Here is a 72,089-nt window from a genome sequence, read left to right as displayed (position 1 = left end):
ATGGTCCTTTTAGAAAATCGGTATATCATTTGAGTTTTTTTTCAGTGACATCATTTGCCATTTGTCTTACAAATCAATTTTAAAAATCACTCGCTCGGTGATTGGGTTATTCATAGGGCCCGTAGGAACACTAGCATTGTATTGTCCTTCACATGCTAAGTGACGTGATTCTGACTAGTACATATAAATACCTAAATTATATAGCTCTTATTAAATGTTGCCAAATGCTCCTAGTATACCAATGACTCAAATGTTCCTTGTAATGGGGTCACCGATAGATAAACTGGTAGGAAGGACTACCTCCATGATTAAATTTGGAACTGTTACAGCTTTACAGTGGGTGTGCATAAAACAGACTATAGTGTCCTAAACAATGACGCTTCTCTCTCAAACTGGTTACGTAAACGAACACACCCAGCTCGCTATAGAAACTTTCCATTAGTGGTCTGAGGTTTATAATAGGTACAATTGTGTCTGTATCGTTGACGTACAAACACCAATATTCAGTGGTTTTCGCGTACGTCATAGGGTCACGTGTGGAGCAACTGTACGAAATGTAGGTCACCTAAGTCTGTTGTTTGTCGTCAGATAGGATCATGTTTCATACTACGACGTGTCCTTGACAAGAAAACCAAGGTTGGCAGTGATTAATTGGCTCGGAAAGAGATGAGTCGAACACGTTATGATATAGAGACAATATGTAAATTGTACGAATTATTTGGTCAAAGGCAACGCCTATACAATGGCGGCCAGTCATAGAACTACGTCTTCCAATATACGGTGAAGGCCACACGTTCGGACTTCGTCCGCTGTGGCAACGTCGGAAACCTCGGATTGCATATTTCCAGAGCTAATAAAGTGACGTTTATGCTTATGTCGAGTGGAGAAGAACATTGAACAAAGGTTTTAGGTCGCCCCAGTGGCGTGATTCGTCTATTTGTCATGATTCTGCATCGCTGGGTGGGATGGGACATAACGAATATATACATTTATATACGTACCTGTGTAAGTTTCACTAGAACATGTGAAATCAGACTTCGACGATAGCGCCAATTACGTTCTCACACTTCGAGGAATATTAAGTATGTATGGACACATGTAAATTAAACACACAGTAGTAGCGGTCATGGAACTTAGGACACCCTATAAAGTGATGATAGCACAATTGCAGTATGCAAAGTCAACATGTACGCTAAGAACTGAAACAGTCCGAACGTTGTCACACACAATAAAGCGAAGACTGTGTTATTATTCCCAACATGGTTCCGGAATTTCCTTTTGAAGGGCAGACTTTGTTGACACGATACCGTACATTTGCATACTATTTAGTAGGTCGTGACCTCGAAAAGTACCAACTATTGCCGCCGATGGCGCAAAGCGGAATGCATAGAATTGCACTTGATAGCTCTGGGTGTTAACCCGTTGACTGTCCCGTGGACAAGTGATATATATATATATATATATATATATATATATATATATATATATATATATATATATATATATATATATATATATATATATAACTCAGTGAGTATCAATCTGCCAAGACAGTGCTCTATACCACAGTGGCAGAGAGCAATAGTTTTGGTAATTCTGGAATTCTTTCTTGGTTGTAACTCGGAGTTTCACGCATCGTGCGATCATCAGACATCAGAGTTGACATCAGTATATATATATATATATATATAAATAATTACATGTGTGTGTATGGTTTTTTAAAAAAAATATGTATAGTAAATAAGACTTATTTCCTATACATATTTTTATTTTAATCATACAGATTGATTCGAGTACCTGTGTGTGTGTTTGTGTGTTTGTGTGTGTGTGTGTGTGTGTGTGTAGATTATTTACGTCATTCCCTACGTACTCAGTATCTAACTACGCTTATTATATTTTCAGGTGTGTTCTATAGGGTTCTTTTTGGTGCGGTGTGTCGTTCTATTACATAACATTTAGATAAACAGTCAGGTGATGACCTACTATATATCTTGCCTTGATATCCTAGGATAAAGAATACTGATTCGAAACGTCAGGAATGAATTTATTTATCAGGAATGTTCTACTCATTTTTTTTGCACACACACACACACACACACTCACAAATATGGTATATATATCAATCGACCTTCAATACAAAAAAATACTATGAACATCTTTCATAATTTATTTTACTAAACACCAACCTCACATTTTACATTACGCTTGACCAAATCTACAGCTACATTTGTAAGTCTTATGACGCACAACTACGTCACTGTGTGTGGTGTGTCGGACAATATTGAACTTTACTAACTTTGGAATTACATGTACATGATGTACATTATGTTTATATAAAAAAAACTGGAGATATTTAAAAAAAAAATAAAAATAAAAATAAAATAACAGCCATGCATATTCTGAGCCGAGTCCTCTTCATTCTTGCATGCAGTATGTCATGTACTTATTTCACAACGAAAGATCAGCCTAATAACAGGCGTCATAAGTATTTAAATATCTAAAAAAAATTATCGGAAATAATCACCTATAAAATGGGAAATCTGATAGTGTTTATCAAAGATATTTGAGATATAAGCTGTATTGAGTCTGGAGGTTTTTTTTCCAAAGTGGTCTCTAACTGGCGAGTAGCTCCCATATTGTAGGCATAGGCACTGTCTCAAATCAGTCTGTCCGTACAGGTTATTGTTAGATGCAGTATTTTGGCAAGCCTTTTATCGGGCTAACTGGCGTTAACTAAGAAATCTCTGAGACAGCCATGTGCCCAATTGCGAAACTGTGAATATCTGTTACGGTCGTCGCATATTACAAGTGACAGATTCTTATAAATTGTTGTTTTAACGTTACCACGACTACGAGAAGGTTTGCTAAAGAAGGGTGACCGTCTTATTCATTCATCTAATTCTGCTATTACATGTATAAAGGTTACTAAATGTTCGTATACAATGTCTATGCTTGATTGTTTTGATATAGTGTGTGGGTCATTTACTACTACGCTATTTCGAATTCATAAACACTTTCCCCTCTACAGACTGAACATACCAATAAAAAGGGAAAATGCAATACTAAAAATACCGATGATAGGTTGGATTTTTACTCCCGCCGAATCACCTCCCGTCGGGTCTACAGCTATGTTCGTATCAGCAGGCTGAGTCTGGTACTTAGGAGCCTGTGTTGTCATCAGTTGTGGAACCATCTTGAATACCGCTGCTGGTGGCGGGCTGTCAGCTAACAGACAATTGAATACTTCCTCAGAATAACGATCGGAGAAATCGTCGATGTTGACGGTAGCCAGGGTTATCTGCATGGTAAGGTTACTGTAAATGTCGACTTTGAACGTATCTGCTACATACTCCTTCGTGGAAAATGGACTGTTGTAAAACTTCACCAACGATGTGATGATCTTTTCACCTGAAATATATGAAATAATGAATGAAATCAGTGTTTGTAATCATCACAACATTTAAATTCAATACTAAGTTAGTAACCAGGGAGATAGACCTCGTGATCTAGGTGAACACTAGTCTCGTACGACGTAATGAACTGTATATTGAATCAGATGAAGTTGACTGAATTTGACGAAGTGCGGACATTTAAGCTGAGTTTATACCGAAACAACTTGTGTGGCGTTAATTTTTGCTAAAAGTTGAAATGTAGCTGACAGTAATCGCCTTACTGATACATATTACCTAGCATACTTGCTCACTGATGTTTGAGAGCGCCCCGTCACGGCGTACCTTACAGACTTAGTCTAGTAAAAAATATACACCTGAATCATTTTTTTTAATTTTATACTGTGTCTCGAATATAAAAATGTTAAATTTGTTATGTTACTTTGTTCAATAAACTTATACCCATACTCAGTTTAAAAGGGTACAAAAATCAGGGGTCACCCTAAAAATCGGGGACAGAGGTCACATCGTATCAAATTAAGTGATTTTAGAATGTAATGAGAGGGCTTACCTCGTTTCAAGTAAAACAGTGGTATAAGTCCTCCACCGAGTGTTCCAGTACCAATATTGAATTCACCACACTGTGAGAAGTCTGCCTGGTATCGGATTGAGTAACCCTCCATGAAAGCATTCTCCATTTCGCTGTAGGTGGTCAGTCGAACTGGTTCGAATGCAGTATTCTTATAGATGAAGACACCCTGGTCGTTGGTACCGTCATTTAATATGCAATCGTTGATAGAATTGCCAACCTCGGTAACGCCGGAACGTTCAATGTAGTGCGATACAACACTTACAGTTCCGTCGGTCAGCGCTTGAATGGTAGTGTGAACGATAACATGTTCTGAAAGGGGAAAAAACGACTTTCCTATAAAATTTAGAAACAGGTATGGGCTAGGTTATGAAGTGTAGTCCTAACACACCTTGAAAAAGACGAGAAAGTATATGTGCACGCACAACGTCAGAAAGTATTATGACTGTTGATAAGTCTGTTATTGAGTTTAGAAAAAAATGAAAATACTCCAGGTTCACAAAGTCATAGTCGACTATATCCATAATACTTATTAAGGAAGATCGATCCCATTTGTAATAAGTTTTAGTAGATCAATTTTGGCAAATTTCACAGCAGTGTCTGATCTGTAGGGGAGATCGATATTTGGTCATGTTTAGTTGAGAAATAATGTGTTATTAATAAGTAAATTGTGGTCGCAATGCTTTTTTGCAATTGTTGTTGAGATCTAAATCCCCCCCCCCCCCCCATTCTCTCACAGCGGCTGTGAACATTAATACATAATAGCTACTTACCCATTATTCCTGGAAAGAGTATGATCTCGGTTGTTGTGAATGTTAACTGGATTGGGACACCTGTGACGTCACGTAGTCCACGATATGAATCCAAAACAGTGCCAAAGTCCGAAGGCTCCTACCAAACCAAAACACCAGGGTATGGAGAAAATCCAACGAAAGAGAGACTCGAGGAGAGAGAGAGAGAGAGAGAGAGAGAGAGAGAGAGAGAGAGAGAGAGAGAGAGAGAGAGAGAGAGAGAGAGAGAGAGAGAGAGAGAGAGAGAGGGACGTACGGACAGACACAGACACAGACACAGACAGTGACAGAGAGACAGAGAAAGAGAGGGGGGTAAATGGAAAGAAAGAAAATGGTAGAAAGGAAGTCAGGGACAGACATAGCGTCAGTATAAGAGAGAAGAAATGGTATTCATTTAGTGAGCTAACATAACTGTTACAATGATGTATTTACTAAAATAATTGTGACTTGTCTTATTACTGTTCAGCCTGAGTGTTGCTATGTTTGGTATCAAAGAGACTAAATTAGTAAACAGAACGACCCACATTGCTACCAGGTTCACAATCACTTCACACTAGATCATATAGTTTATGTTGACAGACCAAATTCGGTTTGTTTTGATTTTAAACCCGTTGCTGTTTTGTGTTTAGTTTGTGTTTGCTTTACTGGGCGTTCAACGATTTCGTATATCAACGAATTGAAACTAGTATGTACTGTGGTTGCTAGGTAACGAAATAACGGTAGCGATCCAATCCCTCTTGCCGAATAAACAATCTAGCCTACTGCTCTAAATAAAGTGTCAATTCTGGAAACTCTCCATATGCGATCACGTTAAACAAAAGCCGCGTTTTCATTTTTTGCTCCACTTCTATAAATTTGAGAGCTGTTTTAAGTGTTCGTACAAAATCCTTGTATTTCATTAAACGATCCATAAGACCAAAATAAAAGTCTATTTTAAAATAGAACCTTGCAACTATGCGTCAATTTCTACCGAACTTGCAAAGCTCGAGTTAGGATTACCCGTACACATCGAACATATATATCCACAAACAGTGCATGTACAGCGCCACCTATCAAGACTGACAATTTGTAGTCGAGATTTCTCAGCCTATCGTCTTTACAGCAGACTCGGTACCTATGCGATAGAAAGTACCTCTTGGATTTGGAACAAGGGTAATTTATCCATTAATTTGTCGAATTGTTCTCTTTTGGGTAGTTTAGTTTAGAAGAATCGGAACACTGTTACAAGTAGCTTTATAGTCTGGATAACAAAGTGATATCGAATCATCTCTAATTGAGAAGTAGTTTTACAGCAGAGACAACTCACCTCAATATCAACGCCAGGTATAGTGACTACTGGTGTTCTGCTGCATTTGGAGAAATCAGCAAAGAATCGCAGTGGGTAACCTTGAATGAGAGCATCTTTGACTTGAGTCATGTCAGTTAGCAGTTCTGTGAAACCATCACCTGTAAACGGTATTACAATGGAAGCCAGTTAAGTTGAAACAAATCATCGTCTGGCTCGACAAAAATCTTACTGATGTTGCTATGTTTCATTTTCTAGCTAAATAAAGATCTGGTATTACCAAGTATACAGTACAGTTGTTAAATTTAAGCCGTTGTCATGCCTGAAAAACAGAGAACATGGTGTTACCATGTATATGAATTGGTGACTCACGATCTGCTAGTAGCGCAGGGGAAGAAAATCTATCAATATTGGTTTCGGACCTTAATTTGTTACGCCAGATGCCTCATTGAGTTAGACCTGAGGAGAGATTCGAAGCTACTGATAGGCTCTAGACTAATGAAAAGAAGTGTTAGTGGATTTTTGTCATACCAGACTAACTTTCACGGGTAATTGTTTTGTTGCGCCGGACATTCAACGTTTTGTTTGGTTTCCATTGTACAATCACAAGGAATTACTATAAATTCAACTTTTAAAAATAATTTGCGCTGTTGGCCTCCTCGTACATATTTTGTGATAGTGTGTATACTGAGCGAATGAACTATGTGAATATAACATCAGAGTGAGTTTCCTTCACCAAACTTACCTTGAGCGTACACTTTAACACTAACGTTGAACATGACGACTAAACAAAATATACACTTGATGGAAACCATTTTCCTAAAGAATTGCACTGTTCGGGTCGATCGTCTTCCAAGTTCCTCTCCTTCTATGACTCTCAGAGACTGGTCGTAGGCATTAAATAGAAACTCGGCTTGAGAACACGCCCCTTTTTTGCTTATGTGGGCGGGACCTGCTCTGATTTACGGAATGTGAATGGATGAACGAAACGAATGGAATGTGCCACATGTGTCGTCATGTTTCTATGAACTAAATGATTGACTTGTTTATACGAGTATATCGTTGTCAGAATATTGCTATGTGTCGTTTTCATCCGAAACATGCATGCATTTTATTGTTCTTTACACGAAGAGCTAAAATCTACGCAATGTAGTTTAAGTTTTGAAGTTTTGAAGTTTGATCGGCATTTCAAATCATATGTATGATTCCAATTGACTGTGTAAAACTGTGAACATAGGGCTCCTAACCCATTAATCTCGACTCGGAAACAAATTACCTCAAAACAAATCAGCGTGAACATGTACTAAAGACAGCATGATCTATTTAATTAACTTTGTAACCCTTTGAGTGTTTTTTTTTAATTAGTATTTTTTGTGCCTAAATAAATACACTTACAGTACCGACAGTCTGTAGCCCTCCTAGAGAGTATAATATACGATTTTTAGATGTTTTGTTTCATTCATATATTGGATGATTTCAACAAGGTAACGATGGAAGGCGGGGGGGGGGGGGTCAGAACCACTCCATCTCTTACATATGCCAAAATTCTAGCTGATGCACGTGGGGGAGAAGAACCGAGGTATTACGCAAGAATTAATATCGCACCAGGGGGGAAATGGTTCTGGTCCAGAAGCAACGTATCCGTAGTGCAACTACCATATATATGTCTTCACCTTCAGACAATAAACCGACATAGCAAATTGAAGATAGGACACAGAATTATAAGAAGAAGACATTGCATGATGTCATCCCCGAGCTACTCAGCATTGCAGTATCGGAGACAAGGAAAAGATGTAGAACGATACTATTTCTGAGGTTGAAATTATTGCCAGGGTCATCGCAGACATCCTCTAGAAAACACGAGAACTTTGCTCCTTGAAAATTGTAAATAAAGGAATGCCCCTAATTTCAATCGTATAGCGCTATGGATGCGCATGCACAGCCTGGAATTTAGTCGTGTGGGGGAAAATAGGAGCAAAAATCCCACACGAATGATTCTAAGTTAGCGCATGCACAGTGCTAGTCTCGAATACGTACTATATGTACTATAAGTCATACATGTATATAATTTCATATCTATTAGAAAAAAAAGGAGGGCGTCAATTCGGGCATAAATTGGTATTCGAAGTAAATCATATCATCTGACAAGACAAGGTAGTTTTATTAAAGTTAATCAAATACTAAACAGTTGGGCAAATAACGGTATACCGGTCCCTTCGTCTAATATTTGCCAAGCGCGTAGTAGTGGCTAGGTAGAAATTCGACCGGGACAACTTGGCTTCAGCATTACTTTATCAGGAATTAAATATACGACTATTTGGGGTTTAACGGTTAAATCCATAGATACAGTTGCAATTTGGTTTGTCTCATCTGCGTTAGTTGTAATCATTTTTTCTCCTCGTAGCTATACAAACTGTTGTCTCAAAACAAATAGTTGAATGTTGACCATGTACACGTGGGGTATCTCATTGTTATTATTGACGACTTCAACAGTTATGGTTGTTGAGATATAAAACTTCATGTATCGTACTATCAATATTTTATCTAAATATTTTATGTTTAAAAAGTCAATGTAATACCATTTATGTCAATGTTGTGGTATAGCGGCGAGATGTGATGTACACACGGGGTGCCAGGCACCCGAAACTAACAACAAATAAGCAGACTACACTCTGACTGATGGCGAACAAGGGCACTTGTAAATATATGACTACTCACATTAATCTTCCTTCTGTTTTGTTGAAGTTTATTTGAAAGGGTTGCCAACATACATTACAATATCATTATAAAACCTAGCAGAAATCTACTCATAAGTGTAAAGTACATTGCCACAATCCCAAAATATCACTTGAAATTATGTGTTTTTTTCCCAACATAGCCAACCAGCTGTAATTGTTGGCAACGATGAAAATGTCAGCGTTTCTGTTATAAATTGCAGCAATGATGAATGGCTTCAAATGAGAATATAGCAACGTGAGACGTACATATTAATATTTCTTTCCATTTCATTAAAGACTCTGGAATGTTTGCGGTTGCCATATATCGTTTACATAATATTAGCTTGCAAGCAAGGCAGAGTTCGCACGATCCGATGTATGGCATGACAATCATAAGGTATTGACCCTGTTGTCGCTTCCGTCGTTGGCTACAAGTTGACTCCTGCAATAGAGAAAGATAAGATCGTAACTAGCACTCGTTTCCTACTGACATATGTCATATGAAGCTACTGCATCGTCGTAAAGCTACACCCTTTTTTTGCGACTACTCCGTTCGAATTTAGTATGTAAAGCACGCCGTGACGGGGCGCCATCATACGTCGGTAAACCCCCTTCAGAGAAGGCCGGTGAGTGCGGCGACGGGTGCGACACAGTCTATCGTTACATCAGCGGCGAAAATGCTATGGATTGCAATACATTACTCAGTGTAGAGTACGCGCATTACAATGTAATGAACTTGAAATTGAAGTATATAACTGTACAATGTGTTGTGGAAGGTAGCCTGAGATAGTGCGACAACGACAAGTCTATGACCTGCAAGTCAAGTGGTAATTCCACGATCATATATTCATAAGCTACGATTGAAATGAAAAGACAATATAGTCACAGATAATGAAAATTAATAATTAATACCAAAAGAAAACGTATATCAGGTGTACAGGTAGTATTTAAGATACATAATCAAAAACTGAACTTTGTTCGCTTTATTCCGTGCGGTTTTGGCCTGCCTCCTAGGAAAGGGCGCCCTCGTGATATTCCGAAACTCCTCGTCAAAATAATCGGGCGCCCGCACTCCGTTGAGTATCAAAACTGTCGGTTTGAACTTCTAATATTAATAATAAACCACAAGTACATGTATGTAACCATATATTGTGCGAAGTTTAATATCTGTATCTGAAAATATGTGAATTCCACAAATGTAACTGACGGGTCTAGAATAACAATAAGGTACAGGTGATACTAAGTTTATACATGTTATAGTTGTGGAACTTGAACCCAAGTTGAAGTAAATTGTGCAACGTCTGTACTTCCATGGTGCCACTATTGAAAATACAGTATATTGACATAGTTGCATGTAATAATGGAGAATGAACAGACTGGGCAGTTATCGGGCTAACTACATGACTTTGTGTATATATAAGGCAAATTGTGTACCTTACGTCTACTGTTTAGAGATTGTATGGCCACTCTATTGGAATTGCACATACTTTATTTATATTAAATAATACATTATATATAAATAATTGTCTAATAATTTATTATATGTATATAATAGACTTGCACTTACATTATTTATGAATAATACATTATATAAAATTATATAAATAATTGTCTAAATAATGTATTATATGTATATAATTTGGTCGACTATAAATTATATATAAATAAATTATCAGGTCTTACATGATTTGTAAATAAACGATTATATACATATTATAATTGAGTTAAATGATGACTATTGAACAAATAATATAGTTAAATAATAAGTTTACAAACGGCACCCCATACTCTATCACGTTGGCTGTCAATCTGCTCAATCTTATATTACATCGATTGTATCGCTTTCTTTATAGTTGCCTCTATTTCCTTCGTTTATTGTCACTTGCTTCGATATTGTTATTCTGGGAGTGAGCGCCCTTTTCCCGTTGACTAAATTATGACGTAGTGAATACGGCTCGATATCGGAGGTAAATAATACATCGCGTCCTATTCACGGCATCAGATTTTAATCAGCGTGATTGGTTGTATACATGTGTTGCTATCAAACAACGACATGTGCGATTATTGTCATCTTTTGATATACGTGTACGTGTATTTTGAGTTCGTAGGCCCTATACGTCAGGTTCGGTCATGGTTTTTTTGAAGGAAACCCACAATCATAATTTCAAATTACATTATATGGGTGAGTGTATGCAGGCTAACTTATTCATAAACAAGAAAATGTGTAACTTGATATCGTTGAGAAAATGTCACTAAGGGAATGAACGTTTTCTAGATGTATCACACCTAGTATATACTTACAAGTTTTGTTTGCTTGACGGTGAAGGTTGTGGCCCCATTTCAGCATACTCGTCACTACGAAGGCTTCCACAAACAAGTGGGGAAGAAGGTATTGAATCTGTATCCGATTGTTGCGTGATGTCTAAATCAAGGGTGCGAACAGGCTGAAGTTCTATGTGTGCTCTCTCTTGACCGGATAAAGCCATGCCCATACCCGGGAGTGTTGAGTTGTGATTTACCAATTCATTACGCCTAAGCTTGCAACACGCAACGACGCCCAAGGCTGTGACGCCGAGACTGATGAGAAATGGTCCCGCTAGTGTAAGGGGGGATACTGTATCTGGTTCGACATTGGATGACATGGCTAGTGACACGACAATGATGCCAACGGCGCAGAGAGGAATTCCAACGATCAGCAAAAGGAATCCGCAGCAGTTACGAGATATCCTTAGCCCTGCAATTCTACCTGTCGGTCGTCTTGGTCCCAATCGGTTCATTTCCAAAACACTAATGCAAGACAGGTAAAAAAAAGACGGACAGTGACATTTTTGAATTCGCCCATCAAAATAGCTTATCTGATTCTCAGACAATGCATGAAAGCTGTGAAAAATAATTGGTTAAAAAAAATGTTTGGTTCAGGTTACCCGACCCCACCTGTTTTTTTCACTACTGACCTAAACTCTTTTTCTACGTATTCGAGAAAAAAATAAGAAAACCGAGAAAATTGTGAAGTCTCGCAAGAAATAGTGGATGCGGAAACTGACATCAACTTAAAAAGACAATATAAAACTATTATTCCAATCTGTAATCATGGCTGTACATCTGATCAGAAGAAACCAATAAAACAGAAACCATATTGAATACACAACTTGCTAAACTAGATATATAAATACATCAACCAACCCCACCTATTCTAAAATTGAGCGTAATCGGAACCACATAATTTGTTTTTGTTAGGCCTTGGTATAGAATTTTGACATACTTAATGTTTTACGTAATGTCAGTAGGTGTTTCTGTTATAACCTTCTCCAAAACTGTGATAATTACTGTACATGAATTATATTCTCTGACTGGTCAATACCCATATGTTATAGGGGAGGTGAGAAACAGTAGCTGCAGCAGCTATAAGAATAACAACAACTCAAAAACAGTGACATGCAACACTTGGAACAGAAAATACAAAGTTTAACCACCTGTAGATTTTAACTGAGAGCTTAATTAAAGTATAAAATGTTTATCTAAAGATAGGCCGAATTTCCAGGCCCTGAATTGATGTGCGCCCTCTACGCATTCATACAATATTGGTGAATAGAAAGAGTCATTCTACTTTCTCAGTGGTATCTTCCTGATTTTAGCCTGTATACGATAGCTCTCAACTACATTCATGCGTATAGTCAAGAAGTATCGTAGACACAGATCAGCAATGTAGACAGCATACTATGAGTTAAGTTTGTTCACAATCACAATCGATACCTCTGTCACTTTATAGCTAACAAAGTTCAACTTAAACTTAGTCATAAATTTTAACAATTATACTTACATTTTATGTCTATAGATGCACGGTATAGACTACAGTTGACTACAGATATGTAATTATGATGAAACATGGCCAATGCATGCAACTATTGTACGTTGGATGGGGATATCGTGTATAGCAGAAAGACTAGAGCGGTCGACATGCATGATAATCATGGCGTATTTTACGCGAACTGTCAAGGTAACGTTCTGGAACGTCTACATCAACATGTGTGTACGGAAGCGGACAATGGGAGCGAACAAGTGGGGCGAGCTGGAGCGAACAGCGCGGAGAGAAGGCTTCTTGAACGCATGCGCGTTGTGTTTAATTTATATACGCCAACTGATTATCAGTTATGCCACGGCCGGGTCTTCCTAAATGCACTCCCGGTTACTCAGAGCATGGAAAAAAATACTGAAGGTAACGCTCCGATGTAGAAAGTTGATGCGACGAGCGCCACCAACGGCGGTATCTCAAGCTTACACCATACTCTGTTTTGCATTATGTCCGAGTACTGCCAGTGTTTGATAAGTCTAGCCACAGACACTTTCTTGCTTCTCTGTGGTCTAGCTACAAGACTAGTCGGGCTTCCGAAGGTCAACATACCAGAGGTTCTCGGCTTTTGTTCGGCAACTTTCCGAACACAGATCTGAGGTCTTGTTACAAGACTAGTGTTTGATGGACTCGGCTATAGTATTGACTCAAGTCACATTGTAAAGAAAATGCGTTTTGTATGATTTTTCATCCAGAGACGTATTTTTACGATTTTTTTCCCCATTTTATTTATCTAAACCACCATACAGAACATCACAATACACTAACAATAGAATCTAATTCGGTAAGTCATAGTCGAACCTTGGAGTATTATACTGACAGTATAATTACTCCAAGGTCGAACCAAATGTCGAACCTAGTCTAGCTGGACCCAAACTTTGAAAGCGACAACACGTCACAAAATGCTACAGGCGCTGTCGAGGACTTTGCTGCACACCAGTGTTACTGTCATCCTCTCAGCTTTTGGTCGGTAACCTTCCGAGTATGCATGAAGACACGGTATTACACAAATATCCACTACCGGATAAAATCTAATATTAGACTATCAGACTAGCTTAATTAGATTCGGGCTCTAACTCAATTACTTTAGACGATATTACAATGTATCAGATGAAAAGTACTCTGTATGTGCGAAAAATCTTATATTAGAGTTTAATAATGGATTTTATAGACGCTAAGTTAGATTTTATCCGATAAAAAGTACCTCTGAGGGTCCGAACAACATGCGATGCTTAATATTAGAGTCTAATCATTGGATTTTAGACTCCATATAAGTTAGATTTTAGACGATATTATCTAACATCTATAATGTTAGACTCTAATATTAAAAGTAACCGTCGTGTGTCGCACAAAACCCATAAAAGACCATCTACCGTCTAGAGGTTCTGTGGACCACCAAAGTCCAAATAACTATATCAGCTGAGGTCACTAAAAGCTTCGTGGTCTGAGATAACATGTACACTGTATTGTAGCTCAGACCTGAGATTGTAGCACAGACAAGTAAGAAATTGTAGTGGGCTTTGACACCTTCAAAATTAAGATCCTGGCGATTGATTAGTATGCATTAATTGGCCAATCAGGTGCAACCATTTTTCTCTTTTAATCGGTTTTCGAACAATAAGACGCATAATAGATATGGTAGATTCTAAATAACCAATCAAGTATTGCGGTATTGTCACGATTTGACCAATGACTTTGAAGGTGTTACGCAATATTATAGTATAAATAGTGTAAAGTTTGATAGGTTTAGGTATTACTCTGTTTACATCATTTATATTAACAACCACAACATACCACTCCATACTTTCAGAAGATGGCTCGTACCAAGCAGACTGCTCGTAAATCTACTGGTGGAAAGGCTCCCCGAAAACAACTTGCTACCAAAGCTGCTCGTAAGAGTGCTCCAGCAACTGGGGGTGTCAAGAAACCACATCGTTACAGACCAGGTACCGTTGCTCTCCGTGAGATCCGTCGTTACCAGAAGAGCACCGAGCTTCTCATCCGTAAACTTCCATTCCAACGTTTAGTCCGTGAAATCGCCCAGGATTTCAAGACTGATCTTCGTTTCCAGAGCTCAGCAGTCATGGCGCTTCAAGAGGCCAGCGAATCTTACCTTGTTGGCCTGTTTGAAGACACCAACTTGTGCGCTATCCATGCCAAGCGTGTCACCATCATGCCAAAGGATATCCAACTTGCCCGCCGTATCCGTGGCGAGCGAGCCTAAATCGTATGCCTAGCATACACATACCAAACGGCCCTTTTCAGGGCCACCACATCCTCCAATAAGAGAACTACCAAACCTATGACGTATGTTCACTTTCGTAATGATGAATCCTTGCTTACTGTTTCATGCATATATTTTTTTTAGTTATTTAATAAAAAAAAACGTTTGCTTCCAGTACATGACAGAAATTAGGGTAGACCCGGTAGTTAGGTCGAAATTTTAATGTTACTTTTAATACTATAACATACAGGCTGTAATTATTCGACTTCCGCTAAGTATCTCCCATGGAATTACTTCTTAATCCATGGCCCTATCTCCTGGTGAGTTCTTGACCAAGGCTACTATGGCAGGTAACTTTACATAGAAATAGAATCTCACTGGTCTCTGGATGTTTGGGATAGGTCGGAAATACGTAAATTTTCTTTTAATTTGGCCTTAATTACATCACTCTACACTCCACCGCAGACAAGTAACTGACTCCACACACTTTTTAATATTAGCCCACATTTGAGTCTTTAAAGGTCTTAACACTGCTGCTCTATTTCCGCTAACTATATCTAAAATTCAAAAAAATCAAACTACGTTTAGTAAGGATAGCGGTCATAGCGTTGTCATTGAAGTCTACTTGTAGCCCAGTTCAGTAGCAAGAGGGGTTGCAATTTTGGATTTTCATACACAAAATCACAGACAAGTAACAACACAAAATCAATATACATGTTTTTCCTACTCGACCTCTAGAATTAGATCTTGTATCTGTGAGAGAATAGACCGTGTTTGTAACTCGCAAAAAGAGTGAATGTATTTTGTGCATCTGTCATGAATTTGTAATTACTGTGTTCAGTTCTGACTTGTCACTCTGTTTATGCATGTCGCCAAACACCTAGCTCGAGAAATGAATATCTTTAATCGCAGTATCTCACATGGGTTTCAAGACAATAGGCACACATAATATCGTATGTCTGGAGATGTTATTCAAGTTTAATGTCCTTTGTTTCATTTCCATGACGCTCATAACTATGCATGGCCCATTGTTATCTTTGGAAGCTCATATTATTAGCGTGACTTATTGTGGTTTCATTATTGTAACGACCATAGCGTCACAGGTTTGAGGACATCCTATCATATGCGGTTTATCCTCTTCCTACAATACTGACTGATCTTAAATTTAAAAGTGTTGATACATCCTTGCAAAAAGTAGCGAATAAACCAAAACGATTGTGTGTAAAATTTGTGACTGTACATACAGGTAGTAACTTTCAACGCCGGTAAGCATGAACACACAATTTATGCATGACGTCGTTTCACTATTTGGAAAACCAACAGATGTAGGAAGTAATGTCGCGATTGCTTATGCCTACCTAGTTTACTTACAAACCATTTCCTGTATATAAGAGTTTACTCTTTATTCGTTCTTTCACAATTTATTGAGTTACAGACCTACTGACTTGGTCTATACTGTTTCTTGTTATTTTTTTTTATGCAGAAAAACAACGTTTCATTCATTCATTAAAAATTCAAATTCAAATATCAATCTGTCATCCATATGTCACTTAATTTTTAGCTTTTCTTGCCTGATGATTGTTTTGTAACAAAAGTCCCAAAGTAAATATACGATTTGCAACTTTTATTAGATGATGGAAATATCTACCGCTTTTGTGTCGATTCTCATAAGTCTGCAAATCTGTTTGGATTCAGAGGGGGGGGGGTGATAGAAATGTATGATAATTAAAACAACGGTTACAATATTTTCCACACCCAGATGTCGACTAACTAAAAGCTTTGATGCTATTTCTGGAACACTTCCCTCCAGTCGTACACTTTGCAGTGCTCACAGAAGAATCAGTACGATAGATCGGATTCACACCAACGTTGAGTTCCGTAGTCACACCAACGTCGAGTTCCGTGTACAAGGTAAGTCTATTTCATTTCAATTTGCAACCTTCTCTCAGGCATGTATATCAGAACGGTAAGAGCTTCTTTTGAACGACGCCTAAATGGTGAGCAAATGTGACTAAAATCGTAGGTGTTGATAGGTCGGTAATAAGACTGAGCGTTGTGGATGCTTACAGCTAGCGCACAATCATGTATATCATTACTCGATCTTACAAGTATATTTATATTATTAAGATTCTTTGAAACGGTGACGTATGTTTTTGGTGCATTATTGTTCCGCTTCAACAGTCAACATCAAAAAATTCTGATATAATTTGTCTGTTATTTATTTTGTTGCATGCATGCGAGTTTCTCGACTGGTTACAGTTACTGTTTTGAAAGCACACCAGTGTTTTAAGTGGATGCCACGCCTTGGCCTACAGACATACCATACATATGCCGATGTTTTTGAATCAAAAATAATATAATAACAAGCTGTTTACAAACAGAAACTGGGTACAGTGTATGCGATATCATACCACGACTATTCACATTTTTTCATAAAGGTTTTACGGTCTTTCTACCGCAAGAGCGATATGGTTAGTTATTGGGTCGGTATACTCAGAGATGGTTGAATATACATGTACATAGATACGGTTTGCGCGTGCGCAATGTTTTTGGCAATTTCATTCACGAAATTAAATTTTAATAGCGGAAAAGCCGTACACACTATTTCTGATAATTTACATGAAAAATAAACAAAACTGGATAGCATTGCTTTAACATTTACATCAGGTTTTCTTTTTTATTTTATGTCATTAGGTTCCAAATTATTGCTTTTCAACGCTTACATATTACTTCTGTACACTTAGGGGGCCGGGGGTACGAGATTACGAGGGTTGACGACTCTCTTTGAATACTGCGCCCCAAACACACAGTCATTTATACAATTCTTGTGTTATTTATAGGTGGCGAAAACACAACGCTTACATACAACTTAGATTCAAGCAAAACATCGGTGTTGCAAACTTATTTGGGGAAAATACAGTCTTGGTTGTAAAAAAATTACTTCATTCGTCGACGTAAATCACGTATACGCCACGTCGTCATAGGTTCTGTACTAAACTACCAACACAATGGCAGCTCGTCCAAATGAAGACTTGGAGTCGGCTGTCCGTCGTGGTCTAAGGGACGCCGCCATAGAGGAAGAAACGCCGGCTGTAAAAGGCGACGACGTCGCTGATGACGTGGATAATTTAGAGAAGACGCCCTGTGTGCCGAGCGACACTGATGGCGACACTGAATGGGATCGACTGGTTAAAAAGGATCTTGAAATGCTGGACGATATCTGTAAGTATATCACGTCGAAGGTCGAAGAGGCTCAACATCTGCGAGAAGAGGAAGAAAGACGACGTGCGGAAGCTAATCCACATACAAGTGTGTCCTTTAAGTAACCTTCGCGTTACTACATATAGTATCTGTCTTAAGTCATTGATGACGTCATTATTAGCTGCATTTTGTATACAGTCGAGCATCAACGTAGAAATTTGGGAGGCGTATTTCTGAACCGTAGAATGTTTTGCTTAAATGACGAGCCAAATAACTTGATGTTTCGATATACCACCTTTACGGTAAAAGGGCCTGTTGACTTTTAATACGACGATGTTATTAAAGGGCTTTGCTAGATCTGAACTTTTTTTATTGTTGTAAAGTACTAACTAAAATACACGTTTAGTGATCAGTATCAATGTTATCTGTAGCATAGCACTTAGTTAAACCAGATAAATGATTCGATAAGGTAGATACATCTTGGGTGTTTATATCTATACTGGCTAGCCATTACCAAATGTTTAAAATCTGGGTTATGAAGGTATTACTCATCGTTTGACGTGCTTGAATGTTTACGGTTGTCCGGTTTGAATATGTGAATTGTTTTAAAGTGATCATAGCGTGGAAACATGTATTATTGTGTCATGGAAAACGCGGAAATAAATATGCATGCATATTTCTGAGTCATGGCTCGAAAATATAAGTTGATGGACAAGCAGATCTCTCTATCTCTATGTCTGTGTGTGTGTGTGTGTGTCTCTCTCTCTCTCTCTCTCTCTCTCTCTCTCTCTCGCTATCTCTCTGTGTCTCCGTCTCTCTAACTCTTCTCTCTCATGTTCGAGGTTATACTTCAGTTTTTTGAAAAACATCGACGATTGACTGTCTCGCCGTCACTGGGACCATATTAGCATAATAATCATATTCACAGAAAGCGCAAAATCAACAAAAAAATCATAAAATGTAACAGATTCATACATAATACAATATGTAAACTGCGTATGAATTGCTTACTTTGAATTATCGAAATACCCTGAGTGCAACACTAGAGGCCATGGTAGACTGACAGTACCGAACGCAAACATGTACAGTTAATATACAAGTTCTGTTGTTTTGCCGTAACCAATAACTTCATGTCCTACATCTTCAAATTATGCTGTAAAATGTTCAAGCTTGTCATTCCTGTACTGTGACACAGCCGATTCTCCTGTACCTTGAACAGACCTGCATTTTAACCTGAAATAAACATCAAAACCCCGGGCTGAACCAGATATAACGAGGTACGACTCAGCATCATCGTAACGATGCATGTCATCACGTATGTATGTACTATCAGTATCAGACGTAAAAGACTCATTTTATGATATCCATATTATTCTGAGTTCATGAGTTCAAGAAAAAATCTATGTGATCTCTGGAAACGAAATGTCCCTTTTCAAAAAAAAGGAAAATTTAAATTATTGAGTAGTCCTTTCATTCAATATCTTCAAAATCAAACTCCGTATAGTAATGCTGAAAGTGTCCGTATTTGGATACTAGTATGTTGCGTTACTGCTGTGCATACTGTGTTGCACTTTCATAGGACGGTGGTGGGGGCGCACTATAATGCGCATCTAGACCTGGAGCCATGGGTGCCATCATTGGATCATGTGGACCAGTTTGTGACCTGCAACGATAAAATGAAGAGTAAAAGAATGATTATTCAGATATATATGAGACAACGACCAATTGAGGAAGTATCCTGTCTACTATGTCTATGCCACTGATCCGTTATTCTGCTTTAATAGTGAGGTTGAATCACAGATCCGCGAGGTTGACCGTGCAGGCGCTAGCTAGTGAGGAAGAAGGCCCGGCAAATAAACAGACATGCAGGCATGCAGACAGACAGACAGACAGACAGACCGTCAGTCGACAATTACCGTAGTCTGTCAGTCAGTAGTCAGTGGTTTAAGAGGAGCTGATTCCTTACCCATAATGCCCTGCCATCGGTGGTGGATAAGTCATATACCCTGATTCTGTAGCTGGTGGTTGTTGATGTGAAAAGTTAGCCGGATTCATTAACTCTGGTGGTGGCATTGGATATACGTCCCCGGATGTCGGTACAGGTTGTCCTGGCATAGGTACATATTGCATGTTTAAAGTTACGTCTTTTGGTTGTTCATTATTTGGTTGGCCAGTGCCTTCCGTTATCGCGGCCGGCGATGTGTTCGCTGTGGCTGCTGGGATAGTCAAATTCGCTGTAGATGTCGCTGTTGACGTAGTGTGATCGTTCCCGTCCGAGTTGACGGGTGTTTGACCCTTTTTGGCGTAAATGACACATACAATGACACCTGCTATAACCAGCATTACTGATGTAGAGGCGATAGCTATTCCCGGAATTATTATCCCCATGCCAAGAAGCACTGAGCCAGGAACTAAGAAAAACGTGCCAAAAATGATGAAAAACACACTCATTACGACAGGGTTACCCCGCGATCGTCCTCCGAACCCCCGAAATCTTCTGTGATGTCCAATCCTGCGATTTCGGTTACGTCTGCCCATGCGACGACGGCCTCCACGTCGACCACGTTCACCTGCACCCATGATGCCACCAGATAAAATATCAGTGGAGATATTGTAATATTTAGGAACAACTTTATGTGTAATACGTCACTAAAAACGTCCTGAGTCACCTGAGTGTGTATCTGTGTGAAAATAACAGGAAAGACATAGTCACGGTAGGACATGCACCAATGTTAAAGCTACACTACTTGCAATTAGAACGCCTTCTTTGTATTGCATCACCTGTGGGTAAACGTATTATTTGCATAGTGTGAGGGGTTGGCCGATGAGTGAGGGCGCCCCGTCAAGGTGTAACTTACAGATAAAGTGCACGATAAATTGATCCAAAACTCAGCACGTTCATGAGCGATCACCATTTCAACATGTTCTGTATTGCTTGTGGATAACATCGACAATTGCGCTGGTCACCACGTACAATGTCTAATTATTGGCATTTTAACCATTTTAAGTGAAAATATTGCGGTTGTCCGATCGAAAAATGATACGCCACATACCTGTACAACTACTTCAGTTTTAACATGGTGACAGATTCAAAACCGAGCTTTCGCTCAAGATTTAAACTTGTCATTACGCTGCCTACAGATAATATTATTGACCACTAATTAAGAGATACAATTTCTTCTTGCAAGTAACTGACCAATTTTCAGTGAATGTGTCTTCGGTTATTTGAAGCAAACAAAATGTCCCAGTTGCAGGTGGTATTCGGCACTTGTTACGATATTCCATGCTGAATTTACAACTGATGGGAGATTCCATTGGGACGGGGTAAAATCATGAAAATCCAAAGGGGGACGCTCAGGCTGGTGATCTCAAAGTACTTGCACATAACAAACGCTACTCAGTGATCTCTGCTATTGTTAGATTTTATAGTCACCAACAAATCAGTACTTTTCACACCTGGTCTGTTTTATCTCAGTTTATCCAAAGACAGTATTGCAGTTTGCCAATAATACTAGGATGGCTTCATTTCCCAATCGATTATGAAAAGGGAGAAATTTAATTTTGAAACATCTTCATCAGCATTTACAGTGCAGAGTTCTCTGTGGGTGTTACATAATCGCAATATAGACATTAAGGCTTATAAATGGAAGTACATGTACCTTTAACAGGCATTTCCACGTTTGTTTACTGCCGATCCCTTTCGCGATCCTAGAGACTACGACAAATCCTATTCTCCTCAACAACGTAGTGGTGAAAAAAAAACTTACTGTATACTCACCTTATGCGTTCATGTGCCGCGCCTGAGCCCTGCGACCACAGTAACCCTCGAAGTATGTAACAGGTGACCAGTGAGAATATGTTGGTTGTCCGTTATTTACAAGTAGAACATCTTATTTCTAGTACAGAAACATGTACAATGTTTGTCGTGTCAAACACTGACAGCTTCGCAGCCTTCGCTTTCAGGCCTAGATCTACGTCTACACAGTAATATATATCAGCAACTTGATACACGTTACCAGGTAGTAATTGAAAAACACACGATTTGAAATTTAAAACCTAGGCACATTCACTGCGATCACAACACGGCTCCGCCATTGTTTCAATGAAAGGCCACGGCGTAACAAGCGTCAGTATGTATCCCCTAACGATAGATACGACATTGGCAAATATTTACATAATTGGAAAAGAGAATAAACGTAACTTGTGCATGGTAGAGAGTATTTTCGTTGTCTGTGATTATTATCCAGTAAACATCTCAATCGTTACATTCCTCATAAGTTGCAGACTAAGCATGACTTTTCCAGAGCGTTAAGGTAGACGGGTCATCGCATCGTGATTTCCGAGGCAACCAAATCACGAAGTTGGGAATGGAAAAAATCTGTTTTACTAGCTCACGAGTGTTACGTAATATGGAATCGATGCCATTTATCGATTGGGTATTACATTGTATCTCGGACGTAAGTACATGTAGTTGTCCAAGGTTTTATTATAGTGATTGACTAGTACATGATGAGGCTAGACAGACTATACATAATTGCTACATTTTACTTCAATCTTTAATTAATTTCTTGAAACTTTAATTGATTACTTCAAAATTTAATTGATTACTTCAAACTTTAATTGTCATAAAAAAATGTCAGTCTACAAATCTTTAACCGATGAATTTCAAACCAGTGGAAAGTAAATCTTCTAAGAAGTATATGTACATATGTAAATGTTAACATTAGCTTTACCAGCCTTTTCATTGGTCCAACAACCCCGTGTGTACATATCGACTTAGGAGGGGGGGGGAGTTGTTCGCTTATTAAAAAATGTTTTATATGTGTACTACCAATCCATCACACAAATAGTAATGTTAGAAAGCCCCAATCCACCATCCAACTCCCGTTGGATGGTACCCGGACCCGAGGGGTGAACGGGACGGGAAGTCAGCCCAATAGGTTACTTTACTCTCGAAAACTCTCTGGTTGATAAAGTCCTGTACCCATTCGTGTATAAGTAGTGTTGCTAACCTCGACTAAAATGTAACGTAATTATCTGAAGAAAAAACCCATAAAAATCGCGGTCGACAAGGGTCTAGTCATAGACCCGGGTGGAAGGTCTATGGTCTAGTATGGCATTTGTCAGCCATAACTAGCCGGTCGAGTCAGTGGTAAATAACTTGTATAGCGCCTCCAACGGACGAAAGGACGAAAAGTCCTTTTCCACGGTTATGTACTGTTTACTAGATATACATGTACAATAGTTATTTGATCTTTTTTGTCACAAAACATTACAGGAAAACAGGTATATGTTCAGAATCTGGCCGGTACACGCCAGTCTAAAATTTATCTTATTACCCCCCCCCCCCCCCCAATGCCCTGTCTAGAAAGAAAAGTGTCAGGCCATTCAGTTTGATCTTTTTAGCGAAAGTACGACACCATGCCACATGTAATCCATACTTTCGGGTTTTAGCTTAATCGTATACAATTTTGAATATGCAGAACTGTAAACGACGTGACGGTATTGAAATCAGTCTTTAATCAAAATAATTATTTAAAAATCGTTTATGTAAAATGTCCAAGTCCTTCCAAAAAGAATGTTTTAAAGTTGAGAAATAGACTTTGATTCTAACAATTTCGCAAATTGTCTGTCCCTGGGTAAGTTTGGGTATGAGTCCATCATTTGGGCGTCTTTACGCTTAAATCTACTGTTGCGCCACACAGCGGCTACTATGTTACACTGTCATAGGACGGTGGTGGCGCACTAAAACCCGCATCAGGACCCGTAGGCATAGGTGACCTGCAACGATAAAAATAATCGAGAATAAGAAAGATAATTCGGATATGAAACAACATGCAACACTTACAAATAAATCAAACCACTATTGGGGAATTTAAGATTTCATTCTGGTCGACTTTGTGCAGTGCAGTAGGCCTTCATGGTTACTATCACAGTGAACTTTCGTGTTGTGATGAAAAAGGCAGTGTGGTAATATATATCAATTTTAAGGATATCTGACATGTAGAGAAGTAAATCGGAGAAAAAAGGTAAATCGAATCACAATTCACTTTATCAAGCGATTCCAAAGTATTTTATAGTATGCACTTTCGATGCGGTGTGCGGAACCACGTCACTCACTGGCAAAGAACGCTAGCGCTCCCTTTAGAGCAAGCATATAGTTGTTTTGTTGTAGGGAGAAGGTTACCGTGTCTTTCTTTTTTTTAAATGAATGTTTAATAAGAAGAGCCCCCGACCCAGTGTTTAATTGATAAATGTTACATAATGTCATAATATATTGTAAGCAAATCAGAATGTTACAACTGGAATCAGTACAACACTTTCAGTTAGTCAGTAAGTCTGTCTGTCTATCTATCTATCTGTCTGTCTGTCTGTCTGTCTGTTTGTTTGTCTGTCTGTCTGTCTGTCTGTCTGTCTGTCTGTCTGTGTCTATCTGTCTGTCTGCCAGTCAGTCAGTCAGTCGGTCGGTCGGTCGGTCGGTCGGTCGGTCGGTCGGTCGGTCGGTCGGTCGGTCGGTCGGTCGGTCAGTCAGTCAGTCAGTCAGTCAGTCAGTCAGTCAGTCAGTCAGTCAGTCAGTCAGTCAGTCAGTCAGTCAGTCAGTCAGTCAGTCCAGTCAGTCAGTCGCACAGTCAGCCCGTCAGTCAATCCCTCAGTTAGGAATACTAGATGAGAAGACTTCTCTACAAGACTATAGCTGATTCCTTACCCATAATGCCCTGTCATTGGTGGTGGATATGTCATATCTGCAGCTGGTGGATGTGGATTTGAAAAGTTGGCTGGATTCATTAATTCTGGTGGTGGCATTGGGTATAAGTCCCCGGATGTCGGTATAGGTTGTCCTGGCATAGGCTGCACGTATTCAATATTTACAATTACGTGTTTTGGTGGTTCGTTGCTTGGTTGGTCAGTGCCTTCCGTTGTGGCTGCTGGCGCTGTGCGCTCTGAAGCTGACGGAATATCCGCTGTAGATATTGTTGTTACCACCTCGTCACTACCTCCGCAAGCACAGCTGTCTTTATTAGCTAGAACAATGCATAAAATGATACCCACGAGAAGCAAGAAACCTGCTATAGAAACAATAACTATTCCTGGAAGCAGTGTTCCACCAAATGCCCATGTAGAACTTAGACCTGTACCAAGTAGCACTAAGCCAGGAATTAACAAAAATATACCGAATGTTATGGACAAGATACAAAGCACGGCTGGGGCCGAACCACCTTTTAGTCGTATGGCGCCGCCACCCCTCGATCGCCCTCCCCGAAAGCGAGTACCTCGATTTCGGAAACCTCCTCCTATCCGATTACGCCTGAGGCCTCCACCAATTCGCCGTCTACCACCGGCACGCCTGCGACCTCCACGTCGTCCACGTTCACCTGCACCCATGTCGATAACAACACAATTTCACTGTGGAAATATTTCAACGTTCAGCTACACCTTCTTTATAATAATTGCAAATACAAACGTAATGTTGCAATCAACCTGGATGTCTATCTGTCTGGAAAAGGAAAAAGAGAATATATGAAAGCCAAGTGAGCCGTGCAGTTGTATTTAAAGCTGCAACTGGGGAATGGGTTCTTTTGGAATATTCAGTCAGGTACAATAACTCGTAATACCGTGCATCATGATCATGTTTGTGTCCGCACCCAAAACTCGGCGCCCTCAACGGCGACAATGCAACCTATTTTTGTACTACTGATGGCTGAAATCCACCAGTGATTAACATGTACCATGTCTAATTATAACAATTATCGATGAATATATTGTGGTTATCTGATCGAAAAATGATACTCCAGTTACAACTACTACAAATACATTACAGCAGAGAGACAGATTCAAAACCGCGCTTTCGTTCAAGATTTAAACTTGCCACTACACTACGTGCACATAACGGCCACTAATTACATGTAACATATACAGTGTCTTTTTTGAAGTAATTGACTGATTTTGTGACTATATTTTTGGTTGTTTACAATGTTCCATGCAGTTGCAACTAGTGCAAGTTTGATACCATAGATACAACCATTTCTAGTTTCTCAGTACATTTTCACCCGGATTTCGCATCTTTCTAAGAGATTTGAACATTAAAGTGCGTAAAAAATTAATGAAAATGAAAACTTAGCGAGTGAAGAATTAATGAGGTCAAATACCTCAAACTACCGATTGCGCAAGTCCAAGAAACCAAATGTGACTATTGTTAATTATACTGATATCATTAGAGATTCTGATTAACTAGCTAAAGTACAATTACGCACATCTATACATTTTGTGATGTACGGTTGTCAGTCTTAAACGTCTTCATTTGCACTCATTTATTTGAAAATAGTAAATCCAGTGAAAATAGAGAAAATCCAGTTCAAAACATTTCGCCAGTATATCGTAAATTATATACTCATCTGTAATGAGGTCAAAATCCCCGGTCAAAATTTACCCATACTACAACTAAGACTATCCTAGTAGTTGATCAGACGTTTTTACGATACGACGTGTGTTCACTGTCTATTCCTCAGTTCGAGCAGCGAGAAATACTGACCATCTCAACCATAATTGAGTCGTGAAACTACATGTTGTTCACTCACCTTATGAGTTCATGTGCCCTTCAACCGTAGCAACCCATCACGTATACTGCAACAGGTGACCCGACGGGGACATAGTAGAAATACCGTTTCAGTCTTTGACTTGAACACTAACAACGATAGCTTTGACGATGTTCCCTTTGGCCTACAACTACGACGAGGATATGCTAGAAAATTGCGTATAAAGCCGTTGAAAAAAACGCTAAACGCCTAATTTGAAGCTACATGTATACTAACAAATGGCGAGCACATTCGCTGTGATGGCGACGTATGTCTAAAACACGCATTCGCTATTGACACGCACATTGCATTGTTTCATTGAAAGGCTTCGAGCTGACAAGGAACGGTGTGTTTCCATTAACCATGGATACGACATTCAAAATATTTACATATGAATAGAGGATATTCGATATTCGGGTCACCACTTAGAGACGTAGACAGATCTTTTCTTTACATTCAATTCACGGTATACTTTATATCAAACACCATAGTCATTATTGTCTTAAGATTCTGACTCACCGTGACCTCAATTCCCCCAAATCATGGCAGAAGACAAATACGGCCATCGCACTTCTGAGACAAAAAAAAACGTAATGTAGCAAGGAAAATTGATTTATTTTACAAGGTCATGACCAACTTTCATTGATTCTTTTATGTATTGATATTTTATAGATCATCTTTTCGTGTATGTCAGACAGTCAACCCAGCTGTATAATAGGCTGATAAGATAGAGGGCGCAATTTGTAATGTTTTAATAACATGTGTTCATTGATGAGGCTGCAATCATGGATTACATGCTTCCCAGGGAGTTGAGGGAGTATAAAGGATCGTTGTGCTACTATAGGTCCGTGTCGTGGGTAATGATTGCAAAGAAGCGCATCAATGAGTATAATTAACAAAAACTGTAAGTATGTAGGCAGATTACAACCAGATAGATTCAATAAACATTGGGCGCAAAATTCAAACAACCCTACCAAGCAGTGCCACATGGATAATTTTTGAATTTAGCAGCTTCCATTGCACACAAAGCTTATATGTCTAACATTAATTTGGAATATACCATCATACTAGCTAATTTCACTGTCGACCATGTTACGCCCCAATCCATGCAGTGCTTATAAGTATTTGGTGTATTTTTGCTGTGTATTTGAAAGGTAATCATAGTATTCTACTTACTTGAAGCACACTAGCCATCATTTGCAATTGATTGAACTTAAACCTGGTATTACGACATAAGTTGTAAACGATCCGATGGCGAAATTCATTAAAACGTACAAACATGTAATGGAAATTCCTACAATTGAAATGCCAGAAGACAATTACAAAATCATATAGCAGGCATGCATCGATATTCTAATTATACTAGAATATAGTTTTATATTCAAATATTTTCACTTGAGTAAAAAGCTTATATACTCAGCTTGTGCCTGTGAGTACTAAAATTTTAACCAATATATAGAACATACTTTTGATAAACTGATAGCTTTCGACTGCAAACAGTCAGTCTTATTCACTCATGATATATGGCGCTATTTTACGGTCACGTAATAACAAAGTGACGTGCAATGATCATGGAGAATGCTTCCGTAGATCTTAGCGAGAAAGTGCTGTCTCGCTTGTGCCGCATTAAACTGATTGAAATGATGTTACTAAACACCAATTGTACTTTGTTGAGAGAGCGAGGCTATTGATTAGAGATGTATGTATGTGTAATAAAAACTATGTTAGCTGCACTAAGCATTTTCATAGTCAAAAGTTATTGAAAAATTATCTTTACCTAACCCTCACCCCACCAGAGGAATTGTAAACATCACACTAAAACAGGTGTATTGTTGTGTTGTCACAGTGTTATTAAAGAATAAAAGCTGTTTGGTTAGTTTTGCCATTACGCCAGTTGCTCTGTGTATGAAACGAAGTGGTTTATTAGTCCCCGAGTCCATATCTTGAAGGCTACTGTGTGTGTGCTACCACTGTCCAGTCACTTTTAATGACGTTTAGTTGATATTTTCATGTACATTAACAAACCTTTCACAGAAGTTTGGGATTTTTCAATTCATAGAGTTAAAAAGACAGATTTTACTGTATGCTCAGGTTTTATTTATCGTTTTTAACATTAGACTCTTAATAAAATTCATGTATAGTGTGCTTTATTCCTCACTGAAACATGCAAAGTAGTGCTGTGTGTCAGGTTTCTCCACTTACATTAATACTGTTGTGTTCGGTGGATACGACTGTGGACACCTTGCTAAGATATCCACTAAAGTCGTTCCACACCATGTAAACTCGTACACCAGGCACACTCTTTCACACCTGGATCGTTCTTGGTCTGCAGTCAGGTATTATAACTCAGATGTCTGAAATTGATGTTTCAGCTTATCAGAATCATATATCCCCAAAACCCTGTTCCAATTGATCGACCACAGTCTGTGCCACAGACAGTGCAAGGTTGAACTCTGAGAGACAGGTCTGCAACACCGCTTGCCTCCTCCTTTCTCTATTTTGATTCACCTGGTTGACACCGTGTCTCTTTTATTCACAATTTCGACCCTTACATATCGGATTCAAAAATAAGACTCTTAAGGGAAGTAAATAAATGATGTCATCATATTCCAATAGAATTGTATGTTTTACGTTCAAGTTCGAGTACACGTATATTAGACTCGTAAGCAGTCTATCTCCCACATATTTTCTAATACACCTATATATGCTGCTTTTCAAGTAGTACACAACGAACTGCGTTAACATAAAACTTCCAAGTGTTCATTTTTACACAACACCTTTTGTTCTAAAAGAAACTGAAAAATTAGATTTTGAAATGCAGTTCACTGCTGAACACAGTAGTACTAGTTTAGCAGCCTGGCTGGTTATTCCATATTCGTTCAGTCCCTGGGGTACGTCAACATTACCCTTGGAAACAGTGCTTGTGCCATAAGATATATTTTAATGCTGTATCTTCAGTAACCCAATACTAAATTAGTTTGAAGCAAGCATCTACTTTGTACCCAATTACAGAAGGGTATAATACTTTAGTTCAACTCATGTAACAAAACATGATATAACTTGAATAATCATGGATAAGTATAATATATGACCAAAAGAAAACATCTAAATAACGAGCGTCCATTGATAATGGTACTCAAAGAAGCAGGTCAAAATACGTCTGATAGAAACGGACTAAAAAATGTGACAAATATAAAATTCGACCACTTTGCCTAACTGTGTCACAGTCACATAAGAATTCCATGTAGCCAAAGTGTTCCGAAGGTGTCGGAGCTAGTGTTAGAATGGTGACCAAAATATTTAAAGTATAAATTGAATAATGATTATTAACCGTTCTTCCAAAAATGGCTTATAAATGACATGCATCCATGGGTTGTGCTGCTGCTGCTCCTGTTGTTGTTGTTGTTGTTGTTGTTGTTGTTGTTGTTTGTTTGTTGTTGTTGTTGTTGTTGTTGTTGTTGTTGAATTTCTTGAATGGTTATCAGGATCACCAAAATATTAGCCCTATTGACAGTGCTGTTTTAATCCTGACATAGCTACGTGTCTGCAGAGGTAATATGGTATACCAAGTGCCCCCTAGTGTATTAACTTATTTCCTCTCTTTGTCGTCTGTGTAAGCTGGGGGAGACGGAGTACATTTATATATATGTTAGTTTTTAGACCTATAAAGTATTTCTTCATACATATACCTCTCGCTCAGACATGACGTCATTGTACGAGGGAGGTGGGTTGATATCATTTGCCGTATCGTAACTTGGAGGTCGCAACAGTACGCTGCAGAGAGAGAATAATAAAGAAAATTATACACATAAATACATACATACATACATACATACATACATACATACATACATACATACATACATACACACACACACACACACATACATACATACATACATACATACATACATACATACATACATACATTTATCTGTGTGTCTAGTCTGTGGCTTTGTGTGATTTGTGATTTGATTACATAATTGTTTTACTAACAAGGTTTTCCTTTTTAAAATTCATTTTGTCAACTAATATTGGCAGTTATCATTTTTTTTAAAGTTACGAGTATGTCATTACTTAAAATATTTTGCCAATCGCATAATATTGACATTATTTTATCATCGCTGTTGTTGTTTTGTGCTTTTCCCCCATATGCATTTTAGCAAATGTGATTGATATACATAGACATGTGTTTGGTGATTATTACACATTATTCACTATCTTTGTTTACTTACACGTCATTATAGGATGGCACATCTGATGTCGGTTCCCTCGCTGGATCATTTGATGTATCAAAATTGAACATATTAATATATTGGAGAGTAATACCATCGTCTTCACTTTGGGGCAGCACAGTGTTGCTCTGGCTAGACGGTCCACTATCGTTTACATTGATGGTATTCATGGTATTAACATTTCCACCTTCTGTGTGGTCGCTTGAACCTTGACCCGATTCAGGGTCGTTATTATCATAGGTACCACGCCGATGTGAGCAAAATTTTCTGAAACAAAACCCAGACCAATACCAGGCAAGTGAAATTAGACACCCAAATGCAAATATCACACCTCCAAAAGATACTTGCACAACGTCATAGGGTGATGAGCCAGTTCCAAATAAGATGCCTCCAACTGCTAGCATTACAACTGACGATACTAGCAGGCCTCTCATTACAACACGTTTTGTACAGAACGTTGATTGAGAAGTATTCACTACTGCTTCCGACGATACACCTGTACTCGGACGGGACAACTCAGATGTAGTTGCGACGGGTGTTCTCCCTGCACGTCCATTGCGCTGATTGTGTTGGTAACGGCGCAAAACCGGCCTTGGTCTTGGACGTCGGGCCTGTCCAGCCCTTGCATTTCGACGGTTTCTACCTCGTTGCTCCGTATCATCATTTTCGTCATCGCCCCTTCTTCCCCGGCGTCTATTGCGCTGTTGATTGTGTGAGGTCGCCCTTGCATTTCGACGGGTTCTACCTCGTTGCTCCGTAGCATCATTTTCGTCACCGCCCCTTCTTCCCCGGCGTCTATTGCGCTGTTGATTGCTTGAGGTCGCCCTCGCTCTTTGACGGGTTCCACCTCGTCCTGCCCTAGTACCACCTCCTTCATCAGCCCCTCTTCCCCGTCGTCCTGCATTGTTCTGTCTTTGTCTTTGGCCTTGTCCCGCCCTTGGAACTCGTTGGGCTCTGCAACGTTGCCCCCTAGTGCCACCACATCCTTCGCCTTTACCCATTATCGTCAAAGAACAACTACCAGAATCGTTTTAGCAAAACAATTGTACGTGTTGCACCACACAGCTCACTTATAATGCCATTCATTGTCGCAACATAACCATTTTTTTCATATGATTTAAAACACCTACTCGTTAATGTCTTTTAATTCCTATATATTTAGTCTTTTGTAACTACATACAGTGCATCTAGAGTCATGTGACAACAAAATTTACCTAACAAGTTATTCGTCCGAATGGAAGTCTCGGCCCGGAAGAACAAAACAAGAATCACCATCAAGTGTGTATGATCCACAGCTCTACACTTTCTATGATATCATATAATGGACTCCACGGGCAATACCTGCATCAACTTTATGTCCACCGTGTTCAACTGCACTGATGTCACCAATTACATTACGATGAAATATCAGTTGTAACATTTTATTGAATGATCAGAAACAGCTAGCTGTCTTTGTTCAATTTGACACTTGAAGCACATCTATTGGCAGCAATCTGGATGTGTACCTGTGTGTAAATAATGAAAGTAAAAAAAAAAACATGCAATGTACGTTAAGACAATATTGTAGTAAGGGGCGAGATCAATAGTTCAATGTAGGGTAAAACAAACTAAATTCTTTTAGGGGGTGGGCGAATTTACTTCTGATCCTAAAAAAACGATTTTACTTTTAAAATGAATCTGTTTGTACTGCTAAATACAAATATTTCTTTTAAAAATGGCATCAATTTGAGAAATAAAATATCTGCTAAATGCATGGCACTAAATAAATAAAGTTTCAACAAAAGAACTTTGTCTTTCCTCACTTCACACAGGCTTTGTATTCATAGCCCTACATTCTACTACAGACTGATTTGAGCTGTCTGAAACATTTTCATGTTGGCCAATCTAGTTAGAAAGGGGTGAGGTGGGGTCTAAAGTTTAACTAAAATAATTAAGTTGTTATCCTACATTGAACTATTGATCTCGCCCCTAATATCATACACACTTTAAGTTTGTACATTTCAACTTCTGTATTTTTTTGCAGTTTCGTGAGGGTTATACATGTACAACTATACACCTATTGCCTGGCTATGAGGGCAGTGTTACACATTTTATACTATGGGGGCTGGTATACAGCTTTAATAGACCACTAGAGATTCTATATAGTGGTATGAGAGTACAGTTACTATTTCCCGAGATGTAAGCATCTCAGACTACTAGTACTATAGTTGTATAAGATGCATATTGAGGTCACTATTGGGTCGCTAGTCACAATGGAGGATGAGCATATGTAGACTCAGACCTCTAACGTGGTCTGAGATGTAGACTAGGCAAGTCCAGAGAGACTTGCAGTATTTGATTTTAAGCCTTTGTGCACACTACCCTTCTGCTGTGGAATCTGTGCTGACTGGGCCTCAAATTACTAGCTAGACTAACTGTATCAGACGTTTATATGTATTTAATACTGTCCATTCTGGAAGGCCAACACTACAATATATAATACCCTTCTTAACAATCTAGTCATGAATACCGTGTTGTACACTCACCTCATGAGTTCATGTGTCCTTCAACGGGAGAAACTCTTTGTATGTCACGGTGACCCAATGACAAGTAGAAAATCTAATTTTACTGCTTCGACGTTTAGACGCACCACACGCTAACAGCTTCGACGGTCCGCACTTTGGCCTACGACTACCACGTACGCTCTTATTAATATTATTATATTATATATTATGTCAACATACTTCAATAAGTCATAACACACGTCAAATGGTTTGAACGAGTATAGGACCTTCTAATAAACCCATGTACTGTCTTGATGTTATTAAACATGCCTTCGCTATTAACATGTAAATTTTGTCATTCACAGTTGAAAGGCTTCGAGCTGACAAGCAACGTACGGTGTGTTTCCTTTCACCATGGATACAGCATTAATGTTTGCATATGTATAGAGGATACGCAGGTCAACACTTTGTCATTATAATAATCGCGAACACCTAAATCATTGCAGTGTCACTAGTCGTAAGATTTTGACTCACGAGGTGGGGTCACAGGTGACTGTAATTTTTCAAGTCGTGACGGAAGACATGTCATCGCACTTCTGAGACCAGCAAATGACATTCAATGTTTAATAGTGGAATAAAATCTATTTCACTAGGTCACGAGTACTGTGTATTATGGGATAGGTGCTATTCGATGATTGGGTATTATTAGGTGAATAATTTATCATCATACTCCAAATTGACTCGTGAGAAAATGAGTGATTGCAAGATTTTAAATCGCAAATTCGATTCACTGTATTTTGAGTATTAATTCAAAAAATGCTGAATTGGTGAATCGGTCACTGTGATAGTGGTTATATTGTTTATCTATGGAAATAGAAAGCGGCAAACAACAAATCGTGAACAACTACAAATCTAGCTTTAGCAGCCTGACACCTAGTCGTGTGGGAATGTTGACTATGGTCTCCAATCACGACTAGAAATATTAGGCTATGTTTTTATACGCCATGATTCAGATCATTCTCTCAGTGATAGGATGGTATCAACAAATGGCCTAATAATACCGAATGATGTGTTCGTATAACATCACGGATCATGATCATTTTTTATTAATTTCATTAGTTTTTTTTCCATATACATTTGAACACTATGAAATCGCTCTTGATTCCTACCGTGGTTGGTATTGATTTAATTATTCCATTAATCACACACCTGGTTGGAATTTCCCCTGGCTTAACAATTCAAGAATGATTGGTTGAATTTGGTTGAATCTGTCATATCAGACACTACCCACTGTCTTATTCAACCTTATCAAGATTACAGGACGTTAATGGTGTTTGAAAACTTGGTGACAGCTTTAATCTTTGTACATAATTCGAAAAAGTAATAAATCATTGAAAGATATAAAAGGACGCCCTCTAGCTAGGTGTTGGCCAAACCCAGCATCCTAGACCATGATTTAACATCCTAATTCTGTATGAGAAAAGGTGGTCATGTTATATTTGTAAAGTGGTACAAGACTAGCAATCTGAAAGAAAGAAAGAAAGAAAGACAGACAGACAGACAGACAGACAGACAGACAGACAGACAGAGACAGCCAGACAGAGACAGCCAGACAGAGACAGACAGACAGACAGACAGACAGACAGACAGACAGACAGAAAGAGACAGATAGACATGACAGACAGAGGAGAAAGAAAGAAATACTCGTGTTTACCCAGTTTCTTTACAAATCACTCCCTGAACATACAAAAGTTGTACACATTTTTTATTTGGGTGTTTTTTGCAATTTATTCAGAGTTGCACACACGGACTTGGTTTATGTTATTTCACATTATGTTTTAAGGTAGATAAACAGGAATGATATTAACCAGCTCCCCCCAAAAAACAAAAACAAAACAAAAACAACAACAACAACACAACAACAACAACAACAACAACATACAAAACAATTTCTCGTCCATATGGCTACTGTAATACCAACTTGTCACAATATGGTTTTAGTTTGTGATTGTCGTGTTAGTTACTTGATTCATCGAAAAGTAACACGTCGCTTTAATAATAATGCTAAACCCCAGTGGTACTGTTATTGCCAGCTCTTGTAAATATGACATCATCGTACGAGGGAGGGGGTGGGTTGACATCACTTTCCACATCGTAACTTGCAGTGACGTCATCAGGTCGTACGCTGTATATAGAGAGAAGAAAATGAAGAAGGTTGTTCACAGTAATCGCATTAACAAAACGTTCAATAACTACATATTATACAGTAGGTTTTAACAATGAACTTATAATAGCGTTAGTACCTGTTACTATAGCTATTTCACAGACATGTACGAGAGAGGGGGGAGGGAGGGAGGTAGAGAGGGAGAGGAAGGGGTGGAGAGAGTGGCTACATACAATACGTACATTGGGAATATGCATACATGAATACATCAATATAATCGCACAATACATATATGTGTGAACGTGTGTGTTTTTGTACATTTGTTTCTGTGTGTTTACTGAATCTCTATTGTATACTAAGAAATTTAGGATACTGCATGGGCCATGTACACGACTAATTCTGCCACTATTAAATTATAGTTTATACGCACAATGTTTACTTACACGTCATGATAGGATGGAACACCTGATGTGGGAATATTTGACTCATTAGAAATAAAGATATTAGTTTCTTGTTGAAGTACATTCTCTTCCTCTTCATTGTTTGGGGGCGCAGTTTCATGGGGTCTGTTGGCTTGCTGTCGAATTCGATACTCTTCCGACGAAATGACTCTGTTGAGGGACATACACTTTACACAGCTAATTACAAGACATATACTACCAATACCCCCTAGTACACCACCTACAAGCTGTATTATTAAGTTTGCATCGCCGTATTCACCGTAGAACGTCAATATTAGTCCTGGTATCAAGCACACCACAGCAATTATAGTATAGAAAACGCCTTTACCGATCAATGTCATTGTGTTATCATCCATGGTGTCGGCGTTTGTGTTGTCGGCTTCGTTCTGTTCGGTACCTGTTCCTGACGAGTGACGTTGCTGTCTAGTATTTGCGAATATGCTATTCCAATATAATTTTGTACCTAATACAATACGGTGGATGCGATATCTAGTGCAGTATTGACTACACGATGTTGCCATTGTGCCCGATTATAGTTGTCAACAGAAAGCTTACAAACTTGAATGGATGCCGAGCAATTTCACCTCCTTTTCCGATTCACGCCACAATTCATAGTTTCCGTTTTGGTGGTATTCTGTTTTTATCCGCACTCGTCACGAAACTATCATGTAATACACTATCACATCGTACATCTCATTGCAAAACCAATGTCTGAATGCGTATGTACAGTATGGTCTGTGGGGGTAGCTCGCCAAACTTGTTTCATCAGTTTAGACCGTTTCATGTATGATCCGGTGCCGTTTATGATGTACGAGTGTGCCAATTTGCATCCGACATCCCAGAACCACGTTCATATACTTGCCAAATACAATGTAAATGGGTAACGTAACAAACTTTAATCTGCAATATAAGAGAACCAATACCTGAACTTCGTATTCAGAATACTTTTGCTATAACGCCAAGTACAAAGTAATAATAATTGCAAAGTTCGACTTCAACAACATAATAATGTTATAGTTCCAAATAAATGTGCATAAAATTTTGACACATACATACATACATACATACATACATACATACATACATACATACATACATACATACATACATACATACATACATACATACATACATACATACATACATACATACATACATACATACATACATACATACATACATACATACATACATACATACATACATACATACATACATACATACATACATACATACATACATACATACATACATACATACATACATACATACATACATACATACATACATACATACATACATACCGGTACATACATACATACATACATACATACATACATACATACATACATACATACATAGATACATACATACATACATACATAGATACATACATACATACATACATACATACATACATACATACATGCTTATATGCATGCATGCATACATACATACATACATGCTTATATGCATGCATGCATACATACATACATACATACATACATACATACATACATACATACATACATACATACATACATACATACATACATACATACATACATACATGCATGCATGCATGCATGCATGCATGCATGCATACATACATACATACATACATACATACATACATACATACATACATACATACATACATACATACATACATACATACATACATACATGCATGCATATATGCTTGCATGCATGCATGCATACATACATACATACATACATACATACATACATACATACATACATACATACATACATACATACATACATACATGCATGCATATATGCTTGCATGCATGCATGCATACATACATACATACATACATACATACATACATACATACATACATACATACATACATACATACATACATACATACATACATACATACATACATTTTTGTCACTGAGGTCGAAAGATTTCAGCCTCCATGGATCGGATAAACTAGTATACTGAGTCTCGCTATCATGTACTTGGGCATGGGTGTGCATGGCAATTGTATATGGCCTATGCTAAGAATATGCATTTCAAAATGGAAGCCTTTTCTGATTTGTTTTCCTTTTTTCAGTGATATTGAAAATGTTCTCAGGAAAATCGACATTGATTAATGCTGCAGGTTTCCATGGCGACATTTGGAGCCATATATTCGTACCACTAGCCGTGTTCTGACTACCGAGTGTCTATATCTGTCAATATGAACTGTCTGCCCATAGACAGTGGGGGTCTATGGTCTGCCACACAAGGCCTTGACACACCATTTCATTTATAGCACTTTTTCTTAGTACGTTGAGTGAATATGGTCGTCAAAACCTAACATTCAGAAAATGCAAAGTGATCTAGTACTGTCACAAGGGACACAATGTCACTAAAATCCTATGGTAATAATAGCACACTCGTATTCTGTACACGAGTTTTGAAACATGACTAACAACGCTACTGGTGTCGAAATTGTATTAGGGTGACCTCCAAATGAAATACAATATGCATATGAACACATATCTGGCGTACTTGCATTTTATTCTCACGTGAACCAACACTGAGGTAGTCACTTCTATGTTCACTAGGACGTTGACATTTCCGCACTATAAATTATAATATTTACTATTTAGAAAAATCATTTAGTGAGCGAACATACGTATTTTTAAAGGCAGATATTAGACAAATACATACCTTCACTTGGTTCCGCGTCCTTTCGTAATATGGAGACTCGAAGTGGGTCAACATGGCATAGTAAACATTACTGCCCCCAGTCACGTGATTGATGAATACACGTGAAATCATTACTCAGTTACGAACTCGGCCAACTATATCTGAATACTAGTATTAATTATGTTAATTGCAAAAACACAGAATATATAACATCAGCTATATTAAGTGTGTATCTAACGATTATTTATCACTTGGCAAAATTGGCTCGCTCTATATAAGCATACAAAACGTTTTAAGTATTGTCCGTGCGAACCTATCGGATATTGCACCGTTCTCACCGTTCTCTCTCAAGACGTCTAATAAAATGAAAAGAATTAATGAATATTATTGATGACCAGTAAATTATGTAAATTCATATTTAAAATTTACTGAAATAACATAAAACAGTACATATAACATTAGAGGAAAATCAAAGTCAAAATCTCAAATAAGGTTCAGTTGTATATGAAGTTGTTAAACGATTTTGATTATATATATATATATATATATATATATATATATATATATATATATATATATATATATATATATATATATATATATATAGTTTTGGTAGTACTGGAACTCTTTCTTGGGTGTAACTCGGAGTTTCACGCATATTGCGATCATCAGACACTATATATATATATAATAATCATACAAAAAAATCCTAACCATACACATTACTGTACTATAAGAACACGTGTAAATCCTTTTCTGTCATACAACTCTTTCTAGAAAGGCTGAGTCGTTTGGCCAAAATACACGTGACAAACTCCATGCTGTGTATATCCATAATTGACCATATCACAGAGCCGGGTATTGTCATAACCCTCCATGGCCATACCACGCACACAAAGGTGGCGCTGCTTACTTCCGTCTGTGCTTCATTTCCGGTGAAAACATGGACGTTGGTACACAACATAAAAATATCACAAGCATCAAGTCTTAAGACCTGTAGCTGCCCTATGTATTAAGCTTATCTGAGTCAAGACAGATTTCAGACATGACACAGAACTTGTTTCTGCTCTTAAATATGTACCACTAAATTATTTTCCGAAATCAAAAGCCATGATCATCGGACTGTCCTGATGACAATGTTGATGATACGTCATCTGAAGAACCTGAGAGCGACATATTTTGCTGGGAGTTTGGAGAAGGTGTCATGATTTGTTCCTCTCTTCTTGCCATCACATCATCGTAAGATGGTGGCGGTGGCAAATTGGGTTCTTCTGCGCCAGCTGTTGTTGTGCTGCAGAATGCGGGTGGATACGAATGGGGAACTTCGCCTGGTTGTGGATACGGAGGGCTATTGTCTGCTCCTGGGTGGTTCACATCCATGTATGGTGCCGAAGGAAAAAAGCCTGTCGTATTCTGCATAGGAATGCTAGATAGGAAAACAATGGGAAATAATAAATTTTCCAATTGCATAACTCATCAACTAGACATATCAAGTTTGACACACGCCTAACAAAAAATAACATCATGACATGTACACTATAGTGTCTAGTACCTATGCGGTATTGTTACGATTTACACCTCCACTCACATTTAGTCCAAGTCATTACTCTAGAGGTCCTGAAGAGCATTAGATGCAATTTGAAATTCATCCACATCCACCAGCACAGTCATAAACACCATATCTTTGCTAATCACAAAATTCTAACCAATAACACAGTCCCTCATTAAAAAAAGTTAGTGTTTATTGCGGCAGTTACGTAATGTCCAAAATATGGTATATTTGCCAACTCAGGATGCTACTTATACCAGCTGACTTATACACTGTTTCAACTATTTTGTACTGACAGAGGGACTTTGACCTGACGTGGTTTAGAGACCACGTTGGCATCCAGGTGGTATGTATTCTAAATGATTGAACTGTGTTTTCCATTACATCACATTCGTGTATCGTGTGATGCCTCTGAACACAGAGAATGGCAAGTCAATCACTTTTACTAGTAAAATTAATTGAGGTGGGCATTTCAGCGTAGACAAAGTGTGTAATTAAAGATTCCCTGGGGAGTTACATAATACAATTATCTCTGGACGGACAGAGATACCTTTAGTCACGGTGAATTTCAACTCTGTCTCTAGACTTGCTCAAGTCTCCCATTCTCGCAAACCAGAGTTATTATTTCTAGGAGGCTCGTTAAGAACGTTGCCGTAAAACATGCCGTGGTTTGCGACGATGAAGTTTATGGGTTTTTTTCCACTCTTGATATGATTTTTTTAAAACACAATTGTTTTCATTTTTGTGAAATAGCAACCTGAATAGAGTGATTGCAAACGGTCAGATGGATGAACACTAAGCCCTGAGAGACTACTAGTAAGAGGGGAAAATAAAAAAGTTGGTCATATTTTCCTTCACAAAATTTGAAATGAGTAACAAATTCAAGACTATGAGACAATAACATATCCCCGGTGACTGGTGCCGGTCTCCCCTGCCTCCATCTTTGAACAGTAAACACAAATAAATACATACATAGTACATACATACATACATACATACATACATACATACATACATACATACATGTACATACATACATACATACATGCATGCATGCGTACGCACGCACGCACACACACACACGCACGCACACACACACACGCACGCACAATATTTCCTTTACCAAGCAACATTTCCGATCACAAAGTTACAGAACGTTTTCATACATAGTTTATTTGAATGGTTTGCAATGAGATTAACATGATCGTAGAGTTCCTACAAGTGTCTCAGTGTTTGTGATTTCTTGTCTTGTGCAACTTTCATTATATATTCATCTGGGGGAGGGTCAACGCAATCGATAGTATGGTTGAATGTCTGTCATACAGTGTAGTAATTGTACTCTACTTTCAGAGGTAAACTAGCCAACCACTATAATATTAATTTATATATCAAATAACATGTTATGCAATAGCACTGTTCCCTGTTGAAAAGGTTATATCTTTTGTTTTAGACGTTGGTATTAAAATGGTAATGAATGCGTTACGATGCGGTGAAATTATTACATGTAATTGTAACAAAAGTAATGTGGGCGGTACCTGTGCGTATCGTTCACAGGTTCATTTTAAGGGGCCATGACATTTTTGAGAGAGGGGACACTGCGAAATTAGTTTTGACTAAATATTTTCTCCTAACACCCCCCCCCCCACCCTGTATATTTTATTCGTTCCTTACCTGTGTCCTTGGTCTTCACTTGAGTACATGTAGCTAGTGTGTACATTGCTGTACTGTGCAGCATTTGTGTCATAGTATGTATAGCTGGTTGTTCCATCTGCATTAATGTTACTTTGTAAATTGATACGATAACCTGTATGGCCAGACGGTCCAGCAGCGTCAACATTTATGGTATAAATATTTCCACCTTCTTGCGGTGAACCTGGTGTGGGGTCGGTTGAACCTTGGCCCGATTCAGGGTCAACATTTTCTAGACTATCGGTCTTCATGCAATATCGTGTGTAAATACACGAGCCGATTAAAATCACACCGCCAAGTGATAGGAGTACAGCTCCCGCAGTTATTAGTGCCTCATCTGCTGGCATCCCAATTCCTAGGCAAGTTGCTCCAGCCATAATCATTGCAAATGACAGGACTCTCATTACAATGGGAGAGGTACAGGGGGTTCTTGTACTCCCTCCCGTACTTGACGATACACCTGTGCTTGAACTGGTAAACAAAACTCCAGTTGCAACGGCACGTCTTCCTCTGTGTCCATGGCGCTGGCGGCGACGGCGGCGTTGTTGGTGATGGTGGTGACGCCGTCTCGCTCTTGCTCGTCGACGGGCTCCGCCTCGTCGCCCTCTAGTACCACTTCCTTCGCCTTTACCCATTATCGCTGGGCGTTACTGTAGTTCTTGATTCAAACTAAGTAAAGTGGTCTGAGATTCAAAGCACAGTGTTCTGCGTTGAAGTACACATACTGCACACCAGCTCAGTTGAATTGTTTGGTTGGCGTACTATTACCTATGTATATCATTGAAGAAAACACAAGACAATGTAAACAACCACTTTTCGTGTGTGGTCTGGTCAACCCAAGGACCCTCCCTCGTATTTTACAATACACCGTTTTACTTGTAACATGTGTACTGTGGTTTGAATTAACGGACGTGACCTATATATTCACCATAGCGTCAACGAATCAAGTTACCAAGCAAGCACACGGGGTGATCATTCTTGTTCCACATCGAGTGATTTGTTTGAAACACACGTCTGCTAGGGTTCTACTAAGTAATACAGAATTCGAACTTACTGAAAGGACCACCACTCTACACACTCATTGTAAATAGGCGTAATCCCACATTTAGCTAAATGTGATTGTACTCACCCAGTTTAGATACAACGTATACGGTATATTGACGTGTGATGACCAACCCCACTTGTAGTTTGGGTGTGTTTGTGTGAGAAACGTGAAACGTCACTGCCAATGTTAATCATTGAAAGGCTACTATAACGTAATACATTTAGCAGTTTTTGACTCATCAAACGTCAATGAATGTGTGGTCTATCATCATTGAGTGCATTGAAGCGATACAATAACGTCATGTTCACGTGACTATGCTGTATATATTACGTAACAATGTAATGGGCTATCTCGAACTTATGTAATACTATTACGACGGAGCATACAGTGGAAACGGAGATGGCCTAGCATGATTTGGCAGATACGTCACAAAGTCTTTACCATAACGATAGCTACGTTGTCGCATACATTACATTAGTTAGATCTGTTATATACTATTACCTTGGATTGATTATACTGACAGTATAATTACTCCAAGCTATTACTAACAACACATTCCGACCTGGTATTATCGTATATGCGATGTTAATAAACTCAGATTTGGAATAAAACCGACAACAATTACTGAATATTCATAACGATCAAGCTCCCAACTATGTGGTCAATGCATGTGATGTCAAAAAATAAACCAAGGACAATATTTTAACATAGTTTTTTGTGTGAAATTTATTGAGTTGCAAATCCGAATTTGGGTTATAATGTAGTTGTTTCACTTTTTAAGGTCACTAGAAAAATATAGTAAAAATTTGTTGTTGTTTTTTTATTTGGACGGTCGTACTATGTTTCTTATGAACCAACAACCCATACACTTTGTCAATTTGATAAAACAATAAAAAATACAGCTTCTCAGTGCAGGATTGGAAAAACACACACAATATCATCAACTTATGGCCGCGACCCCACGTCACCCGATCTGAGCGAAAATTATCGTCTAAGTTTGCTGAAATTTAGGAACTCTATCTAGGGTCCAAAGATTCCTTCCGTCGTTTCCAAGTCAATCGGAATATTAAAATACGATTATGAAAATATCACCAAAATGTACATAACCGTAAGTAAACGTATTTTTGTACCTGTATACACGATAAATGAAGTCAAATTAATTTTTGGGTCCGCACCCAAATTATCAGCGTCTTCATTGGCCGTCACGATTTCAACCTATTTCTGACTAGATTTATGAATAATATTGACCACTGATTAAACAGTTTTCAGTGAATATGATTTGACCAATTTTTAGTTAATATATCTTTGGTTATTGTATGGGGGAAAAATGCCCCAGTTGCAGATATTTCCGGTTTAAGCTTGTGACTGATATTTCTTTATCAAAACGCAAGATGATATTGCTAAACCCCTGTAACAGTATGCCCTGTGCTTGAAAATATGACATCATCATACGAGGGAGGGGGTGTGTTGACATCACTTTCGACATCGTAACTTGCTGTGACGTCATCAGGTCGTACGCTGCATGGAGAGAAAAAAAACGGAAAATGTTGTCCACAATAATCACATTACATTAAAAATTAAAATTAAAATAAACGTATACAATATATATATATATATATATATATATATATATATATATATATATATATATATATATATATATATATATATATATATATATATATATATATATATATATATGTATATATAAACTCAGTATATGTAAAATGTCTATGCTGGAGTAAACAGCGCTCAGTACATATGTGTGTACTGAGCGGCATAATACCTGGCAAGATATACATTATATATGTGCAATAATATTAATAATTCTCCATCCCCACCTCTCACTCACTCTCTGTTTCTCACTCACTCACTCACTCACTCACTCACTCACTCACTCACTCTCTATCTGTCAGTCTGTCTGTCTGTTTGTTTGTCTGTCTGCCCCTCTGTATGTATGTATGTATGTATGTATGTATGTCTGTTTGTCTGTCTGTCTGTCTCTATGTCTCTCTTTCTCTCTCTCTTTCTCTCTCTCTTTCCTTGTCTGTGATATGTGTGACTAGCATACCGTTCATCAGGCTAAGTCAATAACAGCGTGAACATACACCATGTATCGACAGCTCATGCCAGAAAGTCTGACAAAAAGGTGTGAATTAATATCCACATATTTTATAATAAACTATGTATTATAGGCATATTCAAAAAATGATATAGTCATGGGTGACTCTGGTGTATTTTTGTAAATGTCTTTACTCTGTAGCCTTACAATAGTGTAATTCAAGATGCCATAGACACGCCCAAATCTACAATAATATACTCTATACACAATAAACTTACATATCATGATAGGATGGTGCATCTGACGTTGGATCGTGTGTGACATCATTTGAAGCATTGGAAATAAAGATATTAGTTTCTTGTTGAAGTACATTCTCTTCCTCTTCATTGTTTGGTGGCACAGTTTCATGGGGTATGTTGGCTTGCTGTCGAATTCGGTATTCCTCCGACGAAATTGCTCCATTTAGAGATATACACTTTACACAGCTAATTACAATACATATACTACCAATACCCCCTAGTACACCACCCACAAGCTGTATTATTAAGTTTGCATCGCCGTATTCACCGTAGAACGTCAATATTAGTCCTGGTATCAAGCACACCACAGCAATTATAGTATAGAAAACGCCTTTACCGATCAATGTCACTGTGTTATCATCCATGGTGTCGGCGTTTGTGTTGTCGGCTTCGTCCTGTTCGGTGCCTGTTCCTGACGAGTGACGTTGCCGTCTAGTATTTGCGAATATGCTATTCCAATATAATTTTGTACCTAAAACAATACGGTGGATGCGATATCTAGTGCAGTATTGATTACACGGTGTTGCCATTGTGCCTGATTTAATAGTTGTCCACACTGAAAGCTTAAGAAACTTAGAATGATGAGAAACTTCCACTCAGATTCTTTTTCTATTCGCTCCACAGCTTGTGGTTTAACATTTGATAAGTGCCCTATTTCACGCTATATATTGTAGACACTATTTGGTAAAACGTACATCTCACTGTAAAACAAATGCCTGTACGCTTTCACTGAACATTAGTAGGCCTACGGTCTGACGTATGAGGAGAATACCCTTCTTCACTGATGTCAAAGAACCACTCTGGGTGACGTAACGCCGGACTTTTCTGCAATAGAGCGGAAAACAAATTCCCAAATGTATTTATTTATTTGATTGTAAATTATAATGTATATATTGCTCTAAAGTAAATTTATATTGACACCAGTCGCATGTATCCTCTTGAGCTATTCATGCTTAGCCTACGTGGTTTTCATCCTGACATACATTGGGAGTTATTTGTACGTACCACTACCCGTGACCTGACTAACGAGTGTTTATATCTGTCAATACTTATAAAGTCATGTCTGCCATACAAAAGCAATGACCACCTAGCTGCACCGTTTTACATTGTATTCATCTGTGCATTCACGAGTAAATGCGGTCGTCAATTGCATATCTGACATTTATAAAACGCAACTTGAAAGTGAGTTGTCATAATAGTGACATGGTAATCAAAATGAATGTTTTTTAATTGTAATGATCTGTTGTAAAAAGATAGTACACTTGTATTTTGTAAGATAGGTTTTTGAAAAACGGTGAAAGTCACCTTGTTCGACCTCCAAACGGATTACAATACCGATATACGTATACATATGCATGACTTGTACAGGTATATAATGTACCTGTTCAAAGCGTACTTGCATTATAATCTAACGTGATACAGTAGCAACAACGTTTCTAGGAATTTCACGTTCACATATTGTAATATACCAGGCTTTCACGGGTGCAAATCAGCGGGTTTTTTCATTAAAGGTTGCTATTAGACGAACACATACCTTCACTTGATTCCGCTCCCTGAGGTCGCATGGCATAGTAACATGGCTGCCTTCAGTCACGTGATCATCGTATTCGCGAAACCATGCAAATGCCGTGGTACGATTGGGGAACGTCTGACACCCGAACATGGTTTTAAAAGTGTTAAGGGGTAGCCTGCCAGATATTTTAAACACAGCCATCTTGATTCTTGATTGTCAATTCCACCATGAGTACCTTATTTGTTAAAGTTGCCATATGGATGAGGATTGGATGTTTATTTTGGATTTTTAATTTATAAAACAATTTTATCATGGCTAAATCAATGTGAAACAACACAGACTAAGTGTGTGTTTGTAACTCAATACATTGCAGAAAACAAAGATTTTACACACTCCATTAATGTTCTGCAATTTATGAATTAAAAATCAAAAATAAATACTCCAATCATCATCCATATGGCCACTTTAAACAATGAACGAAAAATGGAGGGATAATAATACAAGGGGTATATTCCATCGAATCAAACACCAGTCTACACATAGTACATCGCCCTCTTCTGCAAAATATATCTTAAAGGATGGGATTGTTCGTGCCAGAATTCCAGCTCAACTCATCTTGTACTCACAAGCTGTGCTACTCTTGGCGATTCTTGCCAACGCCGGGAGAACTGACCCATGACTAATATAAACAGTTTAAGATGATGGAAGAGGAGTATGTACATGTAGTGAAGGGGTGAATTTGCAACCCCTCACCATACTGATACGAGATAAGTGGGGTAGGGTGATCACAGGAACGTACAAGCTACGTAAGGGCGGTAACCTTAGAGTTTTAAATAAATCATTTCTGAATTCACAATTTCTACAGAGTAAATGACCCACTATCATTTTAAAGGGTTACTCCAAATCCATTTTGGACGGAGAGGAGATGAATTAGTGTGTATGCGTGACGACACCCCGTTCATATACGTACTTTAATCGGACCCCATGTCGCCCACAGAGCCGCGATAGGGAGAACGGAAGATATACATTGTGTTTCTATCATCTATAGTTTGCTGTGGTATTATATACTTAGAAATATTACCCCAGTCTAGTATAGGATCGGAGTGCACTGCATACACACCAAATATTTCCAGAGCTATGCCGAGAAGGGCCAGAATTGCTTCGACTTCGTAACCACCTTTTATCGTCATAGTTACTAATATACTGCATGACTTACAATAAATGCTTTTGTGACTTGTTTTAATTGACATATTAAAAACAATGGCATATCATTGTAACCAGGCACGACTATCCAAATATAGCAAATTCAAGTGCACGTTCAGGCTCGGTATGTGAGTCTCCACTTCGGTGAGTCCATGTAGAATAATGGACATGAGATACCACAGTTGTATAATTCATGTAAAAATCGAACCGTAGTCTTATATAAGGATTTTTTCATGGCAAACAATAAAAGCACTTTGTAATGCACAGTTGTTTTGTTTTGCCATTAAAAAAGACAGATTTCTGTATACATTATTATATAATATAATACAATACAAAATACATTATGCACTTATGTTTACAAAAAACACAAAATATGCATTGTTCTTTCTGTATATATCAGCAGTATTATCAAACTTTGAGCACAAAAATGAGACATCTTCTCTTTACAGTGTTGTGACACAGGAAAGTTTAAAATGTTAAATTTTTGACATCTACTGCTCTGATGGATGTGATATCGATGAAGACGTGACTGTCGCCGATTCTTCTAATTGTGGCCATGGAAATGGTGACTGTGGTTGAGGGGGTGACAGAGCGTCTGTCGAGTCCCTTCTGTTGGCAATTACGTCTTCATATGATGGTGGTGGTGTCAGACCCTGTTCTTCCACATTGGGCGTTGATGGCGTGATTCCTGTACCATCGCTGCATGAGATATTAAAAGGAGATCACATTGATAATACTGTCGACATGCAAGCATGCAGCAACAAATGGAACTTGTTACAAACAGGAAAAGTAGAGAGATGAATTGGATTAATAACAATTGTGTTGGCATATATGGAGACGTGCATTACATTCCAGCAGTTGATAAGAATAGATTTATGACCTGTTTACACAATAACTCATTAAAAACATTAAAAAGCTTCCCAGACATTCATATATGTAAAGAGGCCATAAAACCCTTCTTATCAAACGATAAAATGTATTTTATGCATATCTTTGTACTTCAAACATGTTGTGCAAAATCTTACTAATCCAATTCATTTGTTTACTTTAACTGTTTGGAACACGTTCTGCTTGTTACTGTTTGCATAGTGACAGTTGTATTTACTGTATCATACCAAAAGGAATCTTATTATTATATAATATGGTTCATATTCTATGACCTAGGTTAATGCAATCGTACAGGTTGTCTACCTGGTTATTGTGAATGAGTCAATCATTGTTGTTGCGCATGTATAACTTCCAGAACATAATATAGCCCCCCCCCCCCCCCCCCCCCAGGCTGTAATTTCTTTGTCAGACCTGTATGGCTTGTACGTCATTGTGATTGTACCACAATAAAACGTGTATACTGTTACCTGTTTTGTAGACGATGGTCTGTTCCATTCGTGTTATCATCTGTACCATTTCTTTCTAGATATCCCGGATATGTTGGAGGGGGGTCATTATCGACAGCATTGTCTGAACTTTGACCTCGTCCCGGGTGGTATGTACTATTATCGTCCTCGGCGTTGGAGGGGCAATACCGCTGACGAACACTAATGGCACCCATGAGGAGAAGTGCAACTATGAGTATTATCGACCCTATAACAATTCGTCTGATGTCATAGGGAATCCCTGTACTTACGAGAACCAATCCCCCAATGAAGAGGACAGCAAACAGCATTGTCAGCCATCTTACAATCAGACGACTATTTTCCACCCGAGTACTACGTGTAGTTAAGTTCACTTGTGTCACTCCTGTGACTGAGTCAGGGGTAGAAGCATTAACTGTTGCCATGATGTTGATGACGATCGTGCTCTATCGTTGCTGTATCGTGCACAGTCACGACTCACTATTCGCAGTCATCTCTAGTGCCACTCCCTTGGTTCCTACCATTAGCGTAAGTTAAGGAAGTTGCTGTTTCGATTTGACTGGTATGCCCAAAACTAGGGCCGCAATTGTTAATACCGCTTGCTGGTTGTGTACTGTTGAAAACATGAAGGATATGACGCTATTGGCCGCTCAATCCGATATGATCACAATCATACTAAAATTTAAATCTCGTGCCGTCGAAAGTGGTATGCGGTTTAACTCATATAGTCCCTCTATTGGCATTCAAATTTATCATGACCGGGTCAACAGGCCGGAGTCTAAACAATAGCGGCACACCATTTGTGTGTTGCTATCTAACAAAAGTCACGCATACCAATTATACAGGAATATGTGGATGATTTCGACTTCAGACTTTGAGAGAGATATATAATTTATTCCGATATATGAGCAGAAGCCCCATCCCCCTCCTCACACCCACCGAATCGAAGCAGAGCCTGATGAAATGCATGGTCACAGTAAGATATATCGGGAAATATGACATCAGGGTTATCGATATATTGTGAATAAGTGGATAATTACCTATATTGTCAGAGCTCCGTACATGTACGTCTTATAGCACACTTTCAGAACCTTGCATATCAGCGCACCGCAAATGTCATGTGTCTGAGCAAAACGTTAACTTACACCAGCTATATGGTTGTATCGATGAAAAGTTCTGAAACCGAAATATGACATAGGTAATCTTTTTGTGTATATTTATATGAATCTCTTCCGTCTGGTTTGAATTTCCATGTAATGGATAGCAAGTATGGAAATAAAGGCTACATTTGATGCAATAGTAAGTGTAATAATAGCCCTCGGTCACGTGCCGAGGATAGATGTGTTTGTAATTTTTTTAAACCAAGTTAAGTGCTCTATCTTTGACCTACGATCTTTATGTTTGACCTCTAAATAGGCTCACAGAATGTATGGATTAAAACCAAACATCACATTTTCTCACACGACAAGAACACTTTCTAATGCACTTGATATTATAATTTATTAAATGTCACCAGTTGAACACGTATCTACAGTAAATATTTGTTACAGATTGTAAAACAAACGTAATATCTTGCTCCTACGTTATTTCCCAGATCTAGCTAGTATAGCCACAAACACAAAATACGTATTCAACCACAGGGGACCCAGGCTTTGTTTGTAGTTTTGTTTATCCCAAATAACACATGAATTCAACAAAGAAATGAATATAAATACACACAAACATATGTATGTAAGGGGTTCGAATATTTGTACTTTGACAGAATTCTTTGCAATAAACTTTCACTTTGTTGTTGACATACTTATTTTTGGGACAAAACATCAAGGGGAATGAATATTCATGAGACACTGAGGGAACAACCTCCCAGGATCGGAGTCATGAATATTCATTGTGCAATCATGAATATAACAGCTGACCTCCATTATTATGCACCGAGCAGGGGCCACAGCAAAGATACCCTATAAAGGTACAAGACGAACTTGATGTTTCTCTGAAATCTCAAGCAATTGTAGGTGATGTAAAATCATGAAATGACTCTCCAGAACCCATAGTTTACGGAAATGTCTATATTTCCTTGAGTGATGTACCTCATTAAGGCTAGGTGCCCCGTGATTCAACTAAACGTTTGATATTAGTAAAGAAGAAGAAAGGTATCTCCCCATCTCCCCCAATTAACTTTTATAAATGCTTTGGTTATGTTATGTGATCTAAAATAAGAACTTCTCCTTTGTGATTGTATTGCATCGTTCTGTCGGTAAACACAATTCTGCGAATATCGACTAGCAATCTTACATTGTAATCGGTGAATAACGTAGATCATCAATAGAAATAAACTATAGATTAAAGGAAACGATTTTACTGACAGATCGACCACAGGATTCGAAATTGGACGCTTTAAAAAGAATTCGTGGAATTCGACTTCCTGTTAGTTTGGTGTCCATGTTTTTGTGACTGAAAGTAAAGTGGATAGGGAGATTTGAATAGAATTTCTTGAAATAGCAATAGGCTATATTCCTGTCCGCTTACTATATATTGAGACACCGGATACTTTATGGCTGTAGATACACATATCCGTTTCCTGCATATCGACTGCACTTGGCGTTGGTAAATGCGTTGGGTATTGCCACGCAAACATTGTAGGGAGCACATTGACAGTTGAACTCCCTCTTGTGAGTAGCTTTACATATTTGGTTGGCCCAACAACGAGACTGAAAGAATAACAACATGTAATTTAGTATTTCTAGATATAAAAAACTAAGTCAACAAATTATTCTAGTAGTTGTGTTTATACATACATACATACATACATACATACATACATACATACATACATACATACATACATACATACATACACACATACACACATACACACATACACACATACACACATACATACATACATACATACATACATACATACATACATACATACATACAATACATACATAGATACATACATACATACATACATACATACATACATACATACATACATACATCTCTCAATCTATTCATATATATATATATATATATATATATATATATATATATATATATATATATATATATATATATATATATATATATCTTTGCGGTCTACATAAAATGCAGTAAACCACTCAGTTATCGCATCCGACAGGTCGAAAGGCCACTAACCTTTGTTTTGTAGGTTGTTATTGATGTATCATCGTAAGTAATTTTCCTTTTGAACAAGACCTCATCGTCAAGTGCGCCACTAACGGCGAGCACCAACATAGCAACCAATATAAGGGATCCCAGGCGTGACATAATTTTTCTTGATACCAGCAAAATTAACAACAGTTCAATTCTGTGGAAAGCAGTGCAAGATATCGTTTCAATTTATCCTTATCATTTTATAATTTTATCCTCAAATTAGAAACATTCCGATAGCAAAATTAGCCTCGGACATTAAAGTTGGTTGTCGAGTATCCATAAAATATTCCTAAATTTCTGACTATTATTAAGTGAAGAACAAATATATATTATGTTGCTGTGTGGACCAGACCTTGGACTAAGCAAATCCATACCAGGGCAGTAATGTTTATATAATTATATATAAGCGAAGGTCATATCACAAATCGATTTGATACATACATGTATACTCAACTTTTATAACCTTATTTGGGCAATGTGTGCCAGGCTGACACAGAAAATTATTGCACGGATAGAGATCGTGATTTCTAAATAGCAATACACAAAGACGTGATTATAGGTATATCATAATTATCCGGTCCCCCAATACTTTTCTCCGTTTAGCCAGGGGAACTAAAAGTCCTGAGGGAGCTTGCCAATACGAGTCGCTACACGAGTAATGAGTCAAGCCATTAGTTCACGAGTATATGGAGAATTTAATGAAGCAAAATATTGAGGAATAATTATATTATACCAAGTCAAGCATAATTTATGAAAAATAAGGAAAAATAATGACGGTTTGACTTATATTATAATTCGAGCATCGCAAAATCAGTGACGTAGACACTGGTTGTCATGGCGTTGAACGACCACTCTGAGAGTATTATAATCCATATTTCTGTTCAAAGAAAATAACTTGTGTGTGTGGGAAATAGCAAGGAGTCTCGCTCCATATAATAATACTTAATTGCTGACATTCCCAATCCGAATGTTTGTATTACTAGTTCGATTATTCATGAGAAGGTTAATTACAATCTTATCAACATCGTTCAAGACGCTGACTTGACACAAGTGATTGACAATGAAGTGTTGAGGACTGGTATCGAGGGATTGAGAGATAGTGTCGAGGGAAAGAAACGAATTGACTCGAGTAACCCTCCTCAATCAAATCGCAACTGATCGTGATCAAAAGCTAAAACGATACAGGGTTTAGATTATTATCTAGTCCATTTTGCTAAGTCAACAAGATGTGGCATAATTCCCTATTTTTGTCATGCAATTACGTCATCGTCAACCAACTAGTGCACGGTGACGTCCTTTTCAATATTGCAATACCGATAATAAAACTTCGAAGAGCTAGCGAGATTGAGAATTGCAATATTTAATGACATTGTGGTAATTATGGGCTATTTGGATCCATTGAGAATGTTTGAGATGACTGTTTCGACGCTGAACGACATGGCAATTTCTAGCCAGTGATGTGTACAAATTGTTTGAAATTTCTACATATATAGCATACAGGATGAATACAAATCGCATGTTTTCAAATTTAAATGATTATCGTGTTGCCTTATTTGGGATACTGGTGTAAATAATGTTTCCCCCCCCCACCTCCTCCAACCTCAGTTGTCTCCGTGAGCGTTTTCCTCTCTGAAAATAACCTGAATTGAATTCGAGTAGTTCATATAAATGATTAGGATTTTTGTGGTAGTACTAGTACTAGTGCCCTTGGGTAAACAAAAACGAATCATGCAAGGTGTATTCAACTTGAATTTGCCTGAGGTTAGTATGGGAAACTAGCTAGCCATACCGTGCACGTGACATTAAAGCCAATTACTGCAGGGATGAGAAAGTCATGTGATCTAGAACCCACTGCCTTGCAATAGTTATCTTTTTTCAGTCTTACATATGCAGAGTTCTTTTGACATTAAAGTTGGTTCGTCCGTTCAAGTATTTGATAAAGCTCAGACCACGTGACGTGATCTGAGGTTAAAGTGAATCCACAACTTTCCCACGCAATTCACTTGTTTCAGCTTCTTAATCAGATACGATATGGACGATTTTGTAAGGCCCCCTGGTTTAGAGACTTATTATAGCATACTTCCCATCCAATCATGACGTCATCAATCATTTGCATATCGGAAAAATAGCGCCCTCCAGTAATGAATATACATTTAATATATACAAGTTGATAAATATGCGTACACTTGTGACGAGTTCTGAACAAGAGAATGTGTAAAAACTGATCATTTAGAAGTTTTATTTTTAAACAACAGAAAGTAGTCCCATTCGGATGAAAACCCCTTTTAGCCTTAATGCCAGGCGGAAGTGACATTTTTTTGAAAATCCCACACCTGTCATTAACTGCCATGATTAATTCGAATTCTTATGTAAATACTTTGAACCTGATATCGAGTTACGTATCTTGTATCTTCCGTGAATTCCCAATCCCGTCACAGTCGATATCACAGCACATAGTATAGTGAGATTAGGGGTTGTTTTAGAATCAGCATTTCATCAGTGAAAACTTCCAATTCGTATAAATCAAACTACACTGACGTGTAGCGTGTAAGCCGTTAATGAGAGTGTAATTCTAGCGTGACGGTAACATTTCCTATAGATCAGGTACTTTAAAAAACACACACACAATTCATCCACAGATGTTAAACTATGCGAGGGACTGCAATGGACTTTAAACTCCCTAGAGAAATAAAGAAGTTACATTGAACCGCTGTGCCGAGATAGAGCTGTACCGGAGGTAATTATTATTCCACAGTGCTATGGTCAAATTCATGATAATTGTCTGTTATGACACTAATACATTTTGACTACTGTTGGGACGCCAAGTGTTCAAAAAAAGAAAATATTCATTGAAATATTTGATGGTCATATTTTATATATAAGGAAATTGAGGGAGGGTCGACACTTTTTAGCACAATGGACTATTGGCGGGGGGGGGTACATTTTATGTCACAGACCGGGCTTGATCCCCCTGCCCCTTCCCCCCGTAATTACTGAAGCCCCCCCCTAGATTATTGGCGAAAATGAACAAAAGATGTACGTTTTGTATATATATACATATATATATATATATATATATATATATATATATATATATATATATATATATATATATATATATATATATGTATGTATATTATTCATAGCCTACAGAATCTAATATGGCAAACATATTGTTTCTTATCAAATCCGAACATTTTCAAAATGATAACAGTCTGCAGTTCTGATACACAAACATACTCCCACACATACTCCCACACATATATGTTCAACATTCGGTGGAAATATATTAGGAAATATATTAAATCTGCACTGGCTAAAGGTACAAGTTGACAAAATATAGAAATTTATATATCAAGCTAGAGTGAGATAAATTCGTAGCGATAATTTAGAGTGCGTTTGCGTGTTTTGTTGTTGTTGTTGTTGTTATTATTATTATTATTTTGTATTTAATTGATAAATTGAATACAATAGGTGATGTGAAACGCGAAAATACAACAAATCCACTCGTATATTTCCTGTACGCTTTTCATTACAATTTCATTGCAACGTCAAAATATCCCGCCGTAATTTTACTACATGAGTGATTTTTAGAAGGATAATTCTTTAGAACACACTGATTTTGACATCTACTATTACATAGCTCTACTTAATATCTGTTGCATTTTGGCATGTACCGTACCCATACCGTACCACTCCCCTTTCTGTGTATAACGACGTCACGAAATTAACAAGCTTACCTTTATAGTCGCTTTTCTGGCGCCAAAAAAAACCCGCTTCTGTTCTGCTAAACAAACGTCAGAATGAAAGCCAGCCAATCGTTTTTCAAAAAAAAACAACTCGAAATGGCAAAATAATATACTGCGCAATCGTCGCAATTATGTTAATGAATCCCCAAGTTAATTATAATTTACTAGTCTCATTTGGGAGTCAATAAATTACCCGAAATAAATGAAGGTTGAATATGGGTTAATTATTCGCCATATAAATCATACTATAATAACATATTGTTTTGTCAGCTTTTTTGCAAATGTATTTCTGATGCCTAAAGCTGACGGTAAACTATCGCTATTTTAAACACGAACGAACAAAGACTTCATTATTAATCGTATAGTCCTGTAGTACATAATATATGGGAATGATATATAATAAATGATTCGTTGCAATAAAACTTAGAATTGCAATACTTCATCGCCGCAATGGGACGAATACAACTGGTGAGATGAAATAACAATCTTATATTTCTCATTATCTCGGATAATGCTATATTTTTTAAGTGTGGTTATCAACAAATTTAAAATCAAAATATTTACACAACTGGAGGACACTCGGCTGATCATATACCGCCAACAATAGAAAGTAGTTCTCTAATAGTCCAGTTATTATCAACGAAACTAAAATAAAAGAAGGATGTCCTCGAGAGTTGGGGCTCGGTGACTGATACTAATAATACTAAGGTTTCACTGAAGATTTTAATTACACCCAGGGTCAGACCTTTATGGAAGGCTACTCAATTGGCAAAGTCTAATGGGCAATCATTCAACAATGCCTCATCTAATTACATATAGCCTGCTAACAGACAGACAGACAGACAGACAGACAGACAGACAGACAGACAGACAGACAGACAGACAGACAGATAGACAGACAAACATATATGGGTGATAACATAACCCCCGTCCAACCCACCGTCACAAAATACAAATCAGCCTCTGAAAACATTTATTTTATATATGTACATGTAGTAGATAACAATCAAATAATTCATTCAAGTAATTAACAAATACAAAATTAAATGTACATTAAAATATGCTTTATTAACATATGTTATTCAGATATACAAGATTACCTTTGATATCATAAATTACGTGAAAATAATACAGTGTGGTCATATACTCTTAATTAAATTACATTTCTGTATTATACTTGTGTGCATTACATACATACATACATACATACATACATACATACATACATACATACATACATACATACATACATACATACATACACACACACACATATACACACACACACACATACATACATGCATGCATGCATAACTAGCATCTGCTATTTGTTGAGCATGTACATCACGATTGCTCCTGTTGGCCAATCACAACATCATTGTAGTTTGGTGGAGAGTCATTCTCTACAGATATTACAGTTGCCTGGTTTGGTGACGTTATGTGTTCTTGTTCTGAGAAGGCTGCAGCTTTATTGAAATGGACTTCTGCTTGATTTGACCTGACAGATAATAACAGAGTTAAAAACACATGAGAACAGCGCACTGCATCACAATATCTCGATCGTACACTAATTTGTCGTTATCGGATACGACAGTGACAGATGGCCTATCAGCAAGCTGTGATAGAAACAAACAAAAAGTGCTAATTGAGGCATATTGAAATATTGCTCTGGTAATCAAGGCACTCGGTTTGCTAAAGATACACACAAACTAAAAATACCGTTGCGACATGTTGATACAACATTGATAAGATATTGAATGGACATTGGTTTAAGTTTATTCCATTGTAACTTAGGAGAAGTGGAAGATGAAAAACATTTCGTTATGAGATGTGAACAATATGATGATCTCAAAAATGTTATCTTTGAATTACTTAGCGAAGAGAATGGTTCTTTTGTACATAAAGTTCTGATCAGAGTTTTATATTCGTTATAAATAATTGTATTCGACCACTAGCGAAATTTATTGAAAGTACCTTCAGCAGAAGAAGAGAAAGATTTGGATATAAATAAAGTGTAATTTATTTTGTATATTATTTGCTTTGTTGTGATAAAACTTAAACCATATCTTTATTAGACAACTGTACTGCTCATTTGATGTACTGTAAACATTTTGAATCAGAGTGACTTATAAGCCCGAAAAGGCTGGTTGAAAAATGGTTCTCTTTATGTTTTCCTATTGTAAAATGTCACAAGTCACTATAATAAATTACTACTACTTTATGCCATAGTCTCTGTAGGGAGGCGTCTCTGAAAGCTAGTTTTTTTATCAAGTGGCCACACACATACAAATGTACCAGTCCATAGAACGACACGAACAAGGGTTTGTTTACAGCGTTTCAGGCAGTGTACTGCTTTGGGACTTCCAATGTTTACATCATGTTGATCACACATGGTGATTAGATTTGCACAACAGAGGAACCACTACCACACACGTGTGTAATCTACCACATCAAATAGTAATAGTGTTACATTTATTTGTGTATATCTGTTTAGAAAGCCATTGTCTTTATTCATAATGTGGGTATGCCTCAACTATCTTATATAACATAATGTTGGTAAACCGAAGCCCCAGTTACCAGAGTCGTAAGCTATCAATGGTCTTTGGTAAAACATGTAATTACACTCGCAGCTGGGTGGTATAGTCTCTGATTGCGAGATTTCTCAAATGTCAGTACACTCCACCCCATTTTTAACTTTAATGCAAGCTGTCCATGAGAAACTATGTGAAGAGTGTCATTTGGTAGACTCCCAAGGTCTATCAGACTGAGTGTACATTTTCAGAGCCATCCAGTTTTTACACTATCTTGATTACAGGATGATTACAGTGCATGTATATCCGTATGACCAAGGCTACCACCCACTTGTGTAAACTACCACATGCAACATATATAAATATACATATATGTTGTTTTAGTTTTGGTCTATCTTAGTTTACATGTAGTACGCTAGCCATAGAAATACTACGCCATATTGTATACATCACGTAAATGGAATTTCAGAAACAAAATCGTATTGATTTCACCCTGGATGAAACTGAAGGTCCACAGAAACCAAAACGTGACACTATGCAGTCAACAGTGATATACACCAGCGATGAAAGAAAGTGTTACTAGAGCATAAACCTTTTAGCAAACTCTGGCTAGTACGAGGGTGGATGAAACAATTTACTATTAACACAGCTGGAATGTATAGATTATTCAAACTTGGTATGTTAGCTCACATCCATCCTTACAAGACCGTCAACGGTTATGAACGTTGTGTGTCTGTATTCATAGTAACCTGTTAATTGACACTGCAAATGACGTAAACAATAGCCTTGGGATAAATGACGAGTTTTCTACATACCTACCTTAGTTTCTACCAACCTACATGCCTACCTACCTACCTACCCACCTGCCTGTCTGTCTGCCTGCCTACCTACCTACCTACCGACCGACCTATCTGCCTGCCTGTCTGCCTACCTACCTATCCACCTGCCAGGCTGTCTGTTTGCCTGCCTACCTACCTACACACCTGCCTGCCTGCCTACCGACCGACCTACCTACCTACCTACCTACCTGCCTGCCTACCTGCCTACCTATCCATCTGCCTACCTACCTACCTATCTGAACCATCATGGCACATCAAATGAAGGAATTAAACCTACCGTTGCGCAATATCAGGCGTATTATACATGGGTTCCATGTCTATAATGGTGGGTGGTCCTTGTTCATGTTCTGAAGGACCAATATACTGGGGTAGTCCTGGGTCGTTTAATATCTGTGAATTCCCTGTCTGTGAAACTACCTCCCCATCGTCATCATCGTCATCTAGGTTTGATGATACGCGTAAACAGTAACAACCTATCAGTCCAACGAACAGAATTGCTCCTCCAATTCCTATTAGAGTAACACCCGCTGGAACAAGGCTTTGTTGGTCTTCGTAAGATAGTCCGTGTACCAGTAATGCAATACCCGGGATTGACATGACAAACCCAGCCACGATGCAGAGGAAAGATACGGTTACACATACATCATAATCACAGTCTCCATCGTTCGTTGCTTCGTCATGAGTTGTCCCAGCAATTACATCATTTGTAATAATGTTCTCGGTATCATCGTTCACTCCAAACCAGCCACCAATTGTCGTCACTAATTTTCCACGTGAAGGTCTTTCCCTCCTTTTCCGAAAGCTTGGCACAAAGCTTCTACGGCCCCAAACACGCCGCCCCGCCACTCCACGACGTAAACCCACTCGTCCTCGAGTACGTCTCATCGGTCTACGGCTCTGACCAGCTCTCCGGCATGCCCTTCGTCCACCACGACGACGGCGTTCACCTTTGCCCATTGCGAAGCGGTGCTGTTTTTGAATAAATGTGGCAAATAGTCTTTACATGAGACTCGGAGACAATTTGTGAATATCTTTTCAAAGTTGAAGATGCAGTGTAGCTCCAATGTCTGTTACTTACGGGTACGTCCACCGTCCACAATGGTCCAGCGTCTATTGAATTTCCTCGAATGTCGAGTTTGTGCCGGGATGACGCAGTGCTATCCCATTATGGGGTGTCGTAGTTCAAGGCTACAAGGGGAACGCAGACAAGAAACAATCAATGGCTGTTGTGTTGACGAAAATCAAATAAATGTCAAACCATTAAAGTGCCCTGAGAATAAAAGTATTCATTGGCTGTCAACAGTTTTAGTTCCGGTCCCTAGCTGTGGACAGACACTACAAGTGTTCGATCAATATGTGAAAGTGCCATCGTAATACGCCATTACTATTATCATTTCTCCCGGTAAAGAAAACTATTAACACAATATTTTCCTAAGGTATTATCGAACTCACTAGTATTTGGGGTCTCTGATACATATAACAGTGACATTTCGTGTTGTATTACTTGAACGGAATCCTGGAACAAAGAAATCGATTTGGCACATTACATGCATTACCTAACAGCCTGGTAACTGGTCTACATTTTTTAAAACTACTACGTCCTGTAAACAACCCCTGGTACTTCTCAGACATGATCGCACCTGTTCTCGTCTAAGTTGGCAAGCTAAACTAAAATCGTCATAAAATGTGTTATTTCTTCTCTCCACTCAGGCGATGTGTGCCAGAATACTATTATATATACTATAGTATACTCAAAGTGCCAGTGTAGTAGTAAGTAGAACAAGGGAGGTATATCACTTGCCGCCGTTGACATATAAAGTTAACTACTAAGTGCATACCTACCTGTTGATTTGTTAGCCTACTTGACAGTGTATCGGGAAATCTTTGAGATTGAAAGTGATGATATATCTAAAATATAAGATTATATAAACATATCTATATGATTATGTATTTTAGTTTTTGGGTTATACAATGCAGGACTCACCAAAACACTCTTCCACTGGTTCAAAGTCCGACCGCTAAGTGAGCACTCCGTTCTGTGTTCTATTGAAACCAAATAGCTTACCAAAACAATGGGGATTCGATTGAACGATTTTCGCTGCATACCTAAATGCATTCGTCCTTCGTGGTCAATGTACAACGCAGAATGAAAGTCGCTCAACACGTCATCACGTTCTTTTATTAAATAATATCAACATCCAATTCATCGCTCACATTCCTTTGTACTCGCCGCCGGCTCTCTCACTCTGCACTCTAAACTTTTAAAGTGTCACAGTCTGTCACGTCACTGAGTCACCAGTTTACATGAATTATTTAAAGTCTGGTCACAAAATGCACACACTTACTAGTAATATATGTACAGGAACTCATTCAGAAGCAACTCTTAGTGGATGGTGGAATTGTGAAGAGGTGGAGAGGTCGAGGTGTGCACAAAACAGGCATGGAATGGAGTTTTGCGAATTATAGTGGTAACCAGTAAATTACTTATCATTATCAGATAATTTCTGGGGAGAACTCTACCTGCTTTTTTTTCAATGACTTAGTAGTTGGAAAATCACATGTTTCAATATAATGTTAACCATCAAAATTACTACAATCACAGACTGTGTCGCTTTAACCGTGAAGTGTTAATGTACGTGTATATCGATAGGCAAATACGGATGGTATTGATACATAGATCTATATAAATGTATTCATTTGAATCGTGTATTGTGTGTCTTCATTAACCTACCATCCTCGCCGACACTTTAAACCTACTCTACAAACACATGCTGGGAAGGTGTGGGAGGTGAAGACCCCGGAAGCAATCATAAACAGTCTGCTGATTTCCTACAAAGCTAATTGGTGTTGACATCACCGCAAAACAGTACGAATACCACACAAGAAGTCAAGCACTACTAACAAGGACATTGTTTACTTACCAGTGGCACTTTCCTGTTTGTTCATCTTAAAGGTGATGCTAAATACTGACAATGACCTTTGCTATTTGTGTAGACAATTGGGTCATGAAACATATTACAGTAAAATAACTTTTAAAGAAAAAAGTGTTTGAATTTCCCGTCGGGTTTATATTTCGAGTACTTTCGGGTATTTCCGGTCACGAGCAAACCTAGATCACGAAATTACGTGATGTATGATTTGGCGACGATTGGCTAAAGAGAAGGCTATTTCATTGAACGTGAAGGTTTATTGTGACTCTCGGTGATTAGGCTTAGTATACACCATTAACAACACCTGTTACAGTGTATACGGATTATCATCAACAGAGGTTTTTAGTCACGGTCTAGGCGTGTTGAACTTCCTCAGGGAAAAGGTATGACTGCAGTTCAGTAAATACGGGATCACGTGTACACAGAACGATAATAACGCTAGCTACTTGTGATAACTAGACATAATCTTCTATCTGTAAATGTATACGTTTGTTCTAGAGCTCGGAGACACGTCTCCTCCAGGAATCCATTTTCTTGTTTAAAATATGAGAGAGGATTACTTGATCAGATGCTATAACGAATACTAATGCTGTTTATAATGAATGAACACACTGTGTGTACAGTACCCCCAACCCCTTCACAGGGTCGACACCTGCTGCGTGTTTTTCTTTGGATAATAAATGATAATGTAGTATATTGTCGAGATTTTGCCCAGCCTGTATACTATGCAACGGCTTCACAAAACACACGACCCGAAGATACGGACTCGTGGTCTGTACCAACAGACGAAGGTCCATTAGAACGACAAAGGTGTTCCATAGACTCCCTCCTGATCACTCACCAAAAAGATGGTATGGGTTAACACGCGATGGGATAAACTAGTAGGTTCACGGCTCTAGCAGCTGACCCTAATACCAGTCATTTCTACTGAAAAACATACAAGAAATGCCAACATGGCACTATACCATTGGACAACAACATTCATGTGATATTGTCATTTATGTTCAGTCACTAGGGTGTAATAGAAGTGAATAGGGCCCAAGATCCACAACAATATAGAAACTACATCATTTTACGCATAGTACATTCGTAAAGGAGCAAGCAAGATGGACTATTAGTAACAACATTATTTGTATTCATAAACTATTATATATCCATCCATATCATGCAAGATTATGTCCCTGTGTTTTCATTAACCGAGAAAATATTTTCAAAACACCTCCACTCTTTCTTTTAGCAAGATTTCAATATTAAACATTCATAACATGTTAGACATATGTACATTTATGTGGCATATGTTATATACATCTCGCCATATTATGTACAACATAAGGTGAAGGGTGGCCGACTTAGAGGATCGGAGATGGTGTATGGGCAGATCAATGAATTAATACATTTGACTCGGGGACGAGACACCACTATTACTTGAAACGTCTTTTATTTAGCACAATATTTCGAGCTCCAGGTTCTTTGTCAAAAATAGGGGCTTGTTCATCTATTTAAAGTGCGGACATGTTCTTTGTCACATGTAGGGATTTGTTTATATATTATATGTAAAACAATACTGGTATGACGGTCAGTAGTTACTGCAATAGACAAAGTAAATTGTCAATGGTTATAGGAAACAAAGCTAAGAATCCTAACATATTCAAAAAAAATCGCCATACTTACAAGATAGGTCGAGCCAGGCTAATGTCTGTCTTTAGTACACTTGTACTAATTAATCACTGCTATCAGCTTGCATATGATTTGGGTGATAACATAGGTACATTGGTAACTTTTAAAGAAATGTGTTGAAGCGCTACTGCACTTGACACGTGTTCAGCCATTTGGATTTTTCCTGCAAGGGTTTGCAGGAATACTCTATAGCTAGTGATGGCATCGTGACTACCCTAATCTAGTTGTCTTGAGACTGTTTGTACTGTGTCAGAAATAAGTCTGGCTGAACTTTTTGTTTAACTTTGATAAATGATCAATCGGTATGACGTGTGTGAATATTTGACCTTTATGTGGTTAATTATGACTTGATTAGGATGCAACGTGATGACAATCAAATAAAGGCCATTATACGTTAAAAAGAAAATGCTGTCGTGAAAATTAACATTCGGCTTATCGGAAAATTTCCAATTGTCACGTGACAGGTCCTCGAGGTGAAGACGATGATATTTATTAATGATTAAATATATAGTTTAAGTAGTAAACCATATTGACATTTTCCCTTCATCATCTTTTTCTAATCAACGTGACCTTTACAATTTCCACTTTGAACACGATTTATTTATGGTGCAGTCATTTACAGCAGTGGATCATTCACGTGACTGCTAAAGTTGAAGGTGAAAGTCCCATTTTTAGATAGTTTTATTTATTGAAAATTAAAGTCACTCTTTTCGAATAGTCATTGCTGAGATGTACGTTAACATATACATAATGTGAACAGTTAATCGAATACTTTATTTTTCTCAAGTTCCTCGGTCATTATATCCTGTTGTCCTTGCATTAGTATATACTTGCTTTTGGAGGGGTTTGTTATTCCACATTCCTTGTCAGATGTGTTCATTCTATAAATACCAAGCAAGTGATCGTAGCAATTGACAAAAAATAGAGGTATATAAATACATGTAACTATTTCTCTATATCAACAGATCTGAATTGAACATTTATTTCCGGTAAGGACATCTCCCATAGCAACAATTCTAAAATTATGTTGGGGTACATAAAATGCTACCTTGCCTTGGTTCCTGATCCAAATAGATAAATGCCATATTTTAAATGTTATCCATTTATCGTAACTTGTAGCTAACATCGCCAAGCTTATTGAATCAATTCACAATCAATGTTAATCTGACATACTAATTTTAAAACCAAATTTGTTCAAAAATGTATCATGCTGTGAGTTCAACTGCCAACAACTATATCGCCTGTATTTGTATTCAGTTCAGTAGGCCATGCCGTCTGCTTTAAGAGTGTGTATTATGTAGCGCATAGCATCGGTTATCCAGCTAGCCTCACCGCTGATGGCTCACTTCATGAGGTCGAGTATATATTTGTAGCGTGGTTACTTTTATATCGATGGATACTAAAGTTACCACACCGATTTTACTGTCACTGACACTGATCAATCTATTTCATCTACAGTCATTTCGGGCACTTTAAGTTCTTGCATTAAGTTGGTTCTCTCCAGTCTGTCCAACTCCACATGTAGCTCTGGACGTACAACTTTAAACTGAAACAATTCGGCTTGGTTAGAAACAGGTGGTTTTAATTCATCTTGAGAACTGCAGTGTTAGAAACGAAATAAAAAGTAACAATATGTAAATGAATACATTTGAGTTGAATTACGGAAGAAAAAAATCGTTACATATATTGAAGGGTTTTTTTCACTATGATTCGCCAGACAAGGCCCCTTAGGTCACTCGTACTTTCGAAGACAAATACTAATTGGGGAATAAATAACAAGATAAGGAGTCAAATGTGTAGACTGCACTGTGAAGTTATTGATTGGATTTTCTGGTGATATGCAGATTAACGCAAACCTGTCAGCAAATGCTAAGAAACTTTATATAATTATAAAGTCATTTCTCCCTGTGTCTATAAATAGCGTGGAGACGGAATAAGTGGTTTTGTGACACTGGCAAAACATAAGCAATTCCTGTTGATTACGAGTCTAGCTCAAGGACCCTCGAGGAATCCAGCTAACTTTAAACACTCATATTACATAGCGCCAAATTGGACAATGGATTGAGCACCACTAGACGTACTGCTAGACACGGAAAAGGACACTAGTCCCAGAATCAATGGCTTAAATGACTCAATCATACTGCTGCCACCAAGTTGAAAGTTTTAAAGGAATTGGTTACGTTATTTCCTAACTAGTGTGTGAAGGCACTGCGCATGCGTTAATCAATATTCTGTGTTTGCATCGTTTTGGCTAAGCTGAAGGCCATAAACGTCAATTCCCAAACACTATAGGTGAACACACTCCAGATATTGTCAACACCTCCACTTAAGCCAAGTTTTCCTGTGTTACTCCTGCGAGACCCACTTCGCTCCTCACATCATAACTGACTATTATTTCACTACATAGTTGTCATCAGCAATTTTGATTGATATGTTGTGATATTAGTATTATTACGGTACCTAACACTAACCAATTTCATCGTAGTTATCCTAACTCTATCTTATGTTTAAGCAGTAGGATGTAGATTCAAGCGGTGGCAACGGTGGGATGACAAAATCAAAATACAATGAATTAAAGTAAACTATGGCCCTATCCCCATTGTCTAAAACATGTCCCCTCTCCCCCGGATCATTTTGCAAAAGGTGCCCCCCCCCGGAATTACTGAAGGCTCCCTACAGTGCAATGTATTGGTCGTAGAAATTCTGTACTGGTAAAAATGTACCACAGATACCCGTGACCTTTCAGAATTTGTATTCTTTCGACCTACCGTAACGTGAGGGTGTCTGGCTTTTGAGGTATGTCTCTCTGTTTCGATGGTTGTGTTTCGTTATATAAATGATACATCGTCGTTTCACACGAGTCCTTCATACTACATGTATTGTTAATAGTGGCAATCATGGCGGCATCTTCCTCGTTATTTTCAGCGGTCATCAATGTCGATCCGATCCTATTTGACGCTGTATTAGGTAGCATTTTCCTTGGTGACTGCAAAGGTGCATGCAACTCGTCTGTAATCATCATGGCAGAACTTCCATCCTCCTCCTCGCCGTCCCAGTTGCAAGAGAAGTCACAACAGTCGCCATTGGTATCTGCTAAACAAAGGCAATACAAACAACCCACAACTACACATACAACGACAAATATACCCGAAAGTCCCATCAGAATTTTACCAATGTTTAGATAGGCCGTGGAATCGCCGTGAGAAATCAGAGCTAGACCAGGAAAAAACAAAGCCGACGTTATAAGGATACATGCTAAGGTAAACCAGTTCGATTTAGGGTTCAAGTTGTCTCTACTTTCGAGCTTCGATTTAGTACGTGATACTTTTCCCCCATTGGATGAAGTTTGAGACTTTCTTTTACTAGTATCCCGCCCATGTCTTTTCTTACGTTCATTTGTACGTGTCCGTCTTCCACGTGCTCGTTTACCCTTTCCCATGGTTTCTGACTAAAACTTTGTGAGTACGTCACGGTACAATACACACCTCCAAGGAAGCTAGATCATGCAGAAGCATGACATGATCCGATCCAATCTCAAGTGAAACAGTTTCTTAAGATTTTAGGTTCACAAGTCGGTAGCACAGATTCGAATCAACCACTGGAGGATAAAATTATACGACTCAAGTTCTATAATATCCACTCCTCTCCATCATAAGCGACGTGGTCTGCTTGGCGTCTGTGCTTCGTTGTTGGTAAAAGTAGAACAATTCGGGCAAACTTCGGACAATAGATGACGTAATGCTTTTCACTTACAAAGAGATTGTTAATTTACTGGTAAATGCTTTAGATTTTGTGAAAGAAACAATGGAACAGGCATGACAAAAATCAATACTCTGGCAAAATTAACAAATGCTCGCTTCAAAAAGGGTCGTAATATGGTAGACATTCTAAGCAAACATTGGATGGTCATGTATCATGACTCGAATTCTCGTAATTCAAAGACAAAAGAAACTTTGTCGTTAAAACGCACGATCGTTGGGTTATTACTGTTAGACAGTTTTCATCACGAAACTGAACACTTTGATGGTAAGTAAACTTGGCAATAAAAAGGGATTACTCCGTTTTCAACAGCCAAATGACATGTTCTTCTACGACAGGTATAGGACTAGGTTGATAAAGCATTTATGCCCTGGGGGAGGGGGTTTACTCCAATTGAAAAAACTATAGGCCTTAGTTTTGGTATGTGCTCAGACAACCGAATTTGGTGGTCTGAGGTATGTGTTGCCTTAAGGTTTACGTCCGAGTTAGAATTGGACGTACTTTTTAAGGATTTGATTTGCCCGAGAGGGGTGCTCGAAAAGGGGTCCATACCGAATATTCATGTTGTTTTTGTGTGTCAGATCGTAATGGTATACGTAACACTGAAGATGGTATCCATTATTCACGTGCTGTCTGAAAAGGGTGGGGTTTTCCCATTACATGTATTCGTGTCTGAAAATAAGTAGGGATAGTTTCTTAAGAGCCATCCCTCTTCACTTTCCAAAGTGAGTGATCATAACCCCCATTAATTTATGTATAACCGGACCATTTGCTTTCTTCGGAAGGACTTTTTGCTTTGTAGCGGCGTATTTTCAATGCAACTGCTTTGATTTATTGTGGTATTCCTCTCCCTCAAGGCGTTCATGAATTCTTGATCCAAGCGAAGATAGTTGACTAAGTTACATAAAACTCCGCCAGGCTATACTAAAATCTTACTAAAATTACAATGTATCGCGTTTGACTCAACAACAATATTTATTTACTAAAAGCACTGCTTCTTTTCATTGTCTAACGTGACGAAAATATCACTAACAACATTGCTACAACATTACTTTTGTGGCCGTCGGCGGCGCTTTAATTTACACGTCATTTTTCAACACTTGATTAGAGATGCATTCTTTTTGGCAAAGTCTGCATCCCATTGCAATTTCAAAAGTCCATTATATATGATTGTAACTAATAAGTCTAGCTTTTTTTTACATAATGCTTGGCGTTTTTATATGCTTTAAAACATTGCAGTTTCTCCTGCGAGAATAAAAAGTTTAATTGCATCACTACTTACACGACCACTTAGTTACGTAATGTTACCGTCACTAAACAGTCGACTTTCTTGAAGGCGACCTTTTACTAAGTTTATTTAGCTGAAACACCGATTATCTGAAAATCAACCATTTCATTGTTTTCTCTCTACGCGTAGACTTTCCTGTTTAGATATTGCCAATTCTACATGAAATACATATATTCTGCATAAATATAATATTCTAATATATTTATCCTGGCCTATCATATTGGATATTATTGCAATGCGTCACAGAGCATCAGAAAACAAATGTCGCGTAGTACCGAAAGGGTGTGTTGAGGGCGCTGTATCGGGTGTCTCATGATAGAAATGATGGCAACACTGTAAAGAGCGAAACATACATGTTTAACGTTTTCTCTGCAAAGATGTTTCTGTGGTGTTATTTTGCAGGTTTTAGTGCATATATTTATGTATTTATTTACGCCTATATACTGCTATTAATATGCTGCGATTAAACAAACAACTTTGAGAGGAAACACATAACGAAATAATTGACTAATCTGTAATTGCTAATAATCAGAGAATGTGAACTGTGCGTTCATTACATTTAGGTTCGTCAATTTGGTGTCTTTTTGACAAATTTACTTGCTGAGTTGTTTCAAAGCAACCTTGAAATGTACAAAATGTATTTAGTTGAGCTGAGAGCAATGTTGACACATATTTACAGTTTGTCAAGCCCCCCCCCGCACACACACCACCCCCACCCCACCCCTCGTTACCATACATGACTACAACGACCATTTACAGTCGCAGCACGTCCGTATGTCTGATTTTCTAAACATTAAAATCATCGAATTACTGACATACATCAAGACCATGCTGTTCAACACACCTTTACTCCAGCCAATCACGACACCCAACAAAGTGCGAGGGATAGTATTGGCATATAACTTGACATCCGATCGGGAACAATATGGTAGATACCCCACCCTACATCCATATCAATCCCGGCCTCGAGGCCTCTTTGGCAAGAAGTACTGGCTACTTAATGAGCTACCGAGGATAAATAAAGTAAAATCCACACTCCTCCCCATGGTACATATAGACAAACAGCTGGGCCGCACGATGTTACTTTTAGTGTTCGGCGAAGACATTTGATAAAAATCAACACCACTTCCACGTATTCAAAGGACAATTAGACAAGAGAACGAGGCGTAAAACGTGTGGTTTTGCACGTGTCAATAGTATCACTGTGTCTATAAAAGTCATCAAGAACTTTAACAACATGTAACAAAAATAAAAACATCGTACACGCCTAACTGATATTCTGTATCCAACTAAGTAACCTTTTACAAAAACTAATAATGAGACATCGACACACAAAAACATGACAAACATACTGTGTAACAAGGGATATGAATTTAATACGTCTTCTAGAAGTCATGTTCCCCCATTTCAATGAAAATGTTCGATAGTTAACATTGAATTTTTTGCCAAAAATTACATATCACAATCTCACAATGACCTCAGACCCGTGACGATAGTTTCACAAAGTGGTCTGAGATAGCAATCTGATTAAAATCTAATCACAGAGAAGACTCTCTTTTTTTATTTACCGTGTTTCACTTAGTAAACACTATGCTTGTTCTTAGCTCTATTTTTCTGCCTCGCGTCACCGCCACCTTCCTTTGTCAGATTTTAATCAGATTTAGCTGTAAATAATGCCAACCAATATAGCCTACCTGTAGACTTGAAGAACTATCGCTACCACACTATAATTCTGATATCCTGACATTTAGATTTTTTGTTAAATTTTCGCTATCGTTCCCAATTCAAGTCTATTCTGACGACCATTCAGAGCTAGTCTCAAATGACATTTCCGTGATTGGTCGAATACATATTTAAACATATTTAGATCATGCAATAAGGTCACATGATGAATCCATAATTAGGTGTCGTCATGGAAGTGTGACTTCACTCTAATTTTGTATGTCGTATTATATTCAAATGTACACACACATTTTGCACACATTTTAAGTGGCTTCTAGACCAGTGTGACACAGCTATCACTGTAGGTAAGGAAGGACAGCGATATTCAAAATCAAAATGTCAGTTTAGGATATCAAATAGAGAGACAGCTCTAGTCATTGGAGTCTACATGTAGGCTATACCAACCATGTACCAATAATAATTTTTTTTTTAAATTTGTCGTATTTCGACATTTCTTTTTATCAATCTCATTCGTCTATACATAACGATTGTAATGCATTTGTACATTCAAAAGCCGCATTTATGTACAGTAAGTAAAATCATCAAAATTTTTATTTACAGGCAATATATCAAATATTATGACTAATAATTGCATTATTGCCAATATTTATAGATCGTGGACTTTGACTTTCAAAAATTTGGCCTGGATTCTATTTACGCAAATTAACTGTCTGTAAATAGAACACTATGTATGTATGTATGTATGTATGTATGTATGTATGTATGTATGTATGTATGTATGTATGTATGTATGTATGTATGTATGTATGTATGTATGTATGTATGTATGTATGTATGAGTGTGTGTGTGTGTATGCATGTATGTATGTATGTATGTATGTATGTATGTATGTATGTATGTGTGTGTGTATGTATGTATGTATGTATGTATGTATGTATGTATGTATGTATGTATGTATGTATGTATGTATGTACAAATATGCATCTGTTACGTGGTTATGTGTGCGATATGATGGCTTTACTGAGCAACGTCTGGAGACTGTGGTCAAATAAACAGATAAAACAAGACAATGATATATGGTAAGTTAAGAATGGGAGATAAACACGTAATGTAG

At 38.0% G+C, this 72,089-nt stretch overlaps 5 protein-coding genes and 1 long non-coding RNA gene across 7 annotated transcripts in view; 1 reads left to right on the top strand and 5 right to left on the bottom strand.

The window, feature by feature from the left end:
* LOC144435230 (uncharacterized) overlaps positions 1 to 1,294 on the bottom strand; it is a 6,024-nt gene extending 4,730 nt beyond the window's left edge. Inside the window, exon 1 of the mRNA XM_078123813.1 lies at positions 1,002 to 1,294. The gene's annotated coding sequence lies outside the window, so the exon portion shown is untranslated. The remainder of the gene's footprint in view (positions 1 to 1,001) is intronic.
* Positions 1,295 to 14,434: 13,140 nt separating this feature from the next.
* LOC144435297 (histone H3-like) lies at positions 14,435 to 14,845 on the top strand. The gene has a single exon (XM_078123892.1). The coding sequence runs from the start codon at positions 14,435 to 14,437 to the stop codon at positions 14,843 to 14,845; it is 411 nt and encodes a 136-aa protein (XP_077980018.1).
* A 7,835-nt stretch (positions 14,846 to 22,680) lies between these two features.
* Positions 22,681 to 26,874, bottom strand: LOC144435629 (uncharacterized). 2 transcript variants are annotated; one of them, XM_078124224.1, is made up of 3 exons: positions 26,623 to 26,874; positions 24,753 to 25,541; positions 22,681 to 23,827 (listed from the first exon to the last, which is right to left on the bottom strand). In XM_078124224.1, exons 2-3 carry the CDS (start codon positions 25,427 to 25,429, stop codon positions 23,758 to 23,760), a joined length of 747 nt encoding a protein of 248 aa, XP_077980350.1. In that variant the 5' UTR covers positions 25,430 to 25,541; positions 26,623 to 26,874; the 3' UTR covers positions 22,681 to 23,757. The 2 variants fall into 2 exon arrangements, with proteins under 2 accessions (XP_077980350.1, XP_077980351.1); XM_078124225.1 differs by having other exon boundaries at positions 24,753 to 25,537.
* An 8,420-nt stretch (positions 26,875 to 35,294) lies between these two features.
* Positions 35,295 to 38,718, bottom strand: LOC144435926 (uncharacterized). Its single transcript, XM_078124567.1, has 3 exons — positions 38,652 to 38,718; positions 35,945 to 36,862; positions 35,295 to 35,522 (listed from the first exon to the last, which is right to left on the bottom strand). Exons 2-3 carry the CDS (start codon positions 36,481 to 36,483, stop codon positions 35,402 to 35,404), a joined length of 660 nt encoding a protein of 219 aa, XP_077980693.1. The 5' UTR covers positions 36,484 to 36,862; positions 38,652 to 38,718; the 3' UTR covers positions 35,295 to 35,401.
* Positions 38,719 to 50,829: 12,111 nt separating this feature from the next.
* On the bottom strand, positions 50,830 to 56,359 carry LOC144435764 (uncharacterized). Its single transcript, XR_013480904.1, has 3 exons — positions 56,260 to 56,359; positions 52,502 to 52,673; positions 50,830 to 52,050 (listed from the first exon to the last, which is right to left on the bottom strand). It is a non-coding gene; the product is annotated as an uncharacterized LOC144435764 (long non-coding RNA).
* Positions 56,360 to 57,553: 1,194 nt separating this feature from the next.
* LOC144435887 (uncharacterized) lies at positions 57,554 to 61,751 on the bottom strand. The gene is made up of 3 exons (XM_078124528.1): positions 61,623 to 61,751; positions 59,916 to 60,826; positions 57,554 to 57,766 (listed from the first exon to the last, which is right to left on the bottom strand). The coding sequence occupies exons 2-3, from the start codon at positions 60,593 to 60,595 to the stop codon at positions 57,613 to 57,615; spliced, it is 834 nt and encodes a 277-aa protein (XP_077980654.1). The 5' UTR covers positions 60,596 to 60,826; positions 61,623 to 61,751; the 3' UTR covers positions 57,554 to 57,612.
* Positions 61,752 to 72,089: the final 10,338 nt, after the last annotated feature.

This window comes from Glandiceps talaboti, chromosome 5 (genome assembly GCF_964340395.1).
Source record: "Glandiceps talaboti chromosome 5, keGlaTala1.1, whole genome shotgun sequence".
In the NCBI taxonomy this organism is placed as follows: domain Eukaryota; kingdom Metazoa; phylum Hemichordata; class Enteropneusta; family Spengelidae; genus Glandiceps; species Glandiceps talaboti.
The sequence above is the reverse complement of the archived record's forward strand: the minus strand, read 5'-3'. Positions and strand labels throughout refer to the sequence as shown.

What these genes read in the sequence shown, in the direction of transcription:
- LOC144435297 (XM_078123892.1), top strand. Translation starts at nt 14,435, where the DNA reads ATGGCTCGTACCAAGCAGACTGCTCGTAAATCTACTGGTGGAAAGGCT.
- LOC144435887 (XM_078124528.1), bottom strand. Translation starts at nt 60,595, where the DNA reads ATGGGCAAAGGTGAACGCCGTCGTCGTGGTGGACGAAGGGCATGCCGG. An exon ending in ACGCCTGATATTGCGCAACG is followed by an intron (nt 57,767 to 59,915) that starts GTAGGTTTAATT and finishes ATTATCTGTCAG; the next exon opens with GTCAAATCAAGCAGAAGTCC.
- LOC144435926 (XM_078124567.1), bottom strand. Translation starts at nt 36,483, where the DNA reads ATGGCAACATCGTGTAGTCAATACTGCACTAGATATCGCATCCACCGT. An exon ending in GTTCCATCCTATCATGACGT is followed by an intron (nt 35,523 to 35,944) that starts GTAAGTAAACAT and finishes CTCTATATACAG; the next exon opens with CGTACGACCTGATGACGTCA.
- LOC144435629 (XM_078124224.1), bottom strand. Translation starts at nt 25,429, where the DNA reads ATGGGTGCAGGTGAACGTGGACGACGTGGAGGTCGCAGGCGTGCCGGT. An exon ending in CCAATGACAGGGCATTATGG is followed by an intron (nt 23,828 to 24,752) that starts GTAAGGAATCAG and finishes TTATCGTTGCAG; the next exon opens with GTCACCTATGCCTACGGGTC.